The sequence below is a fragment of the Erythrolamprus reginae genome, chromosome 2 (genome assembly GCF_031021105.1).
Source record: "Erythrolamprus reginae isolate rEryReg1 chromosome 2, rEryReg1.hap1, whole genome shotgun sequence".
Lineage (NCBI taxonomy): Eukaryota > Metazoa > Chordata > Lepidosauria > Squamata > Dipsadidae > Erythrolamprus > Erythrolamprus reginae.
The window spans coordinates 174772580-174844668 of NC_091951.1; positions in this window are offsets into that span (position 1 = coordinate 174772580).

Sequence of the window (72089 nt, forward strand, 5' to 3'; positions counted from 1 at the left end):
TGGCCTAGACCAGAGGTATCAAACTTAAGGTGATCAGACGTCCTGCTTTTGGTGGGACAGTCACACTTTTTGATCATTTGTCCCATGTCCTGCTGGGTTTAAAAAATGTCCCGCTTTTTTTTTACAAAGATCAACTGCCAGGCTGTCTGTGTATATATGTTTATGAAAAGCGAGATGCAGGCAGCTTGTTCGCCAAGGCAAAAGCCATGCAGGAAAAAGCTTTGGAGTTTGGAGGGGCTTGGAACATCTGGTAAGTTTTGTGTATGTGTGTGTGTGTGTGTGTGTTTTCATACAGACTCCAGAGAAAAGAGAGCTGCAGCTTGTTCCCCACCTCCCACTGTTAAAAGCCAAGCAGGAAGGGGAAAAAGAGAGGGGGGAAAGAGAGGGGGTGGAAGAGAAAGAGAGAGGGAGGGGAAGAGAGAAGGGGGAGATAAATGGGGAGAGATGAAGAAGGAAGAGAAAGAGAGAGTGGGGAGGGAGGGAAATATAAATGGTGCTACAAAAGGTTTTCTTTTTTTATTAGAATCTCTGTATACAGAAGTCTTCAAACTTGGCAACTTTAAGACTTGTGGACTTCAACTCCCAGAATTCTCCAGCAACCATAGTTGGGAGTTGAATTCTGGGAGTTGAAGTCCACATGTCTTAAAGTTGCCAAGTTTGGGGACCCAGTAACAAGGAAGAGCTTATTCATTTCAAATCATCTGTGAGTGGAAGAAGGATGATACCATCTCTTTGTGTATTCAAAATTTGAAGCTAGATAAGTAATTGATATAATGATAATAAATTATGTTTTTAGTATTCATTTTCTACCATTCTTCATACTTAATTCCCACTAATCAAATTGTTATTTAAAATACTAGTCATTGTTTCCAATGATAAGATTAATACATTTCTGACTTCACATTAGTGCTTTAAAGAAACTAGCACAAAATATTTCATCTTTAGGTGTCTTGGCAATATAACAGTACATCCCTTATTTATTAAAATAATTTATATTTCACTTTTCTACAATCAGAAAGATTTGCAATAAAGTATGAAATTTCCACTTAGAAAAGGAAAGGAGGAAAGGAATGGAACAGGGGAAAGGAGAGGAAAGAAAAGGGGAGGGATTGAAGGAAAGGAAAGAAAGAAAGAAAATGAAAGAAAGAGGAAGGGAAGGGAAGAAGGGAAGGGAGGGGAGAAAAGGGAAGAAAGAAAGAAATGGAATGGGGGGAAAAGAAAGGAAGGAAAGAAGGAAAGGGGAGGAGAAAGGAAGGGAGAAAGAGAGAGAGAGAGAAAAAAGAAAGATAATTTTTTTTGCTCCATGTAGACCAAATTTTTAATCAAGGACACACACACACACACACACACACACACACACAGAGTCAATGGCGTCCCTCTTTACCAATGTTAAGATCTGGTACTTTAGTCAAACTCGATTTCATTGAAGGCCACATCAGGGTTGTGTTTGAGCTAGGGGGGGCAGTGTGTGTTTGACCAGCTCAATGTTGCTCGTTTTCGGCCATGACATCCTTCTGCAGGCCTCTGCCAGTGAAAACAGAGTCTGGGAGGGCCCGCACAAGCTCCATTTTAGCTGGCAGAATGCTGCAGGAGGCCGTTGTGCCTGAAAATGCAGCCTGGGAGGGCTGTTCATGGCCCTCCTGAGCTAACTTTTCAGTGGCGGAGGCACCACATGCTGGTCCTTCGCTGTTTCCAGGGCAGCCCTGTGACCCAGATCTAAGCATTTGGATTTGGCCCATGGGCTTTGAGTTGACACTGCTGAGAATGAGTGAGCAACTAGCCTAAACTCAACTAGTTGGTTTTGTATCTATTACAAGACTAGAACTCACTTTTCTAACTGCTACATGAATCTGGCTTTCATTTTATTTTTATTTATTTATTTTATTACTTAGATTTGTATGCCGCCCCTCTCCGAAGACTCGGGGCGGCTCACAACATGTAAAAAACAAATCATAAGCAATCAGACAATTTAAAATATTTAAATATTTAAAAAACCCCGTATGCTAACAGTCACACACACAGACATACCATGCATAAATTAAACGTGCCCAGGGGGAGATGTTTCAGTTCCCCCATGCCTGACGGCAAAGGTGGGTTTTAAGGAGTTTACGGAAGGCAGGAAGAGTAGGGGCAGTTCTAATCTCATTGCTTTGCTTCTAGCTAGGGGTCTAATTCCTCTGACCTTTTCTCGGCAGCTGTGCATCATGGTGCCTGGTGTCCTTTTGGAGATGATGATTGTAAATGGTTCCGATGCTGCTGTCCCCTTCCCCATACTTTTGGGGCATACTTTCTTGCGAGCATTTGTGCCTTCCAGATCCCAGTGCTCAAGGCTTGTGAAAAAGTGATCGCAACTGGCTGCTTCTCACTTGATTGAACATGTGCCATGTCACTTCCTACAGCTGTCCTGTTGCTATGCCTCTCCAGCACTGTTTGCTGCATTTCCACATAGTTACCATGGTCTTCATGGTTTCTATTATCTTCCTTCTTTTTGTTTCCTGTCTCCTTCTACTGCCACATTCTTTGTTTTCAAAGATCTCTCCTAAAATAGTGAGTGCATACCACTTATAAAAAATAGGGGAGAGATTTCAAATTTTGCATGTCTTTTCTTTCACTGCTGGTCTTCTCTTCACTTTGGGGATACAAAAATCTTTCTCTCTTCCTCTCTCTCTCCCTCCCTCTCCCCCTCTCTTTCTCTCTCTTTCTCTCCCTCTCTTTCCATTTTGGAGACTCGCTTGAACAAAAAGAAATTCAGTTGCTGTTTTAAACTTATACAGGGCATTATGAGTATTAATAATTCTGTTCATACGTACAATTTCAGGCTGCTTGGAGGACTGCACATATTTTTAGGAATAATATATCTTTTTATAGGTCCCAATTCCTCCATTCAAAGGGCTTTGTTCCTAACCCTCAATGGATTTGCAGTTGCTATAGCCTGTATTTCATGCGTAGTTAAATAAAACAATGGCCCTGTAAATTTCTCATGGGTATGGGAATTCCCCAACCACACTATCTTTGTGAGGTGAACTATAAATGTGTGGCTCCTTTTTCTTTTTTTTCTTTTTGGTAAAATATTTTTGCTGGGTTATGCTGCTGAATGAATGTTAATATAAGAAATACATATTTATGTTCTTTAAGATACCAGCTCTTTGAGATTCATGCAGATAACTCCCATGCAGTTAGCGAAGAATTAACTTCTCATTTATGGAAGATGAAATTTACTATTTTGGGGCTTCCTTAGAGTATTATACATACATATATATTATATTATAACTATTCACTATGGACATGGTTATTTATTATAATTTGCTCTAGGTATGTCCAGAGATTATCTGATATCATTACCAGCAAAAGAAAATTCATTACTGTAGTAAATCCAAAAGATGCTTTTTTTTTCCAGGAGGCAATTGGACTTTCTTGTTTTTTCTTTGAAGACAGGATAGTGGGGAATGGAAGGATTGATATATTTAGTTTTATAAATATATAAAAATATCCTTCCATTCCCCACTATCCTTTCAGAGCAGAAGAAGTTTCTCGGATGAGAAGCGAAATGTTTTCAAAACCTTTGGGGTAACCATGACCTGGATGACTGAGAATTTCTACAGATTCTTACTGTTGTAAGGTTAAGAGCCAGGGTGGTGTAGTGGTTAGAAGACAATACTGCAGGATATTTCTGCTGACAACTGGTTGCCTGCAAGTTGGCAGATCGAATCTCACCAGGTTCAAGGATGACTCAGCCTTCCATCCTTCTGAGGTGGATCCAGATTGTTGGGGGCAATAGGCTGACTCTGTAAACTGCTTGGAGGGGGCTGTAAAGCAGTATAAGTCTAAGTGATATTGCTATCCAATGACTAGGCCAGAGTACAAGAATACTGAGATACTGGAGCATCCCATATAACCCAAGAATCCTGTTGTATTTCTTGAATTAAATTATAGTGGAGATAGTGGGAGTGAATGCTTTCTATTGCAACAAATGCAACAAATAAGCAGAAGTCTATTTAGGTAACTGTTTTACATTTTGTGATAGGAATAAGATAGGAATCTTGATGAATTTTGAAAGTTCCAGATCCAGTGGCTTTGATTATTGTAATAATTAAATAGTATTTGTTTGTTTGTTTGTTTGTTTATTTGTTTGTCATCCAGGTCATGGTTGTCCCAAAGGTGCTTTTCAAAAGGGAACTGGACTTTCTTTTTTTGCTTGAACATGTTTTACTTCTCATCAAAGAAGCTCCTTCAATTCTTCCATTCAAAACTGAAGAAGCCTCTTGAGTGAGATGTAAAATGCCTTCAAGCAAAAAAATACAAAGAAAGTTAGCAGTCTATTTTGCCAGGGAGCAGGGGGTTGAACTAGATGGCTCTGTGGTCCCTTCCAGCCTTTGCTGTCCTGTTTCAAAGCATCCTCCTTTCTATCTATCTATCTATCTATCTATCTATCTATCTATCTATCTATCTATCTATCTATCTATCTATCTATCTACCTATCCACCTACCTTTCTTTCTTTCTTTCTTTCTTTCTCTCTCTCTCTCTCCCTCCCTCCCTCTCTTCCTTTCTTTCTGGTGTACCAGCAAGGAAATGTTGAACCTTGGTGGCACAGTGGTTAGAGTGCAGTACTGCAAGCTGCTTCTGTGACTGCTGGCTGTAGTTCACCAATTCAAATCTCACAGGCTCAAGGTTGACTCAGCCTTCCATCCTTCCAAGGTGGGTAAAATGAGGACCCAGATTGTTGGAGGTGATGTGCTGACTCTGTAAACCACTTAGAGAGGGCTGTAATGCACTGTGAAGCAGCATATAACTCTAAGTGCTATTTGCTATTGCTAAAAAGGCTTTAAAGAGTTAAAACAACAACAACAACAACCAGGAAGTGATGTCAGGGCGGGGGAGTGGAGCCTCATGCTGCCGTTGCTACTGATTCTCCAAACCAGCCACTGCTACCTACTCGCCTGAACCGGGCTGAACTGGGAGGATTTCACCACTGTGAATACCTCTAATAAAGGAGAATATTTGTAGCTCAGGACTGAAATAAGGGATCATTAGTGCTCTCTGAGCTTGGTTGTTTCCTTACACATGTTTCATTACCCAAACAACATAAGTTTATTAGTTCTAGTAAGGAATGGCGTTTGCTGTCAATTTATATCCTAGAGGCTTAACTTGTCAGTGTTGGTGGTCTTGTTGGTTTGATGTTAATCTTGATGTTGATTTTTGCAAACAATAATCAACGAGCCAAAAAGGGAACAGAAAGACCAATATACCTCCCTACCAGCAATGAATAGCTAGATGAGCATAGATTAACAGCAAGATTAACATCAGACCAACAATCAAGAAACAAATAGTAACCCAATCAAGGAACTGCCAAACAAGCCAACGATAAACAACCCAACCAAAGACTAGCCCAGGGCAAGTGAACAGAATGTAAATTGAGAGATTCCTTATTAGCACTGATGATGTTACCTAGTTTTGGTAATGAAAATCTGCAAGGAAACAACCAATTCAATACTGGTTTTAAGCAATTATTTGTCTTTCTACTTTCTTAAAGAAAAAAAAAGCTACTCTTGTCCCTTGGTATCTATCTATAACTAAATATGATGGATGGATGCATTTTCTACTTTTACTTCTCACGTAAAAGAATGTATTTTCTGCAGCCATTTGCCTTAGCCAGGCCAACTGTTCCTGGCATATTGCTTTGCCTTGGCATGCTACCTGTTAACAAAATCCACTTTGCAAGGAACATCTGTGCTGAAAACTTTGAACAGTTTACATTGCTCTTACTTTCTGTTCAGCACTGCAAATCTTGTCAAATAATTTTGAACAGCTGCTAGGTTACCTCCAATCAAACTGTCCTTAGCCATATGCTGCTAAATAAGTTTGAAATAAAATATGGGAGAGTGGTACCTACTGCCTTTCTAACAGATTTAGACAGTAACTGGATAAACATCGATATTTTAGAATATCCTATTCAACAGCTGGAAGCACTTGATTCTGTAACTATGAATCGATTGACAAATGTTACTGTAGAAGGTCTCTATAGAAGAAACAAAACATTCACAAGACATATTTTTTAAAACTATATCGATTTAAATATATTTGCTCTCTTGATGAATTAATACCAAATGATGGCTTTGCGTTCATAAAATCTCTTTTTGATTTGGATCCTGGGTATAGTTCACTAAACAGGAGACAATCCTCAGTACAATACAGTTTTACTGCCTTTCATCTGAATTCCAAATGAATGGTGCTATGAAATCATGCAACTTTGTGAAGCCTTAGACAGCTACACCAAATGACAAACACTGCAAAGGAAAAGGCATTGCCTTCATTAACAACCTAGACCTGGAGAGAAGATCTGACCATAGTTTATATCCAACAATGAACATTCTGAATGAGAGGTGAAACACAGTCATTGTTCTTGACCCCAAATATAGCTACCTTTGAGCTACCAAGGAGTAATATCACTGCCCATTCCTCCTCATACATTCATAAAGCCTGGTTTTAGAACTGAAATTATTTTTGTCCCATGATTTCAGTGGGTTTGGCATGTTCCTCATGTGAAGCTTTAACAATCTCCTTTACAGTGTCTCCTTTACACAGCTTCTCCTCTTCCAGTAATATGTACTCACAATTACATCAGTGAAAAAAATGAATTAAGATTTTCAGGTAATTGATGGTCACAAGTTTGAGTAAATCAATCAATCAATCAATCAGTCAGTCAGTCAGTCAACCAACCAGCCAGCCAGCCAACCAACCAACCAACCAACCAACCAACCAACCAACCAACCAACCAACCAACCAACCAACCAACCAACCAACCAACCAACCAACCAATCAAAATAGAGCTGGAAGGGACCTTGCAGGTCTTCTAATCCAACCCCCTGTTCAAGCAGGAAACCCTATATACTTTGAGACAAGTGGCTGTCCAGTCTCTTCTTAAAAACCTCCAGTAACGAAGCATCCACCACTTCTGAAGGCAAGTTTCTCAAAAGTGAGAAAAAGGATTCAGAAGACAAAAGAAAAGAAAAGAAAAAGAAGTAAGGAAATGGAATAAAAGGAGAACATCAAGAAGTAGAATTTTTGCGAAACCAATAGAAAATGGTTAAAGAGGGGAAATTTAGTGGAAAGGAGGAAGGCAAATAAGGTTCATATTAGTAGATTTAAGGGAATTGTATTAATATTATTAATTGTGGATAGTCAACAAAGTTAAAGGGTTTTTATGCAAGATTTGAATATGATGATGTATATCACTCATAGTAAAATAGAACAGCAGATGGAATATGAAACGTCAACTTGGTTTAATTTTGAAGACAATTTAAATCAAAAGACAAAGTTGAAATGTTAAAAAGTGGAATGGGAAATTTGAGAAATGTATTATTAGGAATTTAGGACAATTAATAATATTGTTTATGTATTATGTATTAAGAAGAAAACAAGTTAAGAAAAAGAAGTATGGAAAGAGAATATTATGGCTGAAATTGGAAACAGAGATGTAATATAAAATGGATTATGTATAGGAAAGGATATACAAGAATAATCAGATCAACATTTTGTTCATAAAATGAATGCTTGGGAGGGGAAGAAAAGAAAAGAAAAGTAATGAAAATTGATTTAAAAATACCACTATATCAGTGATGATGAACCTTTTTTTCCTCAGGTGCTGGAAGAGCATGAATGCATGCTATCGGCATGCGTGAATGCCCACATCCATAATTCAATGCCTGGGGAGGGCGAAAACTGCTTCCCCGCCCCATGAAGGCTCTCTGGAGGCCAGAAACAGTCAGTTTCCCAACTTCTAATGGGCCCAGGAGGCTCATGTTTCTCTCTCCTCAGGCTCCAAAGGCTTCCCTGGAACTGGGGAGGGTAAAAAAAACCTCCCCAACCCCCCAGATGCTCTGGAAGCTAAAAACGCCCTCCCAGAGCCTCTGTGAGAGCAAAAAAATCACAGCACACACATCCACGTTGGAGCTGAGCTAAGGCAAAGGCTTGCGTGCCAGCAGATATGGTTCCACGTTCTACCTGTGGCATCCATGCCATAGATTCGCCATCACTACCCTACCTGTGAGTCATCACAGAAGTCTGAATCATTTCAGCTCTACCTAATATAACATATGTGGGTTTTGCATGTATAAATATAAAGGGTAAAAAATATACCATAGTACAAGTGAGGATAAAAACTGAGGTGAAGGAGTTTCACATGTGTGTTTCTTGGACATCCTTCTGAGTAAGTAGAAAAGCAGAGTCTACAGTCCTGTAATAGCATATGGATGAAAATCACAGATTTATAAGAAGATGTATTAGTGGGGGGTTGCTTAAGACTGGGGCTGGGTAAGTCCACTGTTCCAAAAGGTCTAAATGAAATGAAATTAATTTGCCAGCAGTTTTCTGGCCTGACCAGGTTCCATCAGTTTTCTCTAGTTTAGAAATTCTTCGTTTCTTTAAAACTCCTGGAATCCAAGCCTCTTGGAAAGTTAGGCCACTTTAAATGGAAGGGCTTCTTTAAAAAAAAAAAGTTTTTCTTATATATAATGCATTTAAAAAAGAAAAGCATTGGACATGATGTAACATTCCAGTTTAAATATTTCCATCAAGTTAAATTGGGATAAATGATACCACTGGTGGGAATCAAGGAGGACTGTTGGGATTATGAATTAGTGACAAATTTGAAATGTATGTATTCTTATGTTAGCAAATTGGGAAAAAAACAGATTAAGTATTGTATATAAAGTTTGGATATACAGTGAAACCTCTACTTAAGAATGCCTCTACTTAAGAACTTTTCTAGATAAGAACCGGGTATTCAATATTTTTTTGCCTCTTCTTAAGAACCATTTTCTACTTAAGAACCCAAGCCTGGAAAAATTTCCCAGGAAATCTGAGAGCGGCATGAAGGCCTGGCCAGTTTCCTGCCATTCCTGCTTTAATCCCAGCCATCTCAGGCTTTTCTGGGCTGCCAGAGGAGCCTTTTGGTGGTGTTAAGGAGGCTTTGGCAGTCAAGAGTGAATGAAGCATTTTTCTTTCTCTGGGCATTTGGAGAGGGAATAAACCTCTGCCAGCACCCAGAGTCACCACAGCGAAGGAAAGGCGCCGACTACAAAATGAGTGAGCGAGAGGAGAGGGGAGCCCTTAGCATGGGAAGGAAAAGGCAGCAGCCAGTGTATGGGAGGCAGTGTATGGGAGGCAGTCTCACGCCACGTGTATTGAAGGCCCATGCTCCTCCTCGCCTCCTCAGAGTCCCTCTTTTTTTCTTTTTAAAGTTTTGGATTTTTTTGATTCCCCTCAACTCACCTTCTTCCTTCAGCAGCGACTGTCCTCCTCCTCTTCTTCCTCCTCCTCCCACCCATATTCTGAGCTTTTATTTCTTTCCTAATGGGAAATATTGCTTCTACTTAAGAACGTTTGTACTTAAGAACCTGGTCATGGAACAAATTAAGTTCTTAAGTAGAGGTACCACTGTACAGGATATTTATATAGAGATAAAGAATTTTATTTAGGAGGAGAAATAAAAGGGGTTCTTGAATCAATGGGAATATTAGGCAGTAAGATCAAGTGGCATTTCTATTTAGGGCTCAGACTAGATATCTCTATTATAATTCCTGACTAGGATTGCACACAGCATAATAAAAGTGACAAAACCGCAGGAATAAAATACTAGTAGTAGCCTGTTAAAAGGTTAGATACTTAAAGCCAAATCACTAAATTAAAAAATACTTTGCACACGAAATACTAAAATCTTAAACTACTAAGCTACTAAAATACCAAATCCATGCAAGTACTTCAACGTCTTTAAATCTGATTAACACAACCTGTGGTCAAAAAGCAAAAAAACAGAAAAAAACATATTGAGTGGTAGGACAGAACAAAAATAACCGCTGGGTTACATCATTTATTTCTAGTCTGATTGAATAATTGTTGTGTGTCGCTATTTCCCAACAAGGCAAAAATAGGTGACTCTAGGGGTGACAACATCATTGTGATCTGTGAGTCTAAGCGAGAGGTGGAATTTGTTAGCTTTGTGAGGAAACCTGCTAATAAATGGAGTCAGATGCAGGGGGCATATTTCATCACAGAAGGAAGTGTTTGCAACCCATAGCCCATATTTTCAGCTGCTTCCAAATGAGAAGGACAAAGCTCCCCCAGTGAAAACAATACAATGATAGCTTCCAGTAAGGGTGAAGGCAACTTGTTAAAACAAGGGCAACTCCCAAGCAATATCTCTCTGCAGATCAATAGCTATTATTTACTCTGTTGACAACTTGGAAAATTCAAAGACTGCAGAGCTGTGATAGATAGGGCCAATGCTTTATAATGTTGCTTCTTGAAGATGGTGTTACTGAGAGAACATTCTCTGGAGTCCATATGGAGGAGGAGGAGGAAATTTTACGTGTCATTATCTCAGTATCTGGTTCCCCATTCATGGCCTCAGAGGCATGAATTCAGAAGAAATATCCCTGGGAGAATACTGTGTGTATGGAACTGCCTAAAACACCATCTGCCTCTTGAATTTTGTTGTTATGTGCTTTAAATTATTATACACTGCTGGAAGTTACAGCACTGGAAACAGCAGCCTACGGTGCCTCTGCCAGTGAAAACAACTTGGGAGGGCCATGCACGGTCTATTTGAGCTCCATTTTTGGCTGCAATGGCTTCCTGCTACCCTCTGCCAGTGAAAACAGAACTTGGGGGGACTGTGTGTGATCCTCCCATGCTTTGCTTTTATTGGCAGAGCGCTTGGGCCACCACAGGCACTGCCAACATGACTGACATCAAGCTGGCCATGCCCACTCTAGCCATGCCCACCCAGCCCCTTGAGGTCAAACACAATCCTGATGCAGTGATGGGTTGCTCGACCTAACTCCTACCGGAGCGCCCTTGGAGGCTGTTGCGGGGATGCGCACGCCCATCGGTCACGCATGCACCTGTTGGTATGAGATTTGGCTTCTGTGCATGTGCAGCAAACCAAATATCATGTGAGGATGTGCACGAGAGCAAGAGTTTGGCAACTTTTGCTATTTTTGCTTCCGCGCATGCGCAGAAGCAGAAAATGGGTGAAAATTGCTGAAATCTTGCTCTTGTGTGCCTCCTCACAAGGGATTTGGCTTGTTGAACATGTGCAGAAGCCAAATCTCATGCAAGGGTGCATCGGGGGGCACACAGCTGTGCACGCATCCCGGAATTTTCTACTGAAGCTGCACATCTGAGCGCATGGGCTATTGCCCACCACTGCCCTGATGCAGCCTTCAATGAAATCGAGTTTGACACTCCCGGGCTAAGGGATCAATGAGGAATTTCATGATTAAATCGCCTTAGAATCTTTTCAACCAGATTATGCAGTCAATCACAGGCAGCCATGTTGTTAATTCAGCCACTAGCTAAGCGCTTCCTGTATCCACCTTGCTGGAAACAAAAAAATTGCACTTGGGGAAAATCTTTGAATGTGTTTTACACTATCTTGAATTTATATGCAGATATGAATGTAGCCCAGGGGTGAAATGCTACTGTTTTAGCCTGGTTCGGGTGTACCAGTAGTGGCAGTTGCCAGTGGTTTAGAAAACTGGTAGCGGCGGCAGCGTGAAACCCTGCCACCAACCCGGATGCCTTTTTTAATCCTTTGCCCATGCAAAGCCTTCTGCGCATGCACAGAGGGTGAAAAAACATGGGTAAATCATGTGCTTACAAACTGGTAGGGAAAGTAAGCAGATTTCATTGCTTGGTGCACACTACAGTTTATTTTCCCCCAGAATGTGCCCCAATAGTCCTTTTCCTGTAATGTAAACAATATAAACACTTGTGTTTTTAAACGTTTAATAAACTTCTGGAAAGCTTATTGGGAGAGCTTATTGGCAAGAAAAGAGTGCTTCTCACTTGGGGAACTGAAAAGGAAGCCTTGCAAAAGCCTGCCACAGAGATTTGTTCCTCTTGGAACCATAACATTTTATTTAAAAAGACAAATAAAAGTTGCACATAATGCTCATACCTCTGCCCAAGGCAAAACATGAATTATTAAAAGAATGTCCAAATAAGAAATGAGAGCAATTATCAGAATGCTGTAAGCTGCAAATGGGCTTCTATCTATTGAAGAGTTAGACTAGTTACTAGCGATTACAGTCAAGATAAATATCTTTTTTGTTGCTTAGTCCACAGATCTGTAATCCAGAAGCACATGGAAATCCAGGATTCAAGAGAAAAGGACATATCTTTTCTCATTTGCTAGTTTTCTATCACTTCAGCATCTCTTGTAACAGGATTATTATTATTATTATTTATTGGATTTGTATGCCGCCCCTCTCCGAAGGATATAGCTGGCAGTCAGCTATGTTATTCTATATATCCTATAAGTAATGAAATAATATAATCCCCAAAGGATTTTTCACAGCATTCATCTTCTGCATATGTAAATTAGCTTCTTCACTCAATGTGTCAATTCCCTTAGTAATTAACTTTTTTAGATTCTAAAAGGAGTATTTAAGGGCTCACCATCAATCCAGTGTCTTTGCACCATTTCTGAATTACTCTCCTGTTTATGAGCTGCATTTAAATAGAATGGTGTATTTGTTGGGTTTTTTTGCTCCACAAATTAAGTAGGGACTATGAGGAATAGCAGGGTAAGAAGAGAGAGAGGAATCAATAGAAGGGAATAGTTGTAGCTTGGGGTTGAAATGTAGGATCTTTGGTGCTCTCTGAGTTTAATTGTTTTCTTGCAGACATTTCATTACCCAATCAGGTAGCATTATCAGTCCTAGACCCCCACCCCTCAAAGGACTACAGTCCCTTCTAGCATCTTACCTGGTTGCAGTGAAGAGCTCCATTTACCTTTTCCTACTGGTACTGGGTTCCTGAGGCTGGTGTGCATGTGCCTGAAGTGAAATCTTGCACGAGGAGATTTTAGCAATTTTTGCCTTTTTTTGCTTCTGTGCATGCTTGCCTGTGCAAGCATCCTCACATAAGATTTCATGTTGGGTGCAGGAGCAGAAGTGAACTCTCATGCAGGAGCATGCATACATGTGTCGGGGGAGCACCTACCTGCACCGAACTCCGGAGCCCACTAAAAAGTCCTAATGGATTGCTGATTCCATTCATATCAGGTGGGGACAATTACTGCCTGGTTGGATAATGAAACACCTTCAAGAAAACAACCAGGCTCAGAGAGCACTAAGTACCCTATTCAGAGAGAAATGTCCCTCTGTTCTCTATAAAATATAACATCAAATATTTAATCAATGTACAGGTAGACTTCAATTTACGACCATAACTGAGCCCCAATTTTTTTAATTAAGTGAGACATTTGTTAAGTGAGCTTTGCCCCCTTTTATGACCTTTTTTGCCACAGTTTTTAAGTGAATCACTGCAATTGTTTAGTTAGTAACACTTAGTGAAGCAGTGAATCTGGCTTGCCCATTGACTTTGCTTGTCAAAAAGTGATCACATGACCCTGGGACACTGCAACCATTATAAATATGAACCGCTTGCCAAGTGTCTGAATTTTGATCCCACGACCGAAGGAAAGTTGCAATGGTTATAAGTGTGAAAAGCAGTCCATAAGTCACCTTTTTTCAGTGCTCTTCAACGATCGTTAAACCAACCATTGTAAATTAGGGACTACCTGTATATACCCTTTATTTTATAATATGACATTTTCCCCAAATGTTGCAGGTTTTATGCACCTGTGGATCAAAGTTAGCTGAGTTCCTAGCCATTGGTAAGTGCCTTTTCTCGCCATAAAATTCTAAGGAGGAGGATCTGGGTGTGCTCTGAATGGGCTTCCTATGTCATTCCATGGGATCCTTATGAAAGAGGGTGAAAGTGCATACTCCCTGCCTTCACTCAGAAATAGGAAGCAGAGAAATGTAATCCACTAACACCTGGAAGGAAGATTGTTGCCACTGGTGTTTTGCCCCCATTCAATATTACTTCATATTACTTCAAGATGATGAATGGTGATATAGAAGGTTAGCACCCACCCCTCTCCTAGAAGAATGAAATATTTTAGGAAATATTAAAAAGGCAGAATATTATATTTCTCGTAGAAGAGAAGTAGAAATCTCGAAGGAGGCAGAAACTCAGAGATTCAGCTCCTTGCCCCCAGCAGACATTTGGTGCCCGTTGAGAAGGACAGGGCCAGCCTATCTACAAAACAAAAGACCTTCAGCTCCAGGGTGATGGAATGAAAACATGACCCTCCAAGACATAACAGGATTATTTAGCAGCAGAGCTCACTATATTACAAAATCACACGAGGGACATTTCATCAGCCTAAGGTTTAACCAAGCTTGATTCAGACAAACATAGGTATCTCGTTGCAACCAATAGACTACATGCCCTTGCCACAGGAACAGGAAGCTCAAAAGCAAGGTCCAAGAGAGGGTATAAATAACCCTCACTGTCTACTCCATGTGGTCAGCTCCCCAGAATCACAAATGCTTGGTGGTACTACTGCACCATTAAACCATCTTTACAATCGGCATCCATGTTTCCAGTGTCTTTCTCCCAGCTTGTAACTGAACCAGATGGATATCTCTTCTAACGGTGATGAAGGAGGGAGAAGGGGGTGAATTAAGACTAGCAAAACTCCTCCTCTCTTTTTGACTTTCATGAATGGAATGGCTCTTGTTCTAACTCTACCACAAAATCCCTGCCCTGTTATTCATAACCATACAAGCTCTTCCCAAAGATAATCTTCGGAAGGAAAGGACTTCCGAGTCTCCTTTCTCCATTATCCTAGCGTTCAACATGGAATAAATGTTCAAGGTAGATAATTTCACATTTAATTTTTAGCTGAGACCTGATATGGTTCCCCTTCTGTGTGACCTGGATGATATTGAGAGGAGGAAATTTATGGGATAGAACTGAGAAATTTTCCAACAGTTTTATTGCTATGTGCAGGGGATGTAAATCTTTTTCTGAAATCAAATTCATCTACACCTTTAAGGAGGCACTAAATGGATTCAGTCAGCCTTGACAAATTAGTCTATCTGAAACACTACAAATCACACATTCAGGATTAGCACATTTTACTGGAAATTGCTCAAGCCCAAATTGTTGGTAATTTCACATGCATAATTTACAAGTGCAATGATTTAATTCCATAGATGGAGAAAGATTAAAACTAAATTTGTCCTTTCCTCCCCTAATAAAAAAAATAATACATGCAGTAAGACTCAATAGCAGCAAGAAAAAAGAAGGCTGGTTACCATTGTCTTATTGCCCGGCTTTGAAAATTAAATACACTTCGTCTTTGAAAACCATGTACGGAACTGCAAACGAAGATGCAAGATACTGTTTTAATAATTGCGAACAGCACACTTTGCAAGTTTAAATTACCTTTTATTGTTTCTCTGGCTTAAATAGCTCCTCTGCTTTAAATGTGTTGTCTGTGCAGCTTTATTAGAAAGTCAGTTTCGTCTAGTAGTTAAGGCATCAAGTTAGAAAGCGGGAGACTGTAAATTCTAGTTTTGTGCCTTAGACATAAAAAAATGCATGGATGACCTTGGGCTAGCCCCCCCCCTCAAACCAACTCACCTTGGAAGGTCGTTGTGGGGAAAATAGGTAGAAGGATGTGTATTGGATATATTGGCTGCCTATTTGTAAAAATAAAATAAAGGTAGGAAATATACATGCAAAAAATACATACATGGGTGGGTTTTAGTTTTCTTCAATGCTGGTTCTCTCAGGGATGTGCCATGTGGGCATGCACACTTTGCACAGGTGTCGGTGCTTTGCACAGTTGCGCATGCATATACAGAAGTAAAAAACAAAAGAACCGGCTTGGGGGTGTGGTAGGCCTGGGTTACTGCTGGTTTCAGTAACCCAGGCTGCCAAGTTCTAAAGAACTGGCCTGAACCAGGAGAAACTTACCTCTGCATACATGAATACATACATACATACATACATACATGCATGCATGCATGCATGCATGCATACATACATACATACATATGTGTGTGTCTGTGCGTGCATGTATATGTATAGATATATAGATATAGAAACATAGAAACATAGAAGTCTAACGGCAGAAAAAGACCTCCTGGTCCATCTAGTCTGCCCTTATACTATTTTCTGTATTTTATCTTAGGATGGATATATGTTTATCCCAGGCATGTTTAAATTCAGTTACTGTGGATTTATCTACCACGTCTGCTGGAAGTTTGTTCCAAGGATCTACTACTCTTTCAGTAAAATAATATTTTCCCATGTTGCTTTTGATCTTTCCCCCAACTAACTTCAGATTGTTCTTGTGTTCACTTTCCTATTAAAAACACTTCCCTCCTGGACCTTATTTAACCCTTTGACATATTTAAATGTTTCGATCATGTCCCCCCTTTTCCTTCTGTCCTCCAGACTATAAAGATTGAGTCCATTAAGTCTTTCCTGATACGTTTTATGCTTAAGACCTTCCACCATTCTTGTAGCCCGTCTTTGGACCCATTCAATTTTGTCAATATCTTTTTGTATATATACAGTATATATACCAGTGATGGCGAACCTTTTTTCCCACGGGTGCCGAAAGAGTGTGTGTGTGCACTATTGTGCATGCACGAGTGTCCACACCCATAATTCAATGCCTGGGGAGGTTGAAAACAGCTTCTGCCATCTCCCAGAGGCCTGTTTCCCAACTTTGGGTGGGCCAAGTAGGTTTGTGTTTTGCCCTCCCGAGGCTCCAAAGGCTTCCCTGGAGTCGGGGGAGGGTAAAAACGCTCTTCCCCATCCCTCCGGAGACTCTCTGGAAGCCAAAAATGCCTTCCCAGAGCCTCTATGTGAACCAAAAATCAGTTGGCCCGCACACACATGCACATTGGAGCTGAGCTAGAATAATGGCTCATGTGCCAGAAGATATGGCTCCGCGTGCCAGCTGTGGCACCCGTGCCATAGGTTCGCCACCACTGATATATACTGTAGATGTATACAAATATAGAAATATATAAATGTATATAGATATATAGGTAAATAGATATATAGATATCAGAAATAGATATATAGATATAGATAGCCTACAGACATCTGGAAACCAGTCCTCATTAACAAACGTATCCCAGCCATAGAAACTGAAACCAGACTCAGAACACACATTGCAAAACAACCAAGTAGCCTGCAAGCTCCAACTACTCAGGATATCACCCCTAATCCACAATCATTAACTAATCAGCATACCTCAGTTAAATCAACGACCCCAGGTGTTACCCCACTGACTCACCAGGAAGTTTCTACACAGCAGGCAATTGCTGACCCATCAAACCACACCCAGCCACCAGTATTTATAGAAGGAAGGCAGCTCAGATCTCACTGTGTTCGCCCTAGAACAAGGACAGAAGCACCAGCCTGAAGATGACGAGTGGGACCTCGTCGAAACGTCGCCAGAAATTTCTAAATCCTACACGGGAAGAAACCCGAATATACCAAGACCGTCATAGATATATAGATATATACTGTAGATAGGTGATTATAGATATAGATATAGATATAGATATAGATATAGATATAGATATAGATATAGATATAGATATAGATATAGATATAGATATAGCCATAGATATAGATATAGATATAGCCATAGATATAGATATAGCCATAAATATAGATACAGCCATAGATAGATAGAGATAGAGATAGAGATAGAGAGATAGAGATAGAGATAGAGATAGAGATGTAGAGGTAGAGGTAGAGGTAGAGATAGAGATAGAGATAGAGATAGAGATAGATAGTGTGTGCATGTGTGCACACACATATACATCACACACACACACACACAAAATTAGGAAGCCTACAATCAGCACAGTGAAGGCCTACCAAAAGTTTTACTACCACACTGTGGGTGTGGCTTATGCAGGACACCCTGCATTTTCTTTCAACATCTTTCAGTGCAAATTGGGTGCTCTGGGGTAGAGCTCCATTTTCGCTAGCCCACTGTGTTCCCCCTTGTCCGGGCAGTAGCCCACCCCTGAATCAGCAAAACATTTGGCAACTAGATGTAGACCAGTGTATGATATTTAGCTCCTTCATCAGGTTTTTTTTTTTTTTATGGAGGAACTTAATCTGGAGCCAAATGCTGGATAATAATAGAGGCAGAGTTTCTTTGTTAAGTGGTACATGAAGTCTATGACTTACAATAATTCATGTAGTGACCATTAGAGCTGAACTAAAAAAAAAATTGACTTACATGCAATTTTCACACTTATAACCATTACAGCACTCCCACATTCATGTGATCAGAATTCAGACACTTCCCAACTACAGTGAATTTATGGCACAGTCCTGGTGTCATCTGATCATTGTTTGTAACTTTTCCAGCAGCTTTCTGACAAGCAATGACAATGGAAGAAGCCAGATTTGCTTAATGATTGCATGATTAACAACTGCAGCGATTTTCTTAACAACCTTTGCAAAAAAAGGTTGAAAAACAGAGCAAACCTTGCTTAGCAACAGCTCCCTGGCTTAGCAATGAAAATTTTGGGATCAGCTGTTGTGGCAAGTAAAGAACTACTTGTGCTATACAAAGGATTGCATTGGAAGTGGAATAACGACGTGGAGACCAGAGCTGGAATTTAAATTGGGTCACTTTATTTAATTAACATAAATTTAAATAACATAAATGTATATGTTATAAACAAGTGTAACCAAAGGACCTGCAGAGGCCAAGCAAACTAATGGGGTGGAAATTACATATCAAAACATTATTTGGCAACTATGGGGCATAACTCCTTGCTGAACCAGGTGAACGTAGTCACCTGGATCCGAGCCATGCCCTTGAAGTGTGTGGGAGGAGCTCACCCTCCAATCCCCTTCGGGAAATTGGATAAGTTAAGTCCCATGGGCATCCCCCCTCCAATCCTCAAGGTTGTACAAACCTATAGTTCCTGAGCAGAGGCGGCCCATCATCTTTGAAAAGATGCCCAAAAGGAGAATGTGCAGTTGCTCCTACTGCCCATTTCCAACCCTAACCTGCCAAAAGCCCCAGTGACCAAAGGGTATGCCAAATTGACCAAACACCACATCTAAATGACCAAATCTACATTGCACCGCACCCCCTAACCAGTCCATCCTTAACGTCAGTGTGGAATAGGCGAAAAAACGGTTGCACCTGTAGGAGAGACCACAAAAAATTCCTATTCGGCCCAGAGGCGACCCCGTTCAGGCACACTGTATGACAGAGGAGGGCGGGTGGGTGTTCGCTTCAGGATAGCCAAGGGCAAAAGGAGGCAATCCCCGCGCCACCCTTAAATAGGCCGCACCGGGGACCACCTTGAGCCCCAAACCTGACATTTTTGGACGGCGTTTCAAAATGCCAGCTGTGCATATCTATAAGTCTTATGCTGCGAACTGGATTCTAAAATGTAAGCAGAGATAAAATTAAGTAAAGGGCAATGCCAGGACACATGAGTTTGACTTCACTTTACTTATGGTAAATAGGAACAAGTTTAAAATGAATTTATGCATGATGTGATTATTTTCCTATTTAATAATGCCCTTAATTTATGGTGTGACTATTTTTTTAAATAATGTCCTTCTTTCATGTCACAATTTCAACTCAGGCAGCAACTTCTGGAGGAGCCCTAGGGGCATTGGAGCCTGGTGTTGTCAATCAGGACTCTAGAGACCAAAGATTCTCAACCTTTTCTTCACCCCCCTTTAAATACCCTTTGTAGCTATGGAGTATAGCCACAGACCCCCAAGACTTAAGATTTAAATCAGAACAGTTCTTCAAGCTTTTGTGGACCTTCTGTGATGACATTGCAGCTCTCCAGGGGTCTGTGGACTACAGATTGGGAACCATTGCTCTAGACCAGTGATGGCGAACCTTTTTTGATTCACATGCCAAAAGGATGTGTGTGTGTGTGTGTGTGTGCTAGCATGAGTGCATGTGCCCACATCCCTTTCCTCCCACCCCACATATGCACCCCCCCACACACTGCCCCCACGCATGCACACAGGCCTCACTGAAACCTGGAACGTGGAAAAATGGCCAAATGGACAAACCGAACGTTCAGAAAACCGGACTTCTGGTTGGCCCATTGTGCTGTTATTTTGCACTCTGGGGCTATAGGAAACTTCCCTGAACTCTCTAGAGTGCAAAACCCCCCCCCCCCCACGATAGGCAAACCGGAAGTCCATTTTCTGAACTTCTGTTTGGTGGGTTTTTTTTGTATGCTAGGGCTTCAGGGGAGCTTCCCTGAAGCATCCATAGAGCGAAACAGCCTTTCCCAAGGCTGAAAATCAGATGGCACACTGGAGCTGACAAAGCAAAGCAATGTCTCATGTACCCTCCAAAATGGCTCCATGTGCCATTTGTGCCACGCATGCCATAGTTGCACCATCACAGATCTAGACCCATAGCAGCTGTAAAAATCCCATGATCTACTGCTTTTAGTTCTCTTTCTTCCATATACATCAAACTCTTATTCCAGCATTTTCCAGCCTGATACGTATGCTTTGGTTTTTAACCTTCACCTTTGGACCTGCTGGCTGATCAAGATGAGAACTGTAATCTAACATATCTATAGGTCCAGGTTGGGACCATGGATGCATTCTTGGCATCCTTTTAGTTTCTCTTTTCTGTATCTGTGAGACTTAGTTAGATGGTTGCCAAGATGGCAGATGAAAATCCTATTTCTTTAAACAGAGCTCATTCTTGTTATGCCTTCCTGCTTTCTAAAATTAATATTTCTCCGCTCCTCTCTTCGATCCTCTGTGAGTGTGCCTAAATGATTCATTTCTGCCTGTGGAGTGAAGCCTGAAAATGTCTGTGGTACATTCTTTTCTTTCATAGGCTTTCTGTTTTCAAACCCCTATTTGGAAAGGGCTACTAATAATTTTTAGCAAATCCATGCATATAAATTTATCGAGGATGTCCTTTGTTTGAAAACATCCTCTTTCTGAAGTAGAGTTCAGTTCCAGTGCGGTTGAACGATAAGGGAAAAAAGTCAACTCCTCAGAAGTCTTTTGAACTTGTCATTTTTGAACTGTTTTTTAAAACTTGTAGCTCAGACGCTGAGCTTGTTGATCAGAAGGTTGGCAGTTCAGCAGTTTGAATCCCTAGTGCCATGTAACGGAGTGAGCTCCCGTTACTTGTCCCAGCTTCTGCTAACCTAGCAGTTCGAAAGCACATTAAAAAATTAAAGTAGAAAAATAGGGACCACTTTGGTGGGAAGATAATAGCATATCATGCACCTTCGGTGTTTGATCATGCTGGACAAATGACCATGAAGACGTCTTCGGACAGTGCTGGCTCTTTGGCTTAGAAACGGAGATAAGCACCGCCCCCTAGAGCTGTAAATGACTAGCATGCATGGGTGGGGGAACATTTACCTTTACTTTTATCTACGGTCAGCATAATGAAAATCAGTCTAAGCCAGTGGGCAGCTCAGCCAATCACTTTCTTCCTCGCAATCATTAGAGAGTATTTTTCTCTAAATTGCAATTATTTGATTCAAGAATGATATATGTCCATCTACATTAAAAAAAACCTGTATCCAGTGGATCTAAATTCAAAAATATGATTAGCACTATTTATACAGAACAAAAGGCAAGGATATTGATAAATGGGGACGTGATCGATCAATTTGAGATTGAGAAAGGGATAAGACAAGGATGCCCGCTATCACCTCTATTATTTATTCTCTCAATTGAAATGTTATTAAGCCAAATTGGAAAGAATGACCAAATTAGAAGAACTAAAGTGAAAAAAACAAACATATAAAACTCAGGCATTCACAGATTATCTGGTATTTTTCTTAGGAGACCTGACAGAATCGGCCACAGGATTATTAAACAAAATAGAGACATTTGGAAGAGTTGCTGGATGTAAAATTAACAAGGACAAAACAAAAATATTAACTACTATACCCAGACTCAGATCAAAGAATTAGTCCAGAAAACAGGTCTACAAGTAACAAAAAAATTAAATATTTAGGACTTTGGATTACTGCTAGATACTTCTCATTGAAGGAACATAATTATATCAAACGATTACACAAAATGAAACATGATCTAGATTTTTGTCAGAATTTCTTATGCATGAGTGTCTTCACAGAGATTTTGCCTGCTGCACATGCACATAAGCTAAATCTCGGTGTGCGTGCATGTGTGCACATTGGGGACGCGCAGCTATATATGCATCCTGAAAATAGCTACTGGAATGTAGCCCCTTACTGTCATCAGTGACTTGATTATTATAGCAAATAGCCACCATCTCTTTAACCCTGGTACGCTCCTTGCATTTACTATACACTTGTTATCCTTCGGGTCCTTTTAGACCAGGAGTATAAAACGGTTGGTTCTAACTGCTGGAATGGTCTTTTTGAATACTTTTTTCACTATTATACTAATTTGAACATTTCTGAACATAATGAAAAGAAAATTGAAGTGAAAAAAAAATGCTTATTTGTTTATTTTGCTCATCAAACTCTGCCCCCCATTTTTGTGAAATTTTGTTCATTTTCATCTAGGCTGCAAAATCTGACTTTTTTGACCCTCTTTGGTATTGGGAATCTAATTTGAACATTTCTGAACACGATGATATAAAAATTGAAATGAAAAGATTGATGCTTATTTGTTTATTCTGCTCAGAAAAGCCCCCCCCCCCAGCTATGTGCACTTTTTTTCAATTTATAGATAGAATAGCCTGCCAAATCAGAATTTTTTGACCATCTTTGGCATTGGCATACTAATTTGAATATTTCTGAACATAATGAAATGAAAAAAAAAATGTTTTGAACACTTGTAGTCCTCCGGGTTATCTGTGATCTGAAGTAAAAAAGGTTGGTTCTAGCTACTGGAATGGTTTTTTTGAATACTTTTTTCACTAGTATACTAATTCAAACATTTCTGAACACAATGAAATGAAAATTAAAGTGAAAAAAATAATGCTTATTTGTTTATTTTGCTCATCAACCCCCCCCCTTTTGTGAATTTTTGTTCATTTTCATCTAGATTAGGCTGCAAAATCTGACTTTTTTTACCATCTTTGGTATTGGGAAACTAATTTGAACATTTCTGAACACAATGATATGAAAATTGAAGTGAAAAAATTAATGCTTTTTTGTATTCAAAAAACCCATTCCAGTAGCTAGAATCAACCCTTTTATACTTTGGGTCTAAAAAGACCCGGAGGGTAACATTGGTAACTTTTTCTGCCCAGCAAAAACTATACACCCCCCCAAACCTCCCCCACCCTTAGAAATAACCCCTCAAATGAGAAAAAGTCATGGAATTTCAAGTTTCAGATATGCAGGGGTCTCAAACTTCATTTCGGGTCCTTTTAGACTTGAGGAGAATACCAGGGTTAAGCACTGCTTATGTCTTATGTCTTCCAAGGCCCCTCCTCAATTAATCCCCTTCTGTCTCAATTTTCAATCTCCACCACTTCCTTGAAGTCAGCTTCTTCACCTATTTTTTATTTAGGTTCTCAGTGTATTTTCCACTTGGCAGTCTGTCTCCCACATCCTTTCCCCCTTCACCTATCTATGCCAAAAGATATTGTAATACAGCCAAAGCAGCATAGCTCCTTTGCGCACCAAAGCTGGATTATAAACATATTAGTTCCTTATTTCTCTGCGGTTCAGTGACAAACTCTTTGTTAATTACTATTTTTCTTTCCTCATTTCCATTGGTTTGATTTTCTCATTAACTTCAGCAATATATCATTTCATCACTTCTCCAGTCACTTGATGTAAAAAGGGATTTTTCCCCTTTTACCTCAAGTGATTTGAGAAATGATGAAATGATACATCACTGAACTTACTCACCCTCTCACCAATAGCCCAAAGAGTGGAAAATAAAGGAATAAGGGAAAGAAAAATACTAATTTAAAACATATTCTGAGGTTTGAACCAGTACTGTTCCATATGGAAGGCAAATAGTGAATTTAATCACTATGTATTGAAACAATATTATTAAAATTAGCTCTAAATATGTAAGAGACCATAAGAATGTCTGAAAAAGAGAGATTTTTAACAAAATCTCTTAATTAGTTTATGTGCATTTTGATGCTTTGTACATATGCTTTCAACTTAATTTTGCATAGGTGTGTGAGCAAATGTACAAGTAGTCCTTGATTAACAACAGTTCATTTAATGACCATTCAAAGCTACAACGGCACAGAAAAATGTGACTTATGACCATTTTTCACAGTTATGACCTTTGCAGCATTCCCATGATCATGTGATCAAAATTCAGATGCTTAGCAATTGGTTGATATTTATGACCATTGCAGTGTCCCTGTGTCATGTAGTTGATCACCTTTTGTGACCTTTGCAAAGTCAATGGATAAGCAAGTTTAACTTAACTTGGTTACTAACTTATCAACTGCAGTAATTTACTTAACAACTGTTGAGGTTGTAAAATTGGGTAAAACTCACTTAACAAATGTCTCACTTAAGAGAAATTTTGGGCGCAGTTGTGATAGTTGAGGACAAGTGCATACTTACAAAATACATACGTTCTGTAGGACCTGCTCAACAGGAAGGGCAGAGGTTGGATTTTTTTTCCTGGAACATAAAATGGGAGGATACAGTATTAAGGGAATTATCTAATACACTGCTTCTCAATTATTTTCTGTTATGCCCCCTTGAAAGAAGAAAACATTTTCCCCCACCCTCTCCAATCTGGGCCCCAATGGAATTTTAGTGTTAATATTTATTATTTTACTTATTATAAGCTGCAAGCAAACTATTAGCTGGGGGAGGCTGCACTACCCACTTACCTGGGAGTAAGTCCCACAGAACTCAGTGGAGTCTGTTTTTGGTTAGGGGAATCAATTGAGAGGGACCACACATATTCCAAGCGGTCACACGCGCCCCCGGCATCGCTCCATCCCCCCCCCAGGGAGGCCCTGCCCCACTGTTTGAGAAGGAACGAATAGGAGAGCATGTTAATTTGCAGTTCACACAAATGGCTTTGTACGCTGTGGCCAAAATAGCTCAATCTCAGAAATTATTTTCTTCAGTGATATTGTTCACAGTCAACGATGTCACTCTTAATGATAAAAGAGGAGGAGGAGTTATTGAAAGTTAATCAAGTTAGGATGAGTAGTGGCAGGAATAGCTTGAAGGGGCAATGTGTATATACACCCAACACTGCTGAATGTCAGTATATATAGTTAAAGCCTCTTTTGACCACACGGTTTGGACTGGCCACCATCAGAGTACAATACTGGACCACTGCATGAAGCCTAGGAGCATTGCGAGTACATCACAAGCAACTGTGTTCTCTTCGCCGACGATGTAAAACTCTTCAACACCACCGATAACACAACTACTCTCCAAAAAGACCTGAACTCTGTTTCTGAGTGGTCTAACACATGGCAACTCCAAATCTCAACTAGCAAATGCTCTGACCTACACATTGGGAAGAAGAATCTGAATTCCAAATACGAACTGAATAATCAAATTATCACAGATAATCCCCACTCGGTTAAAGACCTCGGTATACTAATAGCAAAAGATTTAAGTGCCAAAGCCCACTGCAACAACATAGCCAAGAAGGCTTCAAGAGTTGTAAACCTAATCCTATGTAGCTTCTACTCTGGCAATCTCACACTACTTACCAGAGCTTACAAAACTTTTGCCAGACCCATCCTCAAATACAGCTCATCTGTTTGGAACCCATATCGCACCTCAGACATTAACACCCTTGAAAATGTCCAAAGATACTTCACCAGAAGAGCCCTTCACTCCTCAACTTGAAACAGACTTTCAATCCTGGCCTAGAAAGCTCAGAACTAAGACGCCTTAAACAAGATCTAAGTATTGCCCACAAGATCATATACTGCAACGTCCTGCCTGTCAGCGACTACTTCAGCTTCAACCACAACAACACAAGAGCACACGACAGATTTAAACTTAATATTAACCGCTCCAAACTTGACTGTAAAAAATATGACTTCAGTAACCGAGTTGTCGAAGCGTGGAACTCATTACCAGACTCCATAGTGTCATCCCCAAACCCCCAACACTTTACCTTTAGATTATCCATGGTTGACCTATCCAGATTCCTAAGAGGTCAGTAAGGGGCAAGTACAAGTGCACTAGAGTGCCTTCCGTCCCCTGTCCTATTGCTCTCCTATATCTCCTATACCTTTCTTCTACTGTATTCCTATATCTCTTCTTCTATTCTTTCTTAAATATATTTTACTATGAGTATATCCTCTATAACATTCATCATGTATTTTACTATGTGTATACCCACTAATACAGTCATTGTGTATTGGACAAATCAATCAATCAATCAATCAAATAAATATATTTTTGAGGAGTGGGCTGGTAGAAGGAGCAGACAGCAGTTTGAAGGAAAATGCCTTCTTAAAGCTCTGACGTCTAGATCTGGCATCAGCACTAGAGCACCTCCTGGCACCTTTGGAGTTCCAGGCCCTTCCACTGACTTGCTTTGGTTTCTCCTGTCATCTCGCAAGCCACAGTTTCCCTTTCTGTATGGTGTTTCTCTTAGCATGACAGATAATTAAATGTTAAGTTCAAGGCCAGCTGCTAGGACTTATTAGCATGCTGCTGATACTGCCTGCTGGTAATTCCACCAGGGCAGGTACAGGGCAAAGGCCTGGGCCTCACAGAGGAGTTTATGAGCAGCATACTTATACCTGAAATCAGTATTGGTTGTTTGTTTGTCAATATTTTAGGGACAAAATACATTTTGGAGCAACACAACCCAAGCAAAGTTCAGACTGTGCTATTTGCTTGCTTGTGCACACCACTTATTAATATTTATTAAAGGCATCATATGTGCTCCAGTCAGATGGGGAAAGCTTTGGAAAGAGCGTTACCATAAATGGCATCTATACATAGCTAAGCTATGTCAGATTTTTATAAGAGATAATTATAAATGTCAATTTGGTTTAGATTGAACACTTTGAAGTGCACAAACCCCTGCCTCTTGGCTCTTGGGGCTTCGAGATTTACAACTTCAGCAGACAATTTACTTTCTTTTAATTGGTACAGAAATAGACTGATTTGAAACCTGTTCCTTATAACTCGGCTAATTAAATGTAATCTCCTGAAGTTGAAGCTATTAAATAAACTCTCCAATAAAAATCAGACCTTTTAAGGGAAAAAAAGTCTCCTCTTTGCTGTCTTAATTACTATGAATACCTCTGGCATCAAATCAACAGAAAAAAAGAAATCACATTTATATCTAGTTGCTCCTGCTTCTATATTCTCTTCCACCTTCCACAGGAGGCAAGAATAAAAGCAGGAAAAACCAGGTCTTTTATTTGGTTTATTGAATGCATCTACTCATCCATGTCTCTCTAGTCAATGCAGCATAAAAAGAAAAATAATAAAATCTATACTGCAATTTAAAAACCTACTGTATCAAAGTTATCTTGAAGAATAGATTTATTATAATATAGGTTTGTATGAATTAGAGTCTACAACATATCTCCCAAGCATGCACACATATTTAACACAGGTAGTCCTTGACTTAATATCCCTATTGGGATTTGAACTTATTTTTTTTGCTGTGGTCATTAAGTGAATAACATGGTTGTTAAGTGAATCTGGCTCCCCCTGTTGGCTTTGCTTGTTTGAACCTCCCAGGGAAGGTTACAAATAGTGATCACATGATCCCAGGAAACTGCAACTATTGTAAATGTATGTTGATTGCCAAGTGCCCAAATTTAGATCATGTGATCGAGGAATGCTGTCACAGTCATTGGTTTAAGGACCAAATAACTTGTAAGTCACTTTTTTTCAGTGCTGTCATAACTTTGAATAGTTGTTAAATGAATGGTTATAAGTTGATATATCTCCTTCCACAATACAATAGGTTTATCAGAGTATCATAAAGTGTAAGTGATCAAATACCAAGTTATATCAAATTCTAATCAGCATATGAATGGTCTATACCAGCCACGAAATCAGAGGCTGCTGCTAATAATTAGTCCTAAGTAGCAGTAATGGGCTGCAGCCGGTATACCTGGGATCGCTGATTAGTTAGTAAAAATGGTGTTGCGTGAACAGCTGTGCGCCCCCATACGAGATTTGCCTGCTGCGCATATGCAGCAAGTGAAATCTCATGCGAGGATGCTTGCAGCTGAGAGATTTCAGCAATTTTCGGGCTTTTTTTGCTTCTGCGTATGCATGGAAACAAAGAAATCAGCAAAAATTGCCAAAATCTCGCACATGCGAGCATTCTCGCGCGAGATTTCACTTCTGTGCACATGCGCAGAAGCTGAATCTCATGCCAGGGACACGCGCCCATGCCCGCTGCCTGCACGTGTCTGCACCCACTGCCTGCACCCACCGCTAGGAGCCAACGGCAGGCAGCCCCTGAGTGATAAGCAGGAAGTCCTTGTTTAGTGAGTGCCTCATACAGTGACCATTCACAGTTACGATGATGATGAAAAAGTAATTTTGCGACCAAGCCTCACATGTTCAACCTTTGCAAGACTGTAAAGCAAACGGAAAGTGAAGATCATAAGCATAGTGGGAGTTTTATTTAGCAACTGCTTTGCTTAATGACTGAGTTTTAGGTTGCAAATGAGGACTACCTTACATTAATCCCAACTGTTGTAGATGTCAAATCACCAGTCAAACTGACCAATGGACTCCAATTCAAAGGTTTTGTCTTGGAATCTCTGTTTGCAACTTCTCTTTCTTTTTGTTTGAATATCAGCAACAAGATATAAAATACGAAATGCCCAAATCCACAATATGAAGCCAACACTACATAGCAAATCCACAAGTGGCAGACTACAGATAAGGTGCTGTTCTAAGGGGGGAAAGCATTCCGGAATAATTTTCCTAAAATTCAAAAGAGAACTTGTCTCCTGAGGGATGCTAGGCCTGGGTTGTCACCTTGGAGAAAAGGGCAAGTCCACAGCTCACCTTCTAAGAGGATCTTCAGCCGAGAGTTAATTGGATTTGTATGCCGCCCCTCCCTGGAAGGGATTAAAAGGTGATGTCCTAGCCTCTGTGTTATGGTTTGTTTGTTTGTTTTCTAAGCAGGAGAACATAACTAGAAACTTTTATTTCATATTTGTCACAAAACTTTGAAGCAGTGTTGTCAGGGGCCACGAGTAAAAGATCCTCCCACCAACTTTTCCAATGAACAAATGTCATGAAAAGGCATAAGCTTTCATGAAAATAAAATTGCTAAAAATTAAAACATTAGAAGAAGTTTATTTGCTTTAGTGAAATGTGTTAGTAGGAATAGGCATTATCAGACGTTTTGATGTTTGGCTGCCAAAGCTCTCCTCCAAGGTCAATAAATAAACCTGTCATTAACCTGAATTGGAATAATCCTAATTTTCACGGGTGACTTTACACCAGAAATGATGCTTAGGCAGTATTATTATTTCCATTAAAATACAAATAATAAGTAAACCATAAATTGAGTTCAATTCCTAGTGATGTCCTGTACATGTCCATGAAGTTCTTTTAGCCAAAATATGGAAGGGGCCTTCTTGAGGGTAGGTTTTATTTTTCAAATTCTTAGTCTAATTGCAGACATGATACCTCTTGTTAGACTGCCATTCACATGCCTGCCCATTCTACTTCTACTTAGCTTCCTGAGATTAGTCAAAGTTGGCTAAGAACGTCTACCTAGGTGGAGAAAATGCACACACAAACCTAAAGCAGTAACACTTTAAAAAAAATAAATGAAGAAAATTCCCCAAAAAAGATAATAGTGAGGAACTATCAGGAGCAAATGTTCTCAACCATTTATTTACTACAAAATACCATTTGTGGCCACAGAACTTCCAGCCTTTGTGGACCTCCTGGGATGAAACCATGGCTCCCCCAGGAGTCTGTGAACCACAGGTTAAACACCACTGATTCGGAGTTTTGCCAAGGAAAAGAAAACACCAAGTGCTTCAGTTGTAGCTGACTCTCTCTCTCTTTCTCTCTCTCTCTCTCCCTCCCTCCCTACCTTTCATCACAGACAATTTAGAAAACATACATTGTTGTGTCCAGAGGACAGTTAGGCATTGTACCCGCCCCATATTCCTTGGGCGGGAAAATGCTATAAGGTGATTGGTTGGCAGCCCGGCATATATATAGCTGCCGGGCACGGCCATGTTGTCCTTTGCTTATTCTGTAACCGTTACTTGTTATAATAAAGTGTACCGTTACCCAACACGTGCGTGTAGTCCTTCATCCAGTAAGGATCCAACATCTGGCGACGAGGAAAACAAGCACCAGAGAAAGGTAACAAGGAAAAGAACCGATAGTTTCCCTGCTACTCAGGCCACCGCAGCGCCCTCCACCGCCACTCTGCCACTGCACCGCTGCCGAGCTCCTCAGCCACTCAGCAGCCGAGGGAAAACTCCCTGGGTCTTCCCCACCACCACGCACCGAGGGAAATCCTCTGCACCTTGCCCTCGAGCTCTCCCGTCGAGGGGACCGCCGCCAGGGCTGCTGCTGTGCTACCACATGGATCAGCTGCTGGGCAGCCGAAGAAGTCTTTCCCGGGTCTTCCCGCCGCCCACGCAAAGGGGAAGCCTCAGTTTTTTTCGCCTCCTCGCCGAAAGGGCTGCTGCCGCGCTACTGAGCGGATCAGCTGCTGGGCGGCCGAAGAAGTCTTCCCCGGGTCTTCCCGCCACCCATGCAAAGGGGAAGCCCCGGTTTTTAGCTTCCTCGCCAAAAGGGCCGCCGGAAGGGCTGCTGCCGCGCTACCGAGCGGATCAGCTGCTGGGCAGCTGAAGAAGCCTTCACTGGGTCTTTCCCGCCGCCCACGCAAAGGGGAAACCCAGGTCTTCGCCGCCAGCTCTCCCACCTGCTCGGCGGCCTCTCCTCGCTGCTCCGCCGCTGAAAAGATTGCCGCCAGGGCTGCTGCCACGCTGCCAAGCGGATCAGCTGCTGGGCGGTTGAAGAAGCCTTCCCTGGGTCTTCCCACCACCCACGCAAGGGGAAATCCCGGTCTTTGTTGCCGAGCCCTTTCAGCTGCTTGGCGGCCACCAGCAAATATTCGCTGCCCGCCCACAGAAGGGAACGCTGCCAGGTCTGCCACCGCACCGCAGACCACGTTCTCCGCCGTGCCCCCCCCGCCAAGCTCGGGGCCACGGAATTTGCTGCCACGCTGCTGCTCCACGGCCAACATAAAGTCTGCAGGAGTCTCCTGCAGTCTTGCAACCCTGTCAACTGCTGAGTGGCCATCTGCGGAGCCCTCTGGTGGCCACAAGAACTCTAACCTCAGTAGCCATCAGCAGGCCATTTAACTGCACCAACCAAAGACCTTCATCACCTCCATGGCAAGTCACAGCGCATTTCCTGTTTCCTTCGATACATTTGACCCCAGTAGCGACACCTGGGAAAGCTTCCTCGACCGTTTTGAATGCTACCTCAAAGCGCAAGACCTTACCGAACTGTCAGAAGTTCGCCGTACAGCATGTTTTTTGAACGCCTGTGGCAAACCCATTTTCCGCATGGCACGTGCTCTCGTGGCACCACAGGTAGTCTATGAGGTTCCATGGGATGAATTGATGGACAAACTTAAAAAACATTATGCTCCCGCTCCATCTTTCATTTCATGCCGTTTTCATTTCCGCCATCGCATCCAGGCAGAAGGGGAGTCAATCACTCAATACGTGGCTGCCCTCCGGGATGCAGCGCGGGACTGTGATTTCGAAAATCTGGAACGTTCCCTGTTGGAACAGCTGGTTTGCGGGGTGCGAGACCTTCAAATTCAGCGCCGCCTCCTAGCCCACTCCAAGCTCACCCTAGCCATAGCCATTGATGACGCCTGTGCCGCGGAGACGTCCTTTCACTCGTCTGCTGGCATCCAACGCCGTATTCCAGAAACAGTGAAATCTCCTCCACAACCGAGCATTCACGCGACAACCTGCTCTTCTACGGACAACACCAACCAAGGTGAAACAGTTGCTCGACTTCGTACCACCACCAACCGCCGTCGCACACCAACCCATGGAACCAACCAGAGGACCACACCAACACCACGGCCGTCTTACCCACCGTGCCCCAGCTGCGGAGATCCACACCCTCGCTCATCCTGCCAATTTCGCATGGCAACCTGTTACAGCTGTGGAAGAGCGGGTCACCTAGCAAGAGTCTGCCGTTCGACTCCCAACCAACCCGCCAACTGTGCCACACCGTCACGCAACACAAACCAACGCCTGCCAGAACACCATGGTGACTGCTTCGCCACAAAACCTGATCAAGAGCTATTTGATGGGGAACAAGAAGTATTTTTAGCAGCTGGAGGTGGGACCAAAAAAATTTCTTTGGTTGTAACTATTGAGGGGTCACCCCTAGAAATGGAGGTAGATACCGGGTCTGCCAGAAGTTTGGTTTCCTGGGACACATTTTCGCACCTTGTTGCAGACCCGTCCCAAGCCAAATTGGGCCTGACAAGTGTTAAACTGAGGGACTATCAGGGAAACCTAATTCCAACCAAGGGGGAGGGGAAATTTCATGTCAAAAAAGGGGCATACTCTGGAATCCTCCCATTAATAATTGTAGCTAATCCCCTACCATCTCTTTTGGGGCGGGACTGGTTTACCAAACTAGGGTTGTCTGTTTCGGGAATTCACTCAGTGACCCCTGATGTATATTCTTGTATATTTGATGAGTTTTCTGATGTATTTAGTAACACTTTGAGTTGTTATGTGGGAACACCAATATCCCTTAACCTAGACCCCAAAGTGGCCCCCATTAGACTAAAAGCCAGACGAGTTCCTTTTGCACTCAGAAAAAAAGTAGACGCAGAGTTGGACAAACTCATCCAGCAGGGGGTTCTAGAGGCCACTGATTATTCCAAATGGGAAACACCGCTGGTAATTCCTGTCAAACCCGACGGGTCTCTCTGCCTATGTGGAGACTATAAGGCGACACTCAATCACGCCCTAAGCTCCAACCCCTATCCTGTACCGGTGGTACAGCACTTGCTTCATTCCCTCGGCCAGGGGTCAATTTTTGCAAAGTTGAATATGGCGCAAGCGTACCAACAACTTCCGGTGGACGATGCCACTGCGGAGGCTCAAACTCTGGTCACCCACCGAGGCGCTTTCCGTTGTCGCCGCCTCCAGTTTGGCGTAAGTGTGGCTCCTGGCCTGTTTCAGAACATCATCGAGAGGCTATTATACGGACTACCTGGTGTAATGCCATACTTTGATGACATTTTTATATCAGCCACCTCACAACAACAATTACTCACACGTGTCAGGGGTGTCCTATCCCGTTTTCAAAAGGCAGGCCTTCGCTTAAAATGTAGCAAGTGCCACATAGGTGTTCCCCGTGTTGATTTTCTAGGTTACACCATAGACGCTGCTGGCATTCACCCAACACAGGCTAAGATATCAGCTATCAAACAGGCACCTGCACCTGTGAACAAGTCTGAATTACAGGCTTTCTTAGGCCGCCTCAATTTTTATAACACCTTTTTACCACACAAAGCAACCATAGCTGAACCCCTGCATAGACTATTGGGAAACGACAGACCATGGGTTTGGGGAGACGTAGAACAGGCTTCATTTAAGGCAGTCAAGGACTTGCTGTCATCTGATGCAGTCCTTATCCAATATAATGATCAATGGCCACTGGTACTGGCTGCAGATGCTTCTCCTTATGGCATAGGTGCCGTTCTCAGCCACCAATTACCTAATGGTTCCCAAGCCCCTATAGCATATTTCTCATGAACATTGTCCAACACCGAGAGAAATTATAGTCAGACGGACAAGGAGGCCTTAGCCCTTGTCGCGTCAGTAAAGAAGTTTCATGACTATTTGTATGGCAGACCCTTCGTTCTGCAAACTGACCACAAACCCCTATTGGGCATAATAGCGGGCACTAAAGAGTCTCCTCAATTCACATCCCCCAGAATGACCAGGTGGTCAGAATTTTTAGCGGCCTATACATACCAGTTGCAATATCATCCGGGAAAAGACATGGCACACGCAGATGCCCTTAGCCGTTGTCCCCTACCAATTGTCAATAGAGCATTTGTCCAGGGAGATCTGGTATATGCACGAAATTATGGGGGAGGAGAACACCGTTGGGAGCCAGGTTGGGTTTCTGAAGTAACAGGCCCTTGCTCTTATAGGGTCCACCTAAGTGACGGAAGGACCTGGCGTCGGCACATAGACCAACTACGCCGCCGAACCTTAGAAGCTGCCACGCCGGCGTCACAAGCACCATCCATTCCGCCAACCTGTACCACACCATCCAATTATACAGAGATCACTTCCTCCCCGGACAATCAATATCAAAGACCAATACCGCAATCTTTACACCAGGAAATATACACAGAAGATCAACCACAACCATTGCCTATAGAAACAGAATCATCCTTGCCCCCATCAGGGGCCGAACCCCGCCGCTCAGCAAGGACACACAAGCATCCCGCTTATTTAGAGGATTTTGTGTGTACCAACCAGGTGGGAAGGGGTGTTGTGTCCAGAGGACAGTTAGGCATTGTACCCGCCCCATATTCCTTGGGCGGGAAAATGCTATAAGATGATTGGTTGGCAGCCCGGCATATATATAGCTGCCGGGCACGGCCATGTTGTCCTTTGCTTATTCTGTAACCGTTACTTGTTGTAATAAAGTGTACCGTTACCCAACACGTGCGTGTAGTCCTTCATCCAGTAAGGATCCAACATACATCTTGTCTATTTAGGATTTGATAGATACTTAATGCCTTTCAAATGTTTCCACCTGTATATCGGATTTCTGCTCTTCTCTGCTTGTTTTTTTAGGAAAAAAAATCCCTGGTTTTCAAGAACCATCTGGATTACACCCGAGATTTACACCTATGGGAAATTACCTGCCTCTCACCTCCAGAAGGAACATGCAAATGTTTCTCCACAATCTTTTCTTAGTGAGAAAGAAAACTTTCTGTGGCAGCAGAAATAGAATGGACTAGCTCACCTTGTGTGAAAACCTGCAGACGCCTGGGATCACAGGAGTGCAACTATTCCCTCTTGAGCTTTTTGGGGATGCAGTAAGGTATAGAATGGAGAGAAAATCCAGGAAATGAGATAAATGTCAGAAATCAAGGAAAAAGCTTTCCAGAACTGGGAAGAATGCAGGTAAAGACAAAGAAACAAAAGATGTAAAATGATAAGATGTTGTTTGATTGTTAACAGAATTTGAAGTTCTTGCTTTGGACTTTTGATGCAGTATATCATATATTAGCACAGCTGTGCTAAGGAAATAAGTTTGGTTATCTTTGCTGTATTCTGAGTTTGCCATGATTTATAAATTAGTATGCTTTATAAACCTTGCCAATGTACCAATAAACTTTGAATAAGCTGTAGAAAAAAGTCTGAGATATTCTGGGTAGAATCATCCAGTGGGCTCACTGAGGTTGGTAGTTGGCACAACATTCACATGTGAACAGAATAGGCCCATTAAGATTATATATGATTGAATAGGTAGGAACAGCTGTCAAGAGTAGTATTTATCATTAATGTTGTTCTCCATCCATTTGTCCAATCTCCTTTAACATTACCCTGTGACATAGCCACAGTGCTCCTTGAAGCTATTCCTGTCCTATATTGATCCTGGCTTGGCTGCAAGCCAGCATAACCCACCCACCCCAATTTGCAGAGGTGTGCTTCACATATTTTAACAACCTATTTGCCTAGTGCAGAACTAAATTTGTGAATTTCTGTGGGCCTCCTGTGAGTCAGGCAGCCACACAGCATGTCCGGATCATGTATCTTTCCCCTGCCTCTGCCTGCATGCTCAGTATTTGTGCTGTGCCAAGGGGACAGTGGGCTGTGGCTGCTTCAGGACATCATTGCCCCCATCATGCTTGCTGCCTCTTATTCAATTTCAATTCAATTTATTAGATTTGTATGCCGCACCTCTCCGAAGACTCGGGGTGGCATACAATGGCAATGACCATTCTCCAGGCTTATTTTGGGGGTAAGGCTTATCTTTGGCCTACTCCCCAAAAATCATGCTAGGGTTTGTTTTGGGGGTGGGTCTTATTTTCGGGGAAACACAGCAATATCACCCGAGGTGTGAGGATTATCCCAGCTGCCCAGCTAAATCAGGATGAAAACTGTATTGGTCAGTAGGACCAATATAGAAAGTTGCTGGATGCAAAGGATCATTTTAGTGACAATGGCAAAGGCAACAATTCCTACTGTATGAGAGGATGTCAAGAAAGCCACATGGATAGTCAAGGTAAAGCAATTGATGATAGGATGCTGCATGAGGAGCCTCAGATTGACGGGACTCAGTACTGTATGCTACTGTAGAAGAGTGAAGATCTTTTGGAGTACTAAGGATGTTCATGATGTAGCTAGATTAAAGACTTTGGCCTATCTAGCTGTTGATGTTGCCATGCAGGTAAAGAAAATATGAAGTTGCAAGAACTAAATTACTTTGGGAATCTGGAATGTAAGACGCATGAACATAAAAAAGCTGAACATAGTGAAAGCTGGAATAAATCACCCGTTCATTTAATTTTAACATCTACAAATTGAAATGAAGTGAAATTGGACACTTTTTGTTATTTTATTTACTACCCTGGACATGAAAAATAAAGAAGGGATAATCTTCATTGCTAGGAAAATTATAGCCAACCCATTACTTGAATCCAATGCAGTCAATGATCTAATAATATCAGATAGACCTTGTACATGATCTTTAATAGGATAATTACCCAAATTTATGCTCCAATCCCTCATGTTAAAAAAAAATACTGTAGAAGATTGATTAATTTCATGATGAAGAAAATTAGCAGCCAGCCCTGCTAGAAGAATGAAAAATTCTATGAGAAGATTCCTTAAAAGCCCTGTTGTGTAAGACATTTCCAGAAAGTGACATTGGAGATTTAGATAAGGTGCCAGGATGGAGGGGCAGTGATCTATGCTCATAAAAGTTTATGTATACAGAAGTAAATAGAACAATTAAAAGGGGGGGGGGGAAGAATGAAAAATTCTAGGAAATATTAAAAAGGCAGAATATTATATTTCCCTGGATGAGAAAAGGATAAACATGTTTTTAAAGACAAAGTAGCTCCCTGCAGTGCCCTGTCCCCAGCAGATATTTGGTGCCCATTGAGGACTGGGCCAGCCTATCTACAAAACAAAAAACCTCAGCTCCAGGGTGATGGGATTAAGACATGACCATCAGGACATAATAGGATTAACCCTCTACCCATCTTGCAACAGAACTCACCACATGGCACCTGGGGATATAACATCAGCCCAAGGTTCAACCAACCTTAATTCTGACAAATATGACTCCACATGGGAGTCTGCAGCCAATAGGATATATGACCTTGCTCAGTGAAGGGCTATCAATTTTTTTACTACCACACTGTGAGCATGGCTTATGCATTTTCTTTCAATATCTTTCAGTGCAAACTGGGTGCTCTGGGGTGGAGCTACATTTCTGCTACCCCACTGTGCCCCCCCCCCCCGGTCTGGGCAGTAGCCCACCACCGCCCTTGCTACAAGAACAGAAAGCTTGAGGTCAAAGCCCAAGCGAAGGTATAAATAACACTCACTCTCCACTCCATGTGATCAGCTACTCAGGATTTCAAACCCATATGGTACTGTTCAACATTAAACCATCCTTCCAGTTAGCCTCCATGTCTCCAGTGTCTTTCTCCCCACTTGGAACTGAATCCAGATGGACATTTCTTCCAACAATGGTGAAGTTTAGTCTAAACCCAAATAGAGAGAAAGACAGGAATGCACAGAAACACATATGCATTTAAACCAGAATATATTTAATTCTAGGCATACATGTGAAATTTTACTTCTTCCCTCTGGCTGCAATACAAGAGATTTTAACATTTCTTAAAGTTTATGCTACACATGTTCAATCTTATTATTGGTTTTATATTTTTAAAATAAGACTCTTATGCACTCATCTGTTTCTCAGCTTCCAGAAACTAAAATTCTTTTGACATTTTCTGGTATTATGAAAACCAACAGCCTGATTTTTATCATTGGCTCTTGGTATCAAACTGTTATACAAGGAACTGATGTATTTTAGGAAAACTTATTTGAAGTTTTATTCCCAACTGAGAAAATTTACTTTGAAATTCTTTTAAAGTGACAAAGTATTATCTACCTACATTATGAATGGGCTAGCAGGAATTGGCAGAATATGTTAGTATCCATTGCTTAAAATTCAGAAATGTCTACAAAACAGCAGAAAAGGAAGAAGGGCAGAATGTGCAGGCAATGTATGCTGCTTATAATTGGAGACAGGAATATTGAAGTTGGAAACAGCAAGGAGGAAAACTGTTGGATTATGTGTGTTTGAAAATATAAATGAAGCAGGAGAATGATTACCATATTTTTCAGACTATAAGATGCACTGATGTATAAGACTCACCAAGATTTCAAAGAGGTAAGTAAGGAAAAAAAGTTTTTGTCCTCCCTGGCTCCCAGGAGCACTCTGAAAGGATCCCAAACTCTATACACCACAGGTTTTGTAAAAATGGACCTTTTTTTCATAAAACAGGGGCACTTTTGCCTTTCTCCAGCCAGTGTTCCCTCTAATTTTTTTTTGGGGGTGGGGGTGGGCGGAAAAGTATAGTGTCTAAGCAGCAGTCCCTTCGGGACTGGGCAGCATGGAAATAAAAAATAAAAAATAAACAAACAAACAAATAAACAAATAAATAAAAAAACCACCGTTTTGCCTCAGAGAATTTCAAAATAAAATACTGTACTGTGTGTCTATAACAGTGAGCTCATAATAGGGCAACTCTATCAATATCAAAATGCCACTTAAATAGTTGAGCTAGTTTCAAACTAGATTTTGATTTTCTTTCTCTCTTCCTTACTCCCATTCTTTTTCTTTCTCTTTTCCTTCCTCTCTTTTTTCTATCTGTTTCTCTCTCTTCCTCTCTCTCTCCTTCCCTCTCACTCTTCCCCTCTCGGCTTCTGGGCAGGTTTGGAAAACTCTGAGTTGATGATGATTTTTAAGTGAGCGATTGCTCACTGCTCAGCTTAGAGGGAACTATGCCTCCAGCCCCCAGGAGCACCCTGCAGGCCTCCCAAACCCGCAGCAAACCCAATTTTTGTGAAAAATGGGCCCATTTTTCGCAAAAATGGGACTTGGGAGTGGGGCTTCAGGTGGCCAAAAATAGCTGTATTCAGTGTATAAGACGTGTCAACATTTCCATTCTCTTTTTTGGGGGGGGGGGAGAGATGTGTCTTATACTCTGAAAAATACAGTAATCTGTTTCTTCCCATTCAGTGATTTCTTGATTTCTAACACAGTCTTCAAGGGTCAAAATAGCACCTACAAACATGGACATCAGCAAGATGGAGTACACAGAAATTATATTGTTAAGATGAGAATATAGGAGAGCTCAAGAGCTCAGTTATAACAGCAAAAATATGGCCAGGAGTTGCTTGTGGAACAGATCATAAAATGCTTCTATGCAAGTTCCAACTCAGGCTGAAACAGAACAAAGCCAACCAATTTCTACAGTATGTTCTTGAACATATATTCCAGTAATGGGTTTCACTTACCTTCACTACTGGTTTGAAACTGTGGATGTATGCTCACATGTTCTTGCTTCACTCATGCGTGTGCATGTGTAGAATCTTATGTGCATGTGTATATCTGTGATGACACCTGGGTGGGTGGGCGGGGCCTTCTGCCACCACTACCAGTTCGCCCAAACCGGGGAGAATGGGTAGCAACCCACCATTGAGATATTTGCTATTTTCAAGCAAAAGATCTGGCATTGCTTTGGGATATTCCTTCCCCCTAGGCCATTACAGGTTATGCATGGTATGTTTGTGTGTATGTTTGGTTTTATAAATAAGAGTTTTTAGTTGTTATATTATTGGATTGTCACATGTTGTTTTTATCATTGTTGTTAGCTGCCCCGAGTCTATGGAGAGGGGCGGCATACAAATCCAATAAATTATTAATTATTATTATTATTATCCTGAATCTCACTAATTGAGAATGAGATGTGGAAGAAATCAACTAAATTTTTAAGGATGAGAGTTAAAACAGACTGTCAAAAAGCAAGAAACAGAAGAAAGCATCTCAGAATAGTGTCAGAACAGACAATTGAGAATAGAATAGAATAGAATTGGAGTAGAATAGAATTGGAGTAGAATAGAATTGGGAGTAGAATAAAAATAAGAATAAAATAGAACAGAACAGAATATTTTACTCTGGAGAAGGCCAACCAGGGGTTGGCTACTGCCCAGACAGGGAGAACTCAGTGGGGTAGCAAAAATGGAGCTCCACCCCAGAGCACCCAATTTGCACTGAAAGATGTTGAAAGAAAATGCAGGGTGTCCTGCATCAGCCGCGCCCTCAGCTGAGGGGCCTTGAGTGGTGAGATCAACGGTGGCGGCAGCAGCTGGGGTTGCATGGGCCGCCAAACAGCTGAGGGCCCTGCGATGGCGAGATCGGCGGCGGTGGCAGGAGCAGGAACGTGTGGGCCATAGAGCAGCTGAGATGGCCCGGCGGCGGCGAAATTCGGAGGCTGGGGCAGAAAAGGCGCATTTATTTAAAGACGGCTTCTTTAAATAAATTTAAAAAATAAAAAAAACCACGGGTTTTCAAAAAATTATTTATTTATTTATTTTTTGAAAACCCATGATACAGAATTTCTGCGAAAGTTGGCCCTGTGAAAGTCAAGGGACCACTGTACATGGAAGGACAAACAGATACAGGAAGCAGACTCTTTCTAAATATCTATCTATTATGTATTTGCTGCGATAAACAAGATTTGATTATTGATTATGTGCCATCAAATCATTTTGGTCTCCTCGGGATCACACAGACAGATCTTCTCTATGACAATCTGTCCCTAACATGATCTTCTGGTGGTCCATTCACAACCACTATAACCACATCTACCTTTTTCTTTTTCCTTCCGGATATAAACATGCAAAGCCTAAAATTAAAAAAAAAAATGAATGATGGATATCAATCCAGATTATTTGAGCAGACTTCCCTTCTTGCCATGGGACTTTGCATTCAGATTCCTTTTCTACAGGCCTATAAATTGAGAGTCTATTAGACTATGTTAAAGGAATGGGGAAATCCAGGCTAACCACTCAGATGAGGAAGAAAAATAATAAAACCAGGAATGAAGGCACGGAGATATTTATATTCTGGGGAAAGGGTGGTGGAAAAGAACACTCCACCCCCCCACTAACCAAAACCAATTTTCATTGCGGGAGTCTAAATGGATGAGAGAAAGAGGTGGGAAAGGAGTGGAATGCATGTTGTAATGAAATTGTTCTGGTTTCCGAAGGAAATTAATCAGTTAGTAAGCTGACAGCTGTTTCACTGCCTTCATTTACATCTCATTTGTAGTGTTTACCTAATATTTGAAGTGCACTTCCAGGATAATTAAGAGGAATTTGCATTTTAATTTTATGGAGAAAGGGAAGAAGAGGGAGAGGGGGAAGCAGAGGAAGAAAAGAAGAAGAAATAAAAAGTAGCCTGTTGATTCAACTGAGTCAGTCCATTAGAATTGGGCAGCTAATAAATTCAAATAAGTAGTAATAATAATCATTTTATCATGGGACAAACCTGTCAATGAGGGCATTGTGGATTTCAGAAATAGAGGCAATCCTTATAGAGATATTTGTTAATCAGCAGGAAATCTGCTCTGGAGACATGTTTTGAAAATGATTACATGTCATCTGAAAATTCCACTTCACAGATCAGGAATCTCCCTTGATCTTATCTTTAAGTTTTTAGAATGCAGTGCATTTGTGCAAGTTCTTAATGTATCAGTCTACAAGCTTTCTTTTATCAATGTGATCCATCAACAGTTATTTACGACTTAGTTGCATCCTGGATAGATAACTGCAGTATACTTTCAATGCCTGAAAATGTCTGTTGACTTAAAATATAGCAATTAGGTTGATAACTGGTACATAACAGAGGTTCGACCAAACTGGTTGTTCCGATTCTGTGCAGTTCTGAGAACTGGCAAATCAGACCATCGGCTGGCCCCACCCTGCCCATTTTTCAGGCCAAAATTGGCCCAAAAACAGCCTGAAAACAGCCTGAAAAAAAATGGCCTGAAATGGCCATTTTGAGGGGCATTTTCAGGCTGTTTTGGGGACAAAATCAGCCTGAAAATGGCAAAAAAACAAACAAACGCCAGCCCAAAAAAACAGCTTAACCAACTTTTCTTCCTCTGCAGCCAGCTTTCCTAGTTTAGCTTGATACAGTCTCTCTCTCCCTCTCCCTCTTTCTCTCTCTCTCTCCCCTCTCCTTCCCCACCTCTCTCTCACGTGCAGAGGGTGGATCTTTCTTCCTTCCTGCCCCCTCCTCAATTCTGTCCACAACTCTGCCTGTCCCATACATGTACCACCCACACAAGTGACATATAGAGTTGGTCACGCCCTCTCAGTTTCATGACAGCCACACTTACCCAGCCAATCATTACGAAGAGCACCGCTTGTTAAAAAAAATTGGAGCCCATCACTGGTACACAGTACAGAGGATGTGTTGGAAATCAATGCTTACTGAGTTCAATCAGCAGCAAATTTTAAACTTTAACTTAGGACTGACTTTCAAAGAGATCACCTATCTCATTATGAACTTTATTATTAAGATCTCAATGCTAACATTATTTGTTTATTTATTTATTTGTTTGTTTGTTTATTTATTGGATTTGTATGCCGCCCCTCTCCGTAGACTCAGGAGACATCATTTGTAGGGATCCATTAGTACCCAATCCATTTTTTCTTGCATTACTCCCAAACTGTGCAAGGGACTCTACCTAGAATTCCAGTCCGTTTTATTATTAGAAAAAAACAAGACATATCTTTTCAATTCAGGGTAAGTTACTTTCATTAGTTTAATTACTGTACTTGAAAACTCTTGAAATTTTCTTCTGCTTTTACTCATAGATACAATATGTGCATAGATCAGGTGTGGGTGCCATTTACCTTTGCCACTGGTTCTCATTGTGACATTGTTGGGGAATTAACAACAACAAAAAAATAGCTGAAAATTAAAAAAAAAGATGGCGGTGTGAGCGGACTGACATAGACAGAACTGAATCTGTGACACAATCTTCACATCACCAGCAGGTTGTTAACGGTTCAGGCAATCTCATTGGAACCAGGAGGAACCCACCCCTGGTATAGATACATGCAATCTGTGACATACCATTTGTGACCTCCAGATAGTATTAAATTAAAACTATCAGTAGCTACAGGCAGCATACAGGCAGCATGAAGATCTTGGCTGCTGGGAATTATAGTTCAGCAACATTTTGAGCCAGCTATTACACGATCATTTGGATGTTGTTGTGGTTCAGCCTGAGGCTGCTCAGGGACCGGCTGTGTCTCTGCTGGCTCCATGCCCGGAGGAGGATGACAGCGAAGAGGAGGGGGCTGAGCAGTCAGACGGGGGAGAGGAAAGTCAGGAATGGGACGAAGGAGAACAGCATGAGAGCCCCGGGGGGGAGGGGGGTCTCCCCAGCCAGTAGCTTGGAGTCATTAGGTGATGAAGCACAAGCCATCATTGACATGCGACAGAGACGTTCAGATCAAAGAAAGGAGCAATTAAAGAAGTATTATCAGCACGGAATTAGGAACAGCTGGGCTTGGGTGTGGTCCTCCTTAGCAGGGTTCAAAAGGCAGGCAAGCCCTTGAAGCCATGTGGAGTGTTATCAGTTGGAGTTACGGTGTCCTGCTTTGTTCTCGGCGTCTCTGTTCCTAGCTTGTGGCCCAGCAGCTTGGAAGACCTGTGGGAGGTGTAGGTCTGCTATCTACAGCCTTGTCTTGACAGCAAGAATCCTGTATTGCTGCATGGACTTTTGCCTTCATGGATATATTTGAAGATACAGAATTTTCCTGTTTGTAAGGACATTTTCTGTTACCTGTGTTTTTCTTGAATTTTATAAACTGCCTTTGCCTTTTACCAGTGTGTCTGGCTTCTCTTTTTGGGTTGGTCTTGGCTTCCGGAGTGACCCAGACAGAACAGATGTATACCTCTTTAACACATTTACCCAAACCAATAGTATCTGAGATGTTTATAAAGTTGGACATCTCTTCTTTCCATCCAAATGAATATTGATATTTCATTTCCTATCTTTCGCTCCTGTTACTTGACAATGCATTAAACTGTGTAATATTGAAAACACAGTAATTTGCCTTGGGTTGTGCAGTGATGCAGAAACCTTAGAGAATCCCCTTTCTGATCCAGTCTGCATGATGTTTTGTATATATTTTTTAGTTTAGTTTTCCCTAGAGTATTCCACTTATTTATAGAAAAATGTCTACTGTACAGCTACCAGGTCAGTAGAAATCTAAACAACTTTTACATGGCAGCAAAGAATCAGATTCGATAGGTAGGTAGACAGACATATATTTATCATTACCGCAAGGTTTTGCCCTAGGCCCAGTGCTCTTTAAAATCTTGAGGGAATAGAAGGGGAACTAACCAAATTTGCAGATGACACCAAGCTGGCTGGAGTAGCCAATACTCCAGAGGACAGGCTCCAGATGGATCTTAAAAGACTTGTACTTTGAATCCAAACAATAACAATATCAACAACAAAAATAATTTCAATGCAGAGAAAAGTAAAACCCTACACCTAGGTAAGAAAAATCAAAGATGAAAACTGGGTGAAACCACACTCAATAGCAATGACTGTGAGAGGGATCTTGGAGTCTAGTGAACAACCAATTGAATATGAACGAGCAATGTGCAGCAGCAGCCAAAAGTTGCATTAACAGAGGGATACAATCTAGGATTAGGGAGGTACTAATACAACTCTATAAAGCCTTAGTTAGACCACACCTAGAGTACTGCATTCAGTTTTGGTCACCACAGTACAAAAAAGACATTGACACTCTAGAGAAAGTGCAGAAGAGAGCAACCAGGATGATAAGGGGATGGAAACTAAAACATACAAAGAGAGGTTGGAGGAACTGGACATGGCTAGTTTAGCAAAGAGAATGACCAGGGGAGACATGATAGCAGTGTTCCAATGCACTGCCACAGAGAGAAGGGAGTCAGGCTGTTTTCCAAAACACTAGAAGGCCAGACAAGGAATAACGGATGGAAGCTGATCAAAGAGAGATTTAACCTGGAAATAAGGAGGAACTTTCTGATGGTGAGAGCGATCAACCAGTGGAACAGCTTGCCTGCAGAGGTTGTGAGCTGTCCAACACTTGGGACTTTCGAGGGGAGATTGGACTGCCATTTGTCCGAAGTGGTGTAGGGTCTCCTGCTTGGGCAGGGGGTTGGACTAGATGACCTACAAGGTCCCTTCCAACTATAATAAATGAATAAAATAAATTTGAAACCAGAATATTTTTCATTCTAGAAATAACATGAAATGTTAATGAGAGATTCTAATATCTACTTTTTGGCACAAATACATAGCATATATGAGATTCTAAAATGTCTCAAAGTTTATGATAGCTGTGTTTAATGTTTTGTAGTCATGTATAATGTTATTATTTTTTATATTTAAATGAAACCTCTTAAGTCACCTGTTTCTTAATTTCCAGAACTAAATCTCTTTCTGTTACTACAAGAACCCATAGTGTAATTTATCATTTGTTCTTAGTATCAAGGTATTACTCAAAGTACTAGTTGTTGATACTAAGATACTATAAGTCGTATCCAATTCTTTGTGACCCCCTGGACCATAACATGTTAGCTCCCCTCCACTGAATCTGCCCAAACTCATGCCTGCTGCATCAATATGCTATCTAACCCTCACTTCAAAAGCCTTGGTAGTGCAGTGGTTAGAGTGCAGTACTGTAAGCTACATCTACTGATCACTGGCTGCCAGCAGTTTGGCAGATTGAATCTCAGTAGGCTCAAGGTTGACTCAGCCTTCCATCCTTCCAAGGTCGGTAAAATGAGGACCCAGATTATTGGGGGCAATATACTTACTCTCTGTAAACCACTTAGAGAGGGCTGTAAAGCACTGTGAAGCAGTAATATAAGTCTAAATGCTATTGCTCTTATTTTGTAAGCCACCTAGAGTCCAATTGGAGTTGGAGGGCATATAAATTAAATCATTCATTCCATTAAATTAAATCATTCACCTTCTGTCATCTCCTTTTCTTTTTGCCGTCAATCAAAGTACTAATATATTTTAGGAAATCCTGCTCTGGTATTTCATTTTCAGACGGTTAATTTGGGAATAGAAAATTCTCTACGGAATGAAATAGTGTGACCCACCTATGTTGTGATACCAGAAATGCATAGAATTTGACACAGATTTGTCTACAGAACAGGAAGACCATAGAAAAGACACTCGGCCCATTTGGGTGGTGGGTGCATGGATTTCTATCCGTAGAAGAAGGGTGGTTCAGAGTTGTCCTCCTTTGTTATATGTTTTCAGTGGCTACTGTTGCTCAAGCAATTTGCAGCAATTACTAGCATCAGCCTCGGAACATGAGAAACCTATAGGCCACACCTCCAGAGAAGGAGAGGCTCCTTTCTCATGCATTTCCTTTTTAGAGCAATGGAAGTATTTTTCCCTAGCAGCCTGATGCTTGCAGAAGAGTCTTTCCTAAGCCAAGTAAAACATTTAAATCAACTCCAATTCCCAGATCAATATATATATATATATTAAAAATACAGCAGAGTGGAATTTGAAATAGCAACACACTTTAATAACAAAACCTCTCATGGCAATCTAAAATAATTTAAAACATTAAACTTTGATAATAGTAATAGGGGGATTTCTCAGGATTCTGAAGCCACGTCTAGCTTTTATTCTTCCGCTAGCCTCCTGAAGATAAACCAGATTTACTCAAAATGGGTTTTCTCGGAAATGTGTGGATGCCAATAGCTTCTGATTATATGTACTTTGGGTGGTCTGATCATGCAGGTTGTATGCTATGCCTACAAGAGGACATGAGAAAATCAAAGTGGTTTGTAGATTCAAGTACATTTTGATCTGGGCATGAATATATATGATGCTTGTGCAGAAGAATAAAGCTATTTATTTTGCAGTCCTTTTCTGTCAACTCAACCCACCTGCCAGGGATATACGTGTTTTGGCTGAATTTGAAAATTAAGGGAGAGTAGGATAGATCTATTTTGGCCTTATTTTGGTCTCATCAGGTAGCCATACATACACACACACACACACATTATACACACACAGCAAAGACAAGCATGTAATATATGAACTGCATGTCAGAGTTTGCAGCACATCTGATCATCACGCAAGTAAATGAATTTCAGCAGGATTCAATTTATATACAATACCATACAGCAGAATCCAGAAGTCCAGAATCAGTGATCACAGAAGTAATATTCAGAAGCAAGATATAATACAGAGCAGTAATGGGTTCTAAATTAATTTACTACCAATTTGTGTGCACGCTTATGAGCACGCATGCGATAAGCATCCAAATCCACCCACTGTTGATACAGAGGCTACATATAATACAGAGCCACACAAACACACACACACACACACACGCACACACTCTCACAGAGAGAGAGAGAGAGATCAGTTGGCTAAGCCATCCCCAGACTCCAAGCTGTCTGACTCATCAAACAGTCCCCATTGGCTGATCTGTTACCAAGTCTATTCCAGTCTATGAACATAGTCTGACACATAATACCTGTTGTGAGTAGATGTGGTATATTTGCTTTGGGATGTTATCTAAAGGCAAATTTATTTCTGCGCAGAGCTATTTTTTTCACTCTGCACAGAAATAAAACATTTGAAATGTTCCCACCCGCGGGTAAGTGATTATTTGAGCTAATTTGCTCCAGGTGAAACAAACCACCCAACTTGGGGCTGTTCCATGGGACAGTGATAGTGACAGATAAGACACTTCTTCTGGGTCTGGATCAGATGATACTGATTAAGTGACAAAATCTGAAGCTTCTAAAGTTAGATGCTTCTGGGTGGTCAGTAATAATTGAAGGTCAGAGGGTTCTCTCCTATGTCAGGTTTTATAGCTAACTACCAGTACTTTGAGGACAGCTTAGAAGTTTACTGATGATGACCAAAACATGAGTGACCATGCATAAGGCCTCCTAATTCAGGAATGGTCATAATCATCATCCAAGATTGTGTATATATGTTTTTTCCCCTAAAAAGACTATGAGTCAAGGTTGCTACCTCTTTTCAAGAAAGAGCTATGAGTCCAAGAAGACTTCCAAACTGGGATAATACACTCTTCTCCAGAACCCAAGATGGAAACTCTCTTGATCTAGGTAGCTTACAAAGAATCTATAGCTTTTTGGTCTTGTCAGGATGAAATCTCTCTGTCTTTGAGACTGCTTTCTACCGTATAGCACCCAGCAAATGGTAAGGGCCCACAGGGTTGGTCTTCTCCAGGTCCCGTTAGCTAAATAGTGTCAGCTGGTGGGCCTATGGGGTTGGGCCTTCTCTGTGGCTACTACATCTCTTTGGAACCAGCTACCTCTTGAGATCTAGACTGCCCCCACCCTACTGGCCTTCCAAAAAACCGCGAAGACCTGGCTTTTCCAGCAGGCCTAGGGTCGTTGTTCAGATAACTTTCCACTAGGATCTGACCAGGAAAGATATGCATGGTGTTTTAGCTGTTTTAATTGTTAATAGTATGTTTTAAATTATTGCACTGTTTTTAGGAGGTTTTACGTTGTATTTTGTATGTGTTTGGCTGTAAGCCACCCAGAGTCCTTTGGGAGTGGGGCTGCATATAAGCCAAAATAACAAACTAACAAACTAACAAATCTCAGCCTATGCACCTAATCACACCCTGAAACAAAAACAAACAAACAAACAAACAAACAAACAAACAAACAAACAAACAGCAGTGTTGCTTGGATCCAAAGACAGATCTATAATTGAATTCCATTAGCAATGCTGAGCAGAAAGAGCTTGAGCCTGGGGTTACCATGGATCTGATGCCATTGGGGTTGAATCCAGGGATCTGGAAGGCAGAAGGCACTGAACACACCTTCTCCAAGGCATACTCCATTTCATGACATATGTAACTTCTTCTGCATACCACCACTGTGATGTGGCTATCTTTCCCTTCTCTCAAAATCCTGCCTCCCTGATATTTCCATAACTGAGTCTTAGAAGTGGAGGATTTGCTCTAGAAAAGACCAGCCTTTCTCAATCTCAACTACTTTTAAGATGCAAGGACTGCAACTCTTAGAATTCCCCAGCCAGCCATGCTGGCTGGTGAATTCTGGCAATTGAAGTCCAGGCATTTAAAGCTGCTGAGGTTGAGAAACACTTCTCTAGACGATACTGCTTTTCTCCACATTTTGAATTTGGCTTCAAGGTAAAAACAGATCCCTTCATGATTGCTTGTGCAAGCGTAATGTAACGATACATAATGAATGGCAGAGAAAACACTGGAGGCATCTGTAGGTTCTGAAAGAATTTCAATAAGATGAGCTGAATGCACTTGGGAAGCTCTGCGGCCCACCCTTTAGTTGCTGATGATGTTCTCCTAAAGCAATTCTGCAGAATGCATGATCCACAAGAGAAGCAACCCCCTGCTCTTCTACGATTCCTATTCTGAAAGGCCTAGCCTTGTGGGTAGTTTTGACAAGTATGTTTCACATTGATTGCATTCCTTGCTTTAATGCTTCCATTTCAGGATGAACATTAGCAAGGAGACTTACAATTCTGAGAGAGTCAAAAGTTACATGCAACGGTTGGGAGAGACACACTTAACACCCTGACCTGGTTGTCTTTAGCTTGGAAGTGAGCACATGGCCCTCAGGTTTCCTGCACCTTGGTCACTTTGGAGTCAAAAAGTTTACCTAAAGGGTGTTCTCCCAGTTACAAACGTATCAAAAACACTGTTTGAATGAACTTAGTTTAATCAATGAACCACTACTAATAATTGGCTTAGCATTGGAGACACACACATACAGACATGCGCACACATACACAAAAATCAGAAAGCAATCTTTTCTTGCAGAAAGTCAGCTGCTAATTAATCTTCATTAGCAGCTGGCATAGTTCAGACAGTCTTAATGCAAAACAATGCAGTTAGTTCTTGTTATCTCATGTAATGTCCAAGGGCTTGGCAAAATGCCCAGGAGTCCTCCTTGATAAGAAATCCGGAGCAGAGAAACAGGGATTCACAAGACAATTCACAATAGATACACAAGAGTAAACTATTGTTGTCTGCAGCCTTTCAGCTGCCCCTACTGCTCTTAAGTAGACGAAGGGAGTGGCCAATTAGCCACCAATCTTACTCCTGAGGAGACCTCCTCTGGAGTAAAATCTTCTGGAGTAGACCTCCTCTGAGGAGACCTCCTCTGGAGTAACCATTCCTGTCTCTTGGTAGCTCTGCAGGCTCTTGCATCAAGAAGAGGAGAAGCCTCTTCTTCCTCATTGCTGCTATGAGGTGCTGAAAGTTCTGAAGGCCCTGGCTGAACCTTTGCATCTGGCAACTAGTCCTTGCCATCTGCCCCACTATCCAATTTGGGTGTCAACTGCACAGGCCGCTGGTGTATCACCAAGTTTGTTTCCTCTTGAACAGAATCTGCTGTCAGCTGCATGGGCTGCTGGCGGGTCACAACAAAGAGTCTGTGAAGACAAACTTTAACATATATTCCCTGCATCTTTGAGGTGGGAGAAATATACAAACTAGGACAGGGCATTTGCAAAGATGACTTTATGGCTGGAACCTATGCCAAATATTACTTTATACTAAGCAGGTGGTTGTGAGGGCATGCCCTCATCAATGCAGAATCAGGAACATGCAATGCCCAAACCATCATCTCCCAAGTGACCGTTTATTAAAGTGGTGTCTTTTTCCTATTACCTAATTATGTAAATTACCTTTACACAATTTCTTGCTGTAAAGAGGGGAGGAGGATAGGAGGCTACCCGCTTCCCACAAGGTCACAAAAACTTTTCAGCAGTGCTAACATTTTACTAGAAGGGAATGACTGAACATTGCAGCCTGTATTTAGATTTTTGGAAGTGGTGGGGTTTCTAGAGTCAAACGGTTCCCATTAAACACCCTGAAAACTCACCCCACACAGAGCAAAATTGCACCCCAAATTTCAATTTAGAAAAGAGATTGTTTTCCAAGCTGGCATGAAGCAAAAACAAGAGAGGAGAGGACCCCAATTCTTAGGATAGTATTCATTCTTTCATACATTCAACTCTTAAATACCAAAGCAATGTGAATGAATGATTCCTAACCATGTGGGGATATAAATGGGTGTTGGAGGGTTGCATGATTGCAACCTGCTTCTTTGGATGGGTGTCAAGTCCTTGCCTGGCTCTGTGGGCGTGGACTGAAATCTGTGGGTGATAGAAGTGTGGATCTTTAACAGGAACCCAGCTCTTAATTTGTTAATCTAGGATACAATGCGCCATTAAAGATTTTATCCTCTACACAAGTTCTTCTATTCTACAAGCAGATCAATACACAAACAACCTATCGATTAGCACTCTTTTGAAAGGCAGGGAGCTTTCTTCCTGGTGAGCTGCATAATGAGTGTTCCTAAAGCAGCAGCAATTCTGCCTATCCACTACAAAACTGATGCCTGGAGCTTCTCCTCTTGAAAAGCTTGAATAATAAGCTTGAGTAATGGAAAATGTTAGAAATTTAAAATAAATATCCCCAAGAACTGTGTCTATCTTTTAGGTGTATTGGAAAAAGCTTGAAGAGAAGCAAGTGATAAACCCTAGGCACATCAAGTGCCTGCTTTTGTACATTCTCCTCTCCCTTAGGTTTTTATTTGCCTAAGAAAAAAAATTAAAATTCTTCCATCAGCTGTTAAACACATTCAAGCAAGGAGATTCAAAGGAGAATTTTGTTCCTCAATTGTAGTTTAATTATAATTCCTTCAGTCTAGGTATCATGTGTAAGACTTGAGTAATTTGTTTTCTCATAGAAGAAGTCCCCAAATTTTTTTTCCTCATTCAGGTGAGAAGAGAGAAGGAATGATTGGGCACATCATTATGAGATTTTCCATGGAGAGTCTGTTTCCTCTTGTGTCCAATCTGGACCTATGTATTTCCAGGATAATCTATAGAGAAGGTGGTCAGGAATACCCAAGGCAGTAGAGGGAATTCCCTGGTTACCTTGTCTGTGTTGCACGTTTCCTCGTCGCCAATTGTTAGATCCTTAGCGGAGTGAAGGATTGCAGACTTGAATAAGAATGATTCTTTATTAACAGGATATAACGATTTACAGGATAGAACAAGACAAACATGGCCGTGCCTAGCAGCTATATATATCCCGGGCTGCCAGGCCGAGCCAACCAATCAGGATACAATATTTTCCCACCCAAGGAATGTGGGGCGGGTACAAAACCTAACTGTCCTTTGGACACAACAGAAGGCGTGTCAGACTCAGTTTCATTGAGGGTCTTATCAGAGCTGTGGTTGACATTCGGTGGGGTTAGGGGGACTGGGGGGCATGGCTAACTGGGTGGGTGTGGCCAATTGGGTGTAGCCAACTAGGTGGGCATGGCCAGATTGACACCACTCACTGGGCATGTCCAGGTTGACACTACTCCCCAAACTGTTGGCAAGTTTCCTCTTTGCATTGGATGGATCTTAGAGTCGGCAGTGTGCAGCAGCTGCCAAAACGCCAACACAGTTCTAGGCTGCATTAACAGAGGGATAGCCTCAAGTTCATGTGAAGTGTTAATACCACTTTATAATGCTTTGGTAAGCCCACACTTGGAATACTGCATTCAATTTTGGTCGCCATGATGTGAAATGGATGTTGAGATCCTAGAAAGAGTGCAGAGAAGAGCAACAAAAATGATTAGGGGCCTGGAGGGCTAAAACATATGAAAAACAGTTGCAGGAACTGGGTATATCTAGTCTAATGAAAAGGATTAGGAGAGACATGATAGCAGCATTCCAATATCTCAGGGAGGGAGTCAAACTATTCTCTAAAGCCCCCAAAGGTAGGACAAGAAGCAATGAATGGACTCTAATCAAGGAGAGAAGCAATCTAGAACTAAGGAGAAATTTCCTGAAAAGTAGATCAATTAACCAGTGGAACAATTAATTTCCAGAAGTTGTGAATTCTCCAACACTAGGCTTTTTTTAGAAGAGATTGGACAACCATTTGTCTGAAATGGCATAGAGCTGTGAGTTGGATTAGAAGACTTCCAAGGTCCCTTCCAACTCTGTTATTCTAAATAAACAGTGAAATTTAAATAGCTGGGTTGAGAGAAAGAATTAAGATGGTCTCTCCTTAGCAATTCTCAGAGCATATTTATAATGATGCTTTAGTTTGGCAAGACTTCTGTCTATAGGTGAGGAACAGTAAAGGAAACTGCATCAGAAGTAACTCTACATGTCTTCCTTGGTTTTGGTGGATGATGGTACTGACATGATCATTGTTATGATCTATAAAGTCCTACATGGTTTAGGACCAGACTACCTACGGGACCGTCTTCTGCCTCATGCACCCCAGTGGGCAGTTTTGTAGATCCGACAGAGGTGGCCTTCTCCAGGTCCCATTGGCCAGCCAATGTCATCTGGTGGGATCTGGGGGAAGAGCCTTCTCTGTGGCAACCCTGGCCCTCTGGAACGAACTCCCTCCAGAGATATGTACTGCCTCCTCCCTCCTGGTCTTTTGTAAAGGCCTGAGGACCTACCTCTGCCGACGGGCATGAGGACTGTGAGCCACGAGATTGTTCCCAGCCAATATGAATGATTGAATGGGATGAATGTGGATGACTGCATAAGGGGTTTTAGATTTTTATTAATTTTGTATATGTTTTAAAAAAATAATTAGATTTCTCATATATATTGTTGCATTCACAATGCTGTACACCGCCCTAAATTGCTAGGTAGGTAGGTAGACAGACATACAGACAGACAGACAGACAGACAGACAGACAGACAGACAGACAGACAGACAAACAAACAAACAAACAAACAAACAAACAAACAAACTGTGCAAGTAATCAAACAAGATACTCTAGTGAAAGATCAAACCCAGTATTAGCACTCAGGTAGGGCAACAATTGCAAATACTAGATTAGTGTAATTTGATTTTAGCCTTCCTCCTCTGTGAATGCTTCCCCCCCCAAGATGTCATTCACCAGAAAAATAACTCAAATGCATCCACTGATACCATATTGATTATTTCTAAGTATTCCTGAACCCTGAGCACCACTGCCTATGGAACCAAAGGTTCATTCTTTATGATATTTATGGTTGTTAGCTGCCAATGCTTAAGCTTTCAATACCTGCTTCAGAGAGGAACACAAGCAATAAGCTTCTTAGGCTAAGGTCTGGCTTAGACAGGCTTAGAGAAGAAATTGTTTCCCAAGCTGGCATGAAGCAAAAACAAGAGAGGAGATGATCCCAATCCTCAGGATAGTATTCATTCATTCATAAGTTCAACTTTTGAGTGCCAGCTAACCAAAGCAGTGCGAATGAATGACTCCGCCACGTCAACCAGCTGGGGAGGGAAAGGATTAGTTTGTATTCCTGTCAGCATCCAGGCACATCCAGGTCTTTCTTTTCCATTCTGTGTGCTTGGAAACAGATGCTTGTGCCAGTATATCCAGTCTTCTCAGCAGCTGCTTGCACTGAGCTTTTCCATAGGATAGCATAAAATACACTCAGGGAAAGGATAAGAGGGAGAAAAGGAAGTAGAGAAGAGAGGGAAAACGGGAGAGGAGAGAGGTAGGAAAGTGAGACAGGAGGAGAAAGAAGATAGAGGGAAGGGAGGATGATAGAGAGAGGGGAGTGATATGATATAAAGGGGGAAACTGGTGGGTAATTAATGTATAAAAGGAGCAAACTAAGATATTGGGTGATGTACTATTAAATAAAAATGTATAAAATATGTACACTGCTCAAAAAAATAAAGCGAACACTTAAACAACTCAATATAACTCCAAGTAAATCAAGCTTCTGTGAAATCAAACTGTCCACTTAGGAAGCAACACTGATTGACAATCAATTTCACATGCTGTTGTGCACATTCAACTTTGTACAGAACTAAGTATTCAATGAGAATACAGTGGCACCTCTACTTAAGAATACCTCTACTTAAGAACTTTTCTAGATAAGAACCAGGTTTTAGATAAGAACCAGAATTTTTTGCCTCTTCTCAAGAACCATTTTCTACTTAAGAACCCGTGCCCAGAAAAATTTCTCAGGAAATTTGAGAGCGGCAGAAAGGCCCAGCCACTTTCCTGCCATTCTCCCTTTAATCCCGGCCATCTCGGGCTTTTCTGGGCTGCCAGAGGAGCCTTTCAGTGGTGCTTAAGGAGGATTTGGCAGTCAATAGCGAATAAAGCATTTTCCCTTTTCTCGGCGCTTGGAGAGGGAATAAACCCCTGTCAGTGCACCGAGAAAAGAAATGCTCCCTTCGCTCTGGGCAGCCCAGAGTGAATGGAGTGTTTTCCTTACTTGGGCACTTGTAGAGGGAATAAACCATTTTGCTGTGGTGACTCCCTCGGTCTGCCTCCCATACACCTGGCGTGAGGTTGCCTCCTGGAGCGTATGGGTATGGAAAGGCAAAAGGGGGTGCTTCGCCCTGGCCAGATCAACTCGGCTTCAGCCAAACTGAGGAGTCACCACAGTGAAGGAAAGGCACCAGCTACAAAGCGAGCGAGCGAACGAGAGGAGAGGGGAGCCCTTCAACATGGGAAGGAAGAGGAAGCAAGTAGCAGCAGCAGCCACCTTTTGGTCAAAGGAGCAGGAGGTTCCCCCCTGGGTTTCTCTCTCTGGCGCAGTGTATGGGAGGCAGCCTCGCACCAGGTGTATGGGAGGTGCGTGCTCCTCCTCGCCGTCTCAGAGTTCCTGTTTTTTAAAGTTTTGGATTTTTTTTTAATTCCCCTCACCTCACCTTCTTCCTTTGGCATTGACTGTCTTCTTCCTCCTCCTCCTCCTCTCACCCAAATTCCGAGCTTTCATTTCTTTCCTAATGGGTTTGCATGCATTATTTGCTTTTACATTGATTCCTATGGGAAAAATTGCTTCTATTTACAAACTTTTCTACTTAAGAACCTGGTCACGGAACGAATTGAGTTCTTAAGTAGAGGTACTACTGTATTTCATTCATCCAGATCTAATGTTATTTGAATGTTCCCTTTATTTTTTTTAGCAGTATATTTTATTAAGAATTAAATATATATGGATGTATTGTGTAGAAAAACAATACAACCTTTATTTTAAAAAAGAAGAATTCCCACTATCTTGATAAGAATCTTCAGTGATAGCTACATTGCCCACCTCTCCTATAGGCTGGACAAGAAACCGCTGGGAATTATGTTTAATATTGGAACACATGATTCACTTCACTCAGGAGGAGACTAATAATGGGACACTCGGGTTATGTTCCAACAACATGAATGACGATGATGTCCCCCTCCTGCCTACACCCAAAGGATTTTAATTTTCTTTTTGTGCTTGCAGTGTGTTATTTTTTTAAATTTTTCCCATTTTCCACACATGGCACAGTCACTTTTCCCTTGCTTCCTGCATTTTTAATGTCCACCCCTTCTGGAGGAAAGCAAAATTCAGTGCTGATGTTGGGGGTTGGCATCACAACGGGGAGATTGGAGACGGTCTTATCCACCCCACTTCTTTTTGCTCCCTTTTAACTCACACGGGAATTATTAGGCAGAGGAAGAATTCACTACATGTAAAAAGGCAGCACAATCAAGAGGTGTGGTCAGAGGGAAGGAAACTTTTCAAAGAGACTCTGCTTTAATGGGCTTTGCAGAAGTCTATCTGGAATCTTGATTCTTTTTTTTAATTGATTTTTATAATATAAAACACACACACAGCATATAATATATGCATGTGCTCAGTGATCCCATCACCAGACAATCAATCATATCCCACCACCAGTTGGGGGTATTTCTTGTATAAATCATTTAAACCCAAGAGTGAAATATTTCTTTACATATTATAGAGTGATTCCAACTTGTTTCTTATAGCTTGGTCTCGGATCCTACTTGCCATATATCGTCTTACCTTGTCCCATCGCCCCATCAGCTGTTGCAAATCAGTTTCATTAATCCAATTCATCCTTTTATTCATAATCTCAAATTGAATGTGGTCCGCCATATAACTATACCAATTTTGCATTGTCCATTTTGTCGCATCTTTCCACCCCAAGACTATTACCGCCTGAGTGCTTGTTTTATTTCTCTGTATTCTCCCATCTCACTACTTTTTACTAATACTGCCATTTCCTTAGTAATCGTCCATCTTATATTTAATATCCTATTAATATTCCCTTGCACTTTTTGCCAAAAGTTCTGCACCACTGGGAATTCCCATAGCATATGCATAAACACTCCTTTATCTTGGCACCCATGCCAACAGATACCTTTAGCGTTCTGCTGAAAGTGTGCAAGTTGAACGGGTGTGGAATACCACTTATGTAATATTTTCCTTCTCATTTCAATAACTCTTGTATTCTTGATTTTCATTATATTCTCTACTGTATTTTCCATCTATTGCACCTCTACTTGTATCTCAATCCTTGGATCACATCCCCATCTGACTTCACTAACATCTTATATATATTGCTTGCTTGCGCCTTAGTACCCTCAGTTTTATTTTTATTTTATTAGAATTTTTTCAATGCAATAAAAGAATGCAAAACACAAAAGGTAGGAAGAAAGAAAAAGAAAAGAAATAGAGAAGAAAAGAAATGAAAACGATATATATTTCTGCCCTCTGTCCTTCTTGCTATCAAGTAATTGTTATCTTATTCTTTTCTCCTATCCTCTTTGGTACTTTTAAATCCCCAAATTCCAAAACCACAGATTCATTAGTCATTTATTTGTTTGTTTGCTTGTCAAGTATATATAAATTAACAGATAAAAATAAAAAAAATGATTTTGAATACATGAAAAGGATATGAATAAAAAAAGGGACAGTAGGACAGGGATGGTAGGCACATTTGTGCGCTTATGCACACTCTTTACAGACCTCTTAGGAATGAGGTGAGGTCAATAGGAGACAGTCTAAGCTTAAATTTTTGGGGATTTGGGGATGAAACCACAGAGTTAGATAGTGCATTCCAGGCATTGAACACTCTGTTGCTTAAGTCATATTTTCTGCAGTTGAGTTTGGAGTGGTTTACCTTAAGTTTGTATCTGTTGTTTGCTCATGTATTATTGTGGTTGAACTGAAGTAGTCATTGACAGGTAGGACATTGTAGCAGATAATTTTATCTACTACAGTTAAGTCAGACTGAAGGCAGTGAAGTTCTAAATTGAAGCCCAAAATTTCAAGTCTGGTGGCATAAAGTATCTTATTGCGGGTAGAGGAATGGAGGACTGTTCTTGTGAAATATTTCTGTACTCTCTCAATTGGATTAATGTCTGATATGTAGTATACCTGTCTACTAGATCTGTGTCCCTCCTGGCTGGTTTCGGCCAGCAGGGAGGTGACACGGAGCTGGGCCCAGGAGATTACCAACGCTTCCTTGGGGAGGGGAGTTTTTCCATCACTCTATAAAGAAGCGCTCGTGCGCCCCCTCCTCAAGAAGCCCTCCCTGGACCCAGCTGTGCTTAACAACTATCGTCCAGTCTCCAACCTTCCCTTTATGGGGAAGGTTGTCGAGAAGGTGGTGGCGCTCCAGCGGTCCTTAGAAGAAGCCGATTATCTAGGTCCCCGGCAGTCGGGTTTCAGGCCCGGTTACAGCACGGAAACCGCTTTGGTCGCGTTGATGGATGATCTCTGGCGGGCCCGGGACAGGGGTTTATCCTCTGTCCTGGTGCTCCTTGACCTCTCAGCGGCTTTCAATACCATCGACCATGGTATCCTTCTGCACCGGCTGGAGGGGTTGGGGGTGGGAGGCACTGTTCTTCAGTGGTTCTCCTCCTACCTCTCTGGCCGGTCGCAGTCGGTGTTAGTGGAGGGTCAGAGGTCGACTCCTAGGTCTCTCCCTTGTGGGGTGCCTCAGGGGTCGGTCCTCTCCCCCCTGCTATTCAACATCTACATGAAACCGCTGGGCGAGATCATCCAAGGACATGGGGTGAGGTATCATCAATATGCGGATGATACCCAGTTATACATCTCCACCCCATGCCCAGTCAACGAAGCGGTGGAAGTGATGTGCCGGTGCCTGGAGGCTGTTGGGGCCTGGATGGGTGTCAACAGACTCAAGCTCAACCCGGATAAGACGGAGTGGCTGTGGGTTTTGCCTCCCAAGGACAATCCCATCTGTCCGTCCATTACCCTGGGGGGGCAATTATTGACCCCCTCAGAGAGGGTCCGCAACTTGGGTGTCCTCCTCGATCCACAGCTCACATTAGAAAAACATCTCTCAGCTGTGGCGAGGGGGGCGTTTGCCCAGGTTCGCCTGGTGCACCAGTTGCGGCCCTATCTGGACCGGGACTCATTGCTCACAGTCACTCATGCCCTCATCACCTCGAGGTTCGACTACTGTAATGCTCTCTACATGGGGCTACCTTTGAAAAGTGTTCGGAAACTTCAGATCGTGCAGAATGCAGCTGCGAGAGCAGTCATGGGCTTACCTAGGTATGCCCATGTTTCACCATCACTCCGCAGTCTGCATTGGTTGCCGATCAGTTTCCGGTCACAATTCAAAGTGTTGGTTATGACCTTTAAAGCCCTTTATGGCATTGGACCAGAATATCTCCAAGACCGCCTCCTGCCGCACGAATCCCAGCGACCGATCAGGTCCCACAGAGTGGGCCTTCTCCGGGTCTCGTCAACTAAACAATGTCGGTTGGCGGGCCCCAGGGGAAGAGCCTTCTCTGTGGCGGCACCGTTCCTCTGGAACCAACTCCCCCCGGAGATTAGAACTGCCCCTACTCTTCCTGCCTTCCGTAAACTCCTTAAAACCCACCTTTGCCGTCAGGCATGGGGGAACTGAAACATCTTCCCCTGGGCATGTTTAATTTATATATGGTATGCTTGTGTGTATGTCTGTTAGTATATGGGGTCTTTTAAATCTTTTAATTTTAAAATTGTTAGATTATTTATGATTTGTTTCCACGTGTTGTGAGCCGCCCCGAGTCTTCGGAGAGGGGCGGCATACAAATCTAAGTAATAAATAAATAAATAAATAAATAAATAAATGGGTTTCAGACAGATGAGCTGTATTCGAGAATTGGTCTAGCAAATGTTTTATATGCTCTAGTTAGCAGTAAAATATTACCAGGGAGAAAGCTAATTTTTTAAAAAATATTTTGCTTAGATCTTGTTTCTTGAGTTGGCCAGCTGTGTGGGACAATAAAGGGAGAAGGGTAGGCATCTACAGATTAAAGATCCCAGAGAGGCATCATTTTTGCAAAGCCATTGTAAGATGTCAGCTCATGAATTAAGAGAATCAACAAACTTTGGGTTAAACCATTTGCAAGAGGGAGGGAAATTATTCTAGCCTCAGCTAGCCTGAGACCATTTGGGGCTACATCTTCCTCCCAGTTAATTAAGTAGGTCATTTTTAAAAGGTTATAGAATTAATGTGTCATTGATATTCCCAATTTTCCTTTACCATGTACCCAAAGGAGAAAAAGAGCAATTCAGTTGATATTTCACTTCTTCAAAATCATTGCTAGATTTGCCTCCTCTTGACTGCTAGATAAAGTTTATCCTCTCAGGAACAGAGAAGTTGCTTATTTTGTAATATTCAAGCAAAAACCTTTCACACCATCCACACAAGCATCTGGAAGGGGTTGAGTTTTCTCTCTAAGTGGCCTAATTATTCTTTAATCCATTCCATTAGGTTTGAAAGTTAGGTAGAATGTGATTTCTCCCATCCCTTTCACCAAGTCAGTGTAATAACTGGAATGATTAATTTCTGATTAGTGATGGTTTAAATAGCTTTAACCTATATTTAATGTGGGAGCAACAGGATCTATCAGGAAGGCAGTAATATTCCTATGAACAATCTGAGTATTTAATTTGCAAAAAACATTTTGCTGGGTGAACCCAAGGGAGACACAGGCTATCATGTCACAACCAATTTCTATCTGGCCTTGCAGATTGATTCTGCAATTCCAAAAGCTGATTTCAATCCGAGGAAGATAAAGAATGTTAATGACAAGGGACCAACTGAAGAGGTGAAAAAAAATACCCCACTCCAATTGACAGGCAATTTACACATGGTTGTATGTTTAGACTTAATTCAAACTTAATATTAACCGCTCCAAACTTAACTGTAAAAAATATGACTTCAGCAACCGAGTTGTCGAAGCGTGGAACTCATTACCTGACTCAGTAGTGTCAACCCCTAACCCCCAACATTTTTCCCTTAGACTATCCACGATTGACCTCTCCAGGTTCCTTAGAGGTCAGTAAGGGGCATGCATAAGTGCACCAGTGTGCCTTCCGTCCCCTGTCCAATTGTCTCTCCTTATCTCATTTATCTTTTCTTCCTTTCAAATATGTTCACCTATACTTTTATATCTTTTCTTCTATTCTTTTCTTTATTTATATTATTACTTATCTATTCTCTTCAATATGTATTATGTATTGGACTAAATAAATAAATAAATAAATAGATAGATAGATAGATAGATAGATAGATAGATAGATAGATAGATAGATAGATAGATGCCAAGACAAGAACTGCAATGAACCCTTAAACAGGAGCTCTTTTTTCTGTCTGGAAAAAAAATTGATTGCTGAAAAGAGAAAAGGGGTAAAAATTGGAGTTAATGATGGCAATTTGTTTCTCTATTCTGAAATAATTGATCTGCACTGAAGAAATAATTATGGCCTGTTAAAGATATTAAAGAGAAGACAAAGGGAAAGTTGCAGAGTGAAGACAATTTGAGTTGCCATACTGTAATTATGACATTTGGAAATTCATAATATTTTCAAGTTATGGGATGTGGGGATAGCTTCAGTTGCCAGCTCTCTGTCACTTTCCTCATACCTGCCTTCCAGAAGGAAGACAGGAGTTATAATATATCCTCTGAGCCTTGATGGAAAATCTTCTTCTTTTGTCGACTTCTCAGGGCAGCCTGCCATACTGTAAGGTAAAGGGCTATCTACTGACTAAATTGCTAAGCGGTAAAGTCCATGAGTCTTTTTTATACTGAAACTGCAGTCACTGCAAACTATGGTTCTCTTGAGAAATTTACATGTCTCTCCTTCTCCTATAAATAAGCAGCTCCAAAACATATAAAATAGAATAGAATAGAATTCTTTATTGGCCAAGTGCGATTGGACACACAAGGAATTTTCATTGGTGCATATGCTCTCAGTGTACATAAAAAGATAAGATACATTTGTCAGGAATCATAAGGTACAACACTTAATGATAGTCACATGGTATAAATAAGCAATCAAATCACATTGGGGAACAGTCAATATAAATCATAAGGCTACAAGCAACAAAGTTACATTCATACAGTCACTAGTGGGAGGAGATCGATGATGGGAACGATGAGAAGATTAATAGTAGTGCAGCCTTAGTGAATAGTTTGACAGCATTGAGGAAATTGTTTAGCAGAGTGATGGCATTCAGGAAAAAAACACCTGTTCTTGTGTCTAATTGTCTTGGTATGCAGTGCTCTGTAGAGACGTTTTGAGGGTAGGAGTTGCAACAATTAATGTCCAGGATGCAAGGGGTCAGTAGATATTTTCACAGCCCTCTTTTTTGACTCATGAGATATACAGGTCTTCAGTGGAAGACAGGTTGGTAGCAATTGTTTTTTCTGCAGTTCTAATTATCCTCTGAAGTCTGTGTCTGCCTTGTTCACCAAGGATGAGAAATGGATTGCTTCCTTGATACTGCTGTAAATCGAAATCAAAACCACCATCTGCATTCCTCATTAATGGGCTTATGATGGCTGGGTCTTTAGGCAGCTGTAGCTCACAACTTCGGGAGGGCCCAGAATCATTTACCTGAGTTTTCCTGCTTTTTCCTATTGCTTTATTTTGTTTAATTAATTTTTATACTGCCTATATCCCCTGTAAAGTAACTCCAGATGACTTTAAAAAAAAATTCTATTGCTGTTTAACAATTAACAATCTAGACACAACTACAATTAAAACTAATATTAAAAAATGGAATCTAGATCTGAAACATGAAATTCACTCTGATGAATGGCAACTTATGTGGAGCAGTAACTTTAAAATGACACTAGCCATTCCATATAAAGAAAATTTAATTAAAATGTATTATAGATGGCACATTACCCCTGTAAAATTAGCGAAAGTAGACAAGAAATTATCTCCCACCTGCTGGAAATGTCTAAAGGAACAAGGTACATACTTTCACCTATGGTGGCAATGCGAAAAATCCCAGGCATACTGGGAAAAAATAGGAATCTGGCTAGATGAAATCCTTAACATAGAGATAGATAAAACTCCAGAATGTTTCCTCTTGGGTATAATAAGACAAAATCTGGAAAAAAAAATCAAATCTATCTAGTTATACATATTACTACAGCGGCCAGACTAGCATTCGCACAATGGTGGAAAAATAATGACATGCCACATGATGGACTAATATTAGAAAAGATTAGAAGCTGCGCAGAAATGACCAAACTAACTATGGAACTTAGAAATAACGAAGATTCTGTCTTTTATAAGTGCTGGGACTCTTTCTACTGCTGGATAGAAAAAGGGGGGGGAGAGACTTTAAATTGCCTTGTTCCAAGTTGGTCTACTTTCCCCATCTGAACCCAGGAATGCCTGTTCTGACTAAAGTGTCTCTATAGGACACTGTTGTCGGCTGAGAACGTCTTTATTTTATCCCATGATCTATCTACCCATTCTCCCTTGTTATATATACAGTATACATCCTCTTTCTTCAGTTTCCAACTAGTTACAATTCCTGGGCATCCAGATTCCTAATATTCATGCTATTTCTTGCTTCTCATGGGAAATTTCTATTGATTTGTACCAAATTTTCTCACTTTTCTGCAATCTCCTGGGTTACATCCTTAAATAAGAAGATGTGGTCTTTACTAAGAAGAAATATCTAGTTATCTATTTTTTTAAAATGACGTAACAGGACTAGAGAATTAAAAGCCTCCGGAGAAATGTTCTGTTGATGATTTGATTTTCCTAGTGCTGACTCATAACATCTTTTCACTGTTTCCTCTTATTGCAAGAACATTTTAAAAGCTTTTTGTGTAGTCAATATCTAGCTATACACAGAGATGTTCATTCATGTAGCATCATCTGCCAAGTATTGGCTGACTACAGTTCTCAGCATGTAATATTTTGAAGTTTTATTTTTTTATTTATGCCAGATAAATCAAATGCAAAAAAGTGTTGTCATTTTAATTTCTACTGTTGGACTTGTAATATACCTTCTTCTGAAGATGTGTTTGATCTATATGGGTTTAATTCATACTTTGAATACTGCTTAGATACGGTTTGGAGAGAGGCAGCCAAAAAAATTGTTTTGGATGAGGAGCCTAATGTAAAATAAGTAGTGGCATATTGATTCTGCTCTAGGAAATGCCAGGTTTTATTTGTCTGTGTCACTGAAATGACCTCAGTGACAGCACTCTGACCAGTGTCATATCCCTGGAACTTTCAGATTACAAGAACAATCTGTTGCTTCTGTCACAAAAAAGAAATATACTGCTCAAGAAATAAAGGGAACACTTAAACAACAGAATATAACTGCAAGTAAATCAAACTTCTGTGAAATCAAACCATCAACTTAGGAAGCAACACTGATTGACAATCAATTTCATTTTGTTGTCAGCACATGCAACTTTGTACAGAACAAAGTATTCAATGAGAATATTTCATTCATTCAGATCTAGGATGTGTTATTTGAGTGTTCCCTTTATTTTTTTGAGCAGTATATTTCAATATCATGAAAATTATCACCTGTATCCTGCAATCAACAAGGAAGATGCATATCTCATTTCATGAAGTTTTGGTATTTCTATGTAATATTCTTGTACATGTGAGCAAATGGTCCTAGCCATTTAATGGTTCATTTCCTATGTTACAGTTTCTTTCCTCACCTTTTTACTGAAAGGTGAGAAAAAGGAGGAAAGGGAAAAAGAAAATTGAAAGAAGGCAAATTGGAGATATTATTTTCTTATCATACAATTTTTGAAAAAAGCTACATCTGAAAACCAATACATCCTTAAAATCTACATAATGCTTCAGTCTGTCTTTAGGAGCTTGAGGCACGACACAACTAATTTGATATGAAAAACATTCACTTTTCACCACAGATTAATTAGATGTTTATAAATTGGAAAATTAAATGAACACCAAAGGTATAATATTGTTATTGAAGAAACACAAGATTCTCCTGAGAAAATCTTTACTTTGTTTTTTATTTCATTTTTCATTCTAATACACATTTCTAATTAACATACATTTCTCTCATTTTAAACTCTCATTCTGTTTAATTTTCTACAAATTCCTTCCATATTTCTGATTGTTTCATCTTTTATTGTCAACAGTGAAATAGAAAAATTAATAAATGAATTACAAAAATCAATTAAATAATCAGAAAAATAAAATGAAAAGATTCCATACCATGTATAGCTCTCTGAATGCCACAGCTGAATTTGTAATGAGAAGATTTTCACATATTATCTTTTTATTCTATCAGTATGTTTTAATTTATGTAGAGTCAACCTTGAGCCAGAGAGAATTGAACTGGCGAACTGCAGGCAGCAGAAGTAGCCTGCAATACTGCAAATTAACTACTGTGCCATCATGGCTCAAGAATTGATATACCGTGTTTCCCCGATAGTAAGGCAGTGTCTTACTATCTTTTTACCCCCAAAAGCCCCACTGTGTCTTACTTTGGGGGTATGTCTTACATTGTCCCGGGCACCGGGGCCGGCTCGTCTTCGGGCGCGGGGAGCTGCTGGAAAGGAGGCGGGCGCCGACCTCGACGTTCGGCGGGTTGCGGGGAGCATCCCCTCGCCGCTCCCGGCAATGTTTCTCGGCAGGGGAGGCCAACTCCGCGGCGACACGGATGCTCGGCTGGCTGGCTAAAGGCAGGTCAAGGGGTGGATGGGCAGTCAAAAAGGGTGAGCCTCTTCCCCTGCCGAGGCTCAGCTGCAAGCAGCTCCGAGGCGAGCGGAAAGGAGGCGGGCGAAGGAGGGCGCAGCTCCGGCCGCTCGCCTCGGAGCCGAGCGGCCTCGCTGGCCGCTTGCAGCTGAGCCTCGGCAGGGGAAGAGGCGGTGGCGCCGCTGCGAGCGAAGGCGAGGGGCGCGCAGGGAGCTGCCGGAAAGGAGGCTGGTGAAGGAGGGCGCAGCTCCGGCCGCTCGACTCGGAGCCGCTCGGCCTCGCTGGCCGCTTGCAGCTGAGCCTTGGCAGGGGAAGCGGCCAGCGAGGCCGATCGGCTCCGAGGCGAGCGGCCGGAGCTGCGCCCTCCTTCACCAGCCTCCTTTCCGGCAGCTCCCTGCGCGCCCCTTGCCTTCGCTCGCCGCGGCGCCACCGCCTCTTCCCCTGCCGAGGCTCAGCTGCAAGCGGCCAGCGAGGCCGCTCGGCTCCGAGGCGAGCGGAAAGGAGGCGGGCGAAGGAGGGCGCAGCTCCGGCCGCTCGCCTCGGAGCCGATCGGCCTCGCTGGCCGCTTGCAGCTGAGCCTCGGCAGGGGAAGAGGCGGTGGCGCCGCGGCGAGCGAAGGCGAGGGGCGCGCGGGGAGCTTGGAAGCAATGTCATCGCCCCCCCCGCAATACCGTTTATACCGTGTTTCCCCGAAAGTAAGACATATGTCTTACTTTCGGGGTATGGCTTATATAAGCCGACCCCCCTGAAACCCCCCATATGTCTTACAATCGGGGGGGTCTTACTATCGGGGAAACACGGTAGGAATTGCCACCATGTACCAACAGACAATATTTTGTATGCTATGCAAGGAGCACAACGCTAACCCTAACCCTAACCCCAGCCATAACCCTAACCCCAATCCCAGCCCCAGCCCCAACCCCAACCCCAATCCTAACCCAGGAGTCAACGAACTGCAGTTTGCGAGCTACATGCAGCTCTTTGGCTCCTTGAACGTGGCTCTTCCTAGTTTCCAAGAGGACTATGGGGGTAGGAGGTCACATGTCACATCCTCCGGCATCTGGAATACTCCACACTGCTCTAAAATGTCCCCCCACCCATCTCTAGCTTTGGAAGGGGAGAGGGAGGGCATCCACTGGGGGGGGGCTCTAGGCCAAGCTACAGGGCTCATCTCCCTGTTGCAAAAGAATCAGATGGTTTGCCTTGGAGCCCACCTCTCAGGACTACATGCGCTTTCTTGCTCATTTGCTTTAATGGGATGGGGGCAGGGGTTAAACCAAACATCTGATTACCCCCCCCCCCCCTAAAAGAAATGAATCATCTCCCTGAGCCAGGCTCCAGAACAGCCTCATACACCAGAAGCATTGTGGAGGGGCAGCAGCCACTAGCGTTGGTAGAGTTCCCTGCCTCTGTCTGCCCTCATGTTCCAGGATTGTCCTTGTGGTATATAGATTCTGCCTCTTCTCAGCCTGAATCATGTCCATGACTCACATCCCCACCCCAGATAAACCTGAGGAGAGAGGCAAAATCAGTGAACGGCTACCACGTTTTTTACTACCAGACTGTGGATGTGACTTATGTAGGATGCCCTGCATTTTCTTTCAACATCTTTCAGTGCAAATTGGATGCTCTGGGGTGAAGCTCCATTTTTGCTACCCCACGGTGTCCCCCCCCAATCTGTGCAGCAGCCCACCCCTGGGTGAAAGCCAAGCAGAGCCCCCCCCTCCTTCCTACGCAAAGCCCCTTAAAGCAGAGAGCAAGCCTTTCCGGTCAGCCCCTTTGCTGGAAGTTCCTGAACAGCCCTTGAGCAAGTGAGCAAATGAGAGGAAGGAACATGCAAACACCCCCCCTCATCATGGGGCAGGGGGAGCCACAAAGAGGTCATGTGTGGTAGCACCTGTGGCTGTCTCCCAGCCGATCCCCCACCACAAACTTGGGCAGCGAAGGATAAGGTCCCAGGAGCAACCTCTCGACCTTCTTTGGATGTATCAATTTCTGTTGACACACAGAGGCATATATGCAAAGTGAGAATTTCAACCAGGTCTCTCAAATCCCCTATTCCACGGGTATTTGAAGTGGTAAATACACAAGATGTTGAATCCTATGTAAATAGTTGGTTCCATGAGAAATGCTGTCTGAGCTGGAAACAGGAAGTCGTGCCTGATTGGCTCAGACACTGGCTGCTCTCTTTTGGCGGGAGCCGCAAATGTATAAAAGAGCAGTTTCTCTCCAGGTTAAGAGAGACGTGTTCCCGCTGATTGTCACTTCCATTTTAAGAGCTGAATAAAGGAACCGTCTTTACTTAAGCCTGTCTCTGGACTTTTCACAAGACACTGGGAATCTGAGTTGCTTCTCTGAGTGGGCTACAGAGTACAGGCACAAGAGGGTTCTCAGAATTGTATCAAAGATGAGTCATGGCAAAAACTGCTGCAGTCAACAAATATTTTATTTGCATCACACCAATCTAAAGCTGAATTTCTCCAATCACAGATGCTAATAATGTACATTTCCTTCCATAAAAGCAGAGTAGAAGTTTAGCAATCTTCTTATTACTAGAGAGAGGGGGAGAGAGGGAGGGAGGGACACAGAGAGAGAGAGAGAGAGAGAGAGAGAGAGAGAGAGAGAGAGAGAGAGAAGGGTTTTGTGGTTCCCAATTCCCTGTGACTAGGTGGGGGTGAGGGATGTCAAATTGGCCATGTCCATCCAGGTTTTGTGGTTCTTGGGGTGGTGATGGTGGTGTTAACCATAACCCCGAGGCTAATCAAACAGCAATGGCCTATATTCTGTGGCATCTCTCTGTGCTGTCTGGTTATATGGATGATGGTATTCTTTTTTTTTAATTAATTTTTTATACATACATAAACATTACACTGACAAACAAAACAAAAAAACACATAAAACAAACATTTGGGAAATTGCTTTCCCTACTCATTTAGAATTTTCAATTGGAGAATTTTCCATTTTTAAAATATTAACGTACTGCTTGGCATTTTTACATTTTTGGATATTTATCCTTGAATTTTATTTATTTTATATATATATATATATATTTTAAATGGATGATGGTATTCTTAAACTGTTGCATCACAGTTTTTGAAAGATTCCATAAGAGCAGATTGAAACCAAACAAAACCAATGAGATGCCACTTTGGATTTGAATGCATTAGACCTGATCTGAAGAAGATAGAAGCTATTTTGCAAGACCCAACCACTAAGAACCTGATTTACAGATTTGCTACTAGCGGCCCTCCCCACAAATGTATTTCTATGTGTATATTTCAGGACTTCTGCACCTGTGACTAGAAGGCAGTTGCTTGGCACTAGTCTGTAGCAGCTGACTGCATTTCAGCAATTGAAAAACGTATTAACTAAGGCACCTTGTCTCGTTCATTATGATCTGAGCATACTAGCTTTTGCAGTGACTGATGCCAATCCTCTAGACTAGTGCCATCTAGCTACAAACTCAGGTAGACAGTTCAAAAAACTTATTGAATATGACAGCGCTGTACTTTCTTCTCTGAGACTGAGATATTTGCTGAATGAATATGAAACTTCAGGATGTGTGTGAGATATAGACTATTTTCATATTTATCATTAGGGATGCCCATTTGTGTAGTTGATGGATTATAAACTATTCATGTGCTTGTTTCAGCTACATAAAAGGATCGTGTTCTCACCTTGGATTCAGCATCTTAGTTGGCAGTTGCAACCTTATGATTTATGCTGCTCAATACATTTTGCTTGGCAAAAATGAATGTAGTTGATTCCCTTGCAATATTTTCCCTGACCTGATTTAGGATAAAACAAATTGGTGCAAGAATATGTTTAAAAGATTAGGAAATTCTATATGCTAGATTTGGATTTCTAAAGTAGTTTTGCCTTGCTTTTTGGCAAGATGCTTTATTCACAAAGTTTCAGCATATTGTTCAACCCAACAAATGGCTGCAATCTATCCTTGTTCCACAAATAACACTTAAGTCTATTGTGGATGAGCTTTCTGAACAATCTCTTGTTAGATTTTTACACAGAAAAAGTGCAAGTCACTGTTCTACAGGTGCAAAGTTGCAAGCATGAAAACAGCTGTTCTTACAAAATTTTGGGGTGCTAAAAATAAAAATAACATTTAAAAATGTATATTGGCAGTAGTTTTCATGATATAAGCAACCAACTAATGAAGTAAGGTTTATAAAATGCATGATGCAACTTACACCATAGATTACAGTCAGTATTGGCAATAATGGGCAGCCAAAATTTTTACTGCCACACTGTGTGTGTGGCTTATTTTGTGGGTGGCTTGATGGTCATATGCCTGGGTAAGAGTGGCTTGCTGGCCATGTGACCAGGTGGGAGTGGGTTGAATGATCATCTGTACTTCACTTTTGCATCCCAAAAATGAAGGATCACAACCATGATTAAAAAAGCCTCCAACTTGTATTTCTGTTGCAAAATAGAAGACCAGGACAAAAACTGGGCACAACACATATGCTGGGTGCCACACATAAGCTGTAATTCATGTGGTTCAAGACTTGTTCAATGGTTGAATAGGAATAAACCTTCTTTCACAGTGCCAATGATTTGGAGAGAACCAACAGATCATGTCAGTAATTGTTATTTATGTATGGTTCCTACAATTGAGAAAGGCCTTACTAAGGAAAAAACAACAACAGTCCATCAGCAACACTCCACCTCATAGAGAGGGACTACCGATTCCAAAAGCGCCTGATTCTATTGTAGTTGAGTCCCGTGAGGAAGCTTGTAGTGATGAACAAACAGCCTTACATGACCTGAATTATCTGCCGTCCACATCCACCGAACCACACCTCATAGCATAAATGGAATTGAATGGAGATCTGGATCTTCCAAAGAACAAGGCAGAGGTTTTAAGACTAAAGCAGTGGAATCTTCTGGCAAGTGATATTCGTACATCTCTATACCGTGACCATCAAAAAGATCTTCCATTCTTTGACCAGGAAGGTGACAGTTTTTCTTGATAAACATATACAATAGATTATTTCATATATTCACTGTTGTGCCAATACAATTCACTTAATTTTAATAAAAATATACATAATAACTTTTGGTGCATTATTTTCCCTATTACCTATAGTTGGGAAATGTAAAATATCCATTGTATGAAAACTAGAGCCAAGTAACAAATTTCATTATTATATTTGAATTAACCATGTGAAATTCCTTCAGAAATGGCACATTTCATTCCTGAAACTAAAAAAATATGAAAATTTGTAGAACAGTGTTAAAGTGAACTTGTGAGAAATATCACATTTGGTGCAAACCAAGCAGATGTTAAGTCTTTACATGGGGATCAGCCATCATACCCACTCTATGGCACTCTATTCTTAGATTCAATTGGACATTTCATAGAATCATAAAATCATAGAGCTAGACCGGATGTTGGAGGTCTTTTAGTCTAACCCCCTGTACATGGCAGAATACTTTATTATACCATTCGGAGAAATGCTTTGTCTGTCTGTCTGTTTCTCTATCCGTCCGTCCCGTCCCGTCCCGTCCCATCCCGTCCCATCCATCCATCCATCCATCCATCCATCCATCCATCCATCCATCCATCCATCCCTATCTATCTATCTATCTATCTATCTATCTATCTATCTATCTATCTATCTATCTATCTATCTATCTACCTACATATCTATCTATCCATCTCTCCTTATCTACCTACCTACCCATCTATCTATCTATATCTGTCTGTCTGTCTGTCTGTCTGTCTGTCTGTCTGTCTGTCTGTCTGTCTGTCTATCTATCTATCTATCTATCTATCTATCTATCTATCTATCTATCTATCTATCTATCTATCTCTATTATGCCATCTATTTCACTATCCTGAGTGACCGGGTGAAATTGATGTTATTGGACCCATAAAATAAGGATATGAGAGTCACATGTGAGATGGGTGGCCATATAAATATAAATAAATATGCTTGCATCATTATCATAGTTTCCTCTAAGCTGAGCAGTGAGCAATCGCTCACTTAAAAATCATCATCAACTCAGAGTTTTCCAAACCTGCCCAGAAGCCGAGAGGGAAAGAGTGAGAGGGAAGGAGAGAGAGAGGAAGAGAGGAAGAGAGAGAAACAGATAGAAAAAAGAGAGGAAGGAAAAGAGAAAGAAAAAGAATGGGAGTAAGGAAGAGAGAAAGAAAATCAAAATCTAGTTTGAAACTAGCTCAACTATTTAAGTGGCATTTTGATATTGATAGAGTTGCCCTATTATGAGCTCACTGTTATAGACACACAGTACAGTATTTTATTTTGAAATTATCTGAGGCAAAACAGGGTGGGTTTTTTATTTGTTTGTTTGTTTGTTTGTTTATTTGTTTGTT